This window comes from Lutra lutra, chromosome 2, assembly GCF_902655055.1.
Source record: "Lutra lutra chromosome 2, mLutLut1.2, whole genome shotgun sequence".
Lineage (NCBI taxonomy): Eukaryota > Metazoa > Chordata > Mammalia > Carnivora > Mustelidae > Lutra > Lutra lutra.
This window is the reverse complement of record NC_062279.1, coordinates 100,206,700-100,277,610: the sequence shown is the minus strand read 5'-3', so window position 1 is coordinate 100,277,610 and position 70,911 is coordinate 100,206,700. Positions and strand designations below refer to the sequence as shown.

The window sequence follows — 70,911 nt, the reverse complement described above, 5'->3', positions numbered from 1 at the left end:
TCTCAGGGTCCTGGGATCGAGCTTCTCATCGATGGGGCTCTCTGCTCAGCAGGGAGCCTGCTTCCCCCTCTCTCTCTGCCTGCCTCTCTGCCTACTTGTGAGTTCTCTCTTTCTCTGTCAAATAAATAAATAAAATCTTTAAAAAAAAAAAACTGGCTCAGGTCCAGGAATTGGGCAAAAGATTGTGTTGAGTACATTTATCTTGATGAGCACTGAGAAATGTATAGAATTATTGAATCATTGTATTGTATACCTGAAACTAATATAATACTGTACAATTTTAAAAATTGTGATTTTTATTGATATGACTGCCTGGCTTCTATCATCCATCATAATTTTTTTTTTAAAGATTTTATTTATTTATTTGAAACAGAGAGAGAGATCACAAGTATGCAGAGAGGCAGGCATAGAGAGAGAGAGGAGAAAGCAGGCTCCCCGCTGAGCAGAGAGCCCGATGCGGGCCTCGATCCCAGGACCCTGAGATCATGACCTGAGCCGAAGGCAGAGGCTTAACCCACTGAGCCACCCAGGCGCCCATAATTTTTTGATTGTACAAATCAAATAGTTTTCTTTTTGGCTGCCCATCTATTTTGCACCTACTGTCTTCATGTCCCATTAACTATTTCCATAATTCTGAGGGACAGGTCCCATTGGCTTCTAAACACTTTTTAATTACACAAGTATTCCTATCAATCCTTATTCATTCAAAGATTAACAACCAGAGAATCTAGATGAAGAATTTACAGGTGTTTATTATACTGTTTCAACATTTTGTAGATTTAAAATTTTCCAGAATAAAAAGGAAGAAAACAAAGGTAAAGCCTATGAATAAGTAAATACAAAAACTGGTGATAAAAATTATCAACAATATATTCTCTTCATTCTTTTTAACACCCAATACTTAAGAGTTTGTGTGACCTGTTATGTCAATATAACACTTTTAGAGAGCAGTGTGAATTCCAATAGGTATAAAGAGTGAACATTTTTTTTAAAGATTTTTTTATTTATTTGACAGACAGAGATCACAAGTAAGCAGAGAGGCAGGCAGAGAGAGAGGGGGAAACAGACTCCCTGCTGAGCAGAGAGCCCAATGTGGGGCTCTATCCCACGACCCTGAGATCATGACCTGAGCTGAAGGCAGAGGCTTTAACCCACTGAGCCACCCAGGTGCCCCAAGAGTGAACATTTTGTTTATACTTTATAAACTGTTTAATTCCCCTGCTGAAAATTCATCCTGAAGGAATCATCTAAAATATGAAAAAAATTTCTCATGGATGTATGTATTGGAGCATTATTCATAATAGGAGAAAGTGGAAATAGTCTGAGTATATAACTACAGGGAATTTGGTAAGAGAATTGTAATATACCTATTCAGTGGAATATTCTGAAGTTACTAATGTTACCAATGTTGTGATGCACTAGATGGGACACAATATTACTTATGTAGTATTTCTGCCAAAAATGTACAATCCAAAAATGTTGTATCAACATAATAAGATCACAATAATCCTACCAGCACTGAATGAGTGTCAAACTTCTGTAAGGAAACAATCAGATAAACAAAAGTAAGAGATAATCTTCAAAACAACTATTCTGTATTCCTCAGAGTGTCAATATCTCAAAAGACAAAGAAAAACTGAGAAATTGTTCCAATTTAAAGAAAACTAAAGGGACATGACAACTAATGCCATGCATGATCCTGGACTGGAAAAAAAATTTCTATGAAAATAATTATTGGAACAATTGACAAAATTCAAATGTTTATTATATATTTTTGATAAAAGTATTGAGTTAATACTACATTTCCTGATTTAATTAATTGTATGGCTCTATAAGTAGATGTCTTTATACTTAGGAATACACTGAACTATTTAGAGATTATGTCTGCAACATGGCAGACATAATCAGGTGGAGTGGAAGAAGGAGAGGGAAAGCTCTCAAATGACTTAGAAATAATTGAAGATTAAGAGACAAGGCAATGTTTTAATGATCAGTGAATTTAGAAGCATTTGTGGGAATTTACCATTAAGACAGTTCTGTAAGTTTGATAATTTTTCAATATAAAATGTTCAAAAATGTTATCCAGTCTGTAACCAATGCTCAATATGCAGTATTTTCAATAAAATATCATGTGAAAAAATACCAAGTTCAAAATTGCATGTGCCCTACAATTGTAAAAGCATAAAATGTTCACATGTTGGATATACTGGAGTAGAAGAGATTTTCCTTTAAAAACTTTTTTTCTTGGGGTGCCTGGGTGACTCAGTTGAGTCACTGTCCAGCTCTTGGTTTTGGCACAGGTTGTGATCTCAGGGCCGTGGTATACGGACCAAGCCCAGGGTTGAGCCCTGCCTTGGGCTCCTTGCTCAGCAAGGAGTCTGCTTGAGCTTTCCCTCTCCTTCTGCCACTCCCCCTGCTCTCTCTCTCTCTTTCTCTAATAAATAAAAACATCTGTAAAACATTTTTTCCTGGTGCCTGGGTGGCTCAGTTGGTTAAGCGTCTGCGTTCAGCTCAGATTGTGATCCCAGAGTCCTGGGATCCAGTCCCACATTGGGCTCCCCGCTCTGAAGGGAGCCTATTTCTCCTTTTCCCTCTGACTCTCTCTCTGTGTCTCTCATGAATGAATGAATAAAATCTTTAAAAAAATAATAAAAATTTTTTCTTTAATATTGTCTGTTATTTTGTATTTTAAATGAAACCACGACATGAGATTAAATGCATTTTAAAAATCACCAAGGGGAAGAACAATAAGAAATAAAAAGAAAAACAAAATAATTTTTTTAAAGATTTTTTATTATATTTATTTGAGAGAGAGACAGTGAGAGAGAGCATGAGCGAGGAGAAGGTCAGAGAGAGAAGCAGACTCCCCATGGAGCTGGGAGCCCGATGCGGGACTCGATCCTGGAACCCCGGGATCATGACCTGAGCCGAAGACAGTCGTCCAACCAACTGAGCCACCCAGGCGTCCCGAAAAACAAAATAATTTTTAAAGTTCCAGTTCTTCTCCAAGGTTCCTTAACCATCTTGAAAAACAAAAATTTGTAGATTCAAACTGATTTACGCTGTTGTTCCAACCCCAAAGTGGAGTCTCCTAAAGTCCAGCTCAAGGTTAAAAAGCAAACAAATTCACCTTTGGGTGTGGGTGCGATTTCTTTTTTTTAATGAACTAGAACCAAACTTTTAAGTAATGTTATCTTCTATCATATATCTGACTTAATTTCCCAAAACAGCAACATAATTCCAAGTTTATCAGTACTTTATTATTTTTTTAAGATTTTATTTATGTGTTTATTTGAGAGAGATTGAGAAACAAGGCGGGGAGCAGCAGAGAGAGACAAGCCAACTCCTCGCTGAGCACACAGACTATGGGGCTGGATCTCCCCACCCTGAGATCATGACCTGAGCCGAAACCAACTCACTGAGCTGAAATAGATGCTTAACCAACTGAGCCAGCCACCCAGGCACCTTTCTTTGTCAGTACTTTAAATACCTTTACCCTCTAGGCAGATTTAGAAAATAGCATGAATTTCCTATATTAAACATTCCCTTTTCAGCTTAAAAACAGTTTTATTGTGGTATAGTGTTACATAGACTGTAACAGTGCTTTTCAGGACAAATATAAACAGAAGTAATAAGCTAAAATATTTTAGTATATGTGCTGCTGAAGCGAGCACAGCTAAAATATTTTAAAAGGCTTTCACTCAAGGATTTTCAGTCAAGTAACATTGATTGCTCTGGCTTTCAAATACTACATTTAGCCAATTAACAAAACACAATATTTTCCCCTTGGCTTTTCAATTTTGACAATGGCTGCTGATATTTCCCTATATATTTCCAAAAATCCTTTCCAGAATGTAAAAATTAAGCTCTAATAAAATGATAAGGTTGCGTTCACTCACCTTGCCATCTTACTTTATTGTAAAATGAAATAGTTACCACATTTAACTTTCATCTGGATAAATTCTCTCAACTTAATAGGAGTGGCTGGGAAGAAGTATATAAGGATATAAGGAAGAACTTTTAAACAAGATGGGATTATGTTTTTTTTTTTTTAAAGATTTTATTTATTTATTTGACAGAGAGAAATCACAAGTAGGCAGAGAGGCAGGCAGAGAGAGAGGAGGAAGCAGGCTCCCCGCTGAGCAGAAAGCCCGATGTGGGGCTCGAACCCAGGACCTGGGATCATGACCTGAGCCGAAGGCATCGGCTTAACCCACTGAGCCACCCAGGCACCCCTGGGATTATGTTTTTTAAGGTGTCATTTCCATAAATTACCTGGCAATTAAACTAAAAGTTTCAGAAGTCTGCTGAAAATGGTATTTTGTCATTTCCCAGAAGTCAGTTTTCACAAACCAAATATATCCAGTCTGCTAATACTCATATCTGGATCTCCTTAAAACCTGATAACCTCAGGTACTGATATGATAAACTATAAACCCTTGTTTCTTGACTTTACATTTCAGAACTCTAATGCTGTTGGTTAATTTGTACTAAATGCATCTGTAGAGCTGGCAAAAGGTCTCCCCAGAGAGTGTGACTTAGTGATTTATTTTTTTCAAGATACAAATGGCTCTGAGTATTATAAACATTATTTTATAATTCATATTAATAAAACAATAGTCATGGTTTTCCACTAGATACTTGAAACACATAGGGTCATATCAGAATTTTTAGTACATCTCATGTTTTTAAGCAACTTCCTGAATGAGGTTTGTATTCTTAAGCTCTGAAATTAGAGTTTAGAGACAGATAAGAGACAGACAAAAATTCCTATTTCACAGGTCTCTAAAGATGCAGTTGGAATAGAAAGGCATGTGGCAAGTCTTAAAGAAGGCTGATTAGCCATCCGGACAATTCCTACAGATTGACATTTCGTCAGAGAATCGTTACAGTCTGAGGACACAGAGAAAATCCAGTCTGCAGGGGTAGCTGTTTTCCAAGCTCAGAGACTGTAATTATAAAAAACTAAAAAACTTGGTACTATTTAAAAAAAGAAGGGGGACTCTGGGGTGCCTGCCTGGCTCAGTAGGTAGAGTATGTGATTCTTGATCGGGTTCATGAGTTCAAGCCCCATGTTGCATATAGAGCTTAAAGAGCTTATGTAAAAAACAAACAAACAAACAAACAAAAACATGCTTTTTTTAAAAGGACTCTGAGCAATGAAACGATTATGGATCTGGATATTAGTGTTTCCATATCAGCCCCACATTTCTACAAATCAACATGGGAAGATATGTTTACCATATGATTATGAACCTGGAGTCAAAGCAAGGTGAATCCGTTGTATGATTGGTGTCCTCAAGAAATCATCTCTCTCATCATCTCATCAACCAAGCCTCAATGTTAATGTTAATTAGAGGTTGCTTTAGATTATATCTGAAGTTAATAGCAGATTGAGGAACAATCAACCAGAGATCCATATTTTAGCAACAGAGCACCTTGACTGCAGAAAAATACTAGAGACAGATCATCAAATATTGTTATTCTAGATTTCTCTTCTATAGATAGCAAGCGGACCATCTGCCACCCATTAATACATTTCTGTCTTTAGACAAATTCAATGCAGGCATTTACTCACATAGGTGGCAATGACAATTCAGTCATGTCTCCCTGGGAGTTCCACTTAAACCTCTGAATTTTGGGTGTTTACAATCTTGCAGGTTACTTCTAAATACTATAGATTCCTCTCATATGTTTACTATTTTCTTAATTTGTTTTAAAAGGCAAATTAAGGTAGATCATTTTGAGAGCTACCTTATTGTTGCCCAACATACTACTTATATGAATTTTTCACATACTCTTTGCATCTTATTTCTTTCTCATATTTCAGACAATGATTTCACTTACTAGGTGGTCCAGTCACAATCCAGTCAATATTATATAGTGTTAAGAGCCCCGAAAACCAAACTGTGTTTGTGGGGAAGTTATTTAACTGCAGTTTCCTTATCTATCTCAGAGTGTTGTTTTGAAGATAAAGTGAGGTTATTACTGTGGCAAGTAAACTGTGTAACATGGTGCTTGACATATAATAATTTTTCTATTACGTTATTTGTTTTGAGGCTAGAAATTTTACATAGTTTTACAAATTATGTTTGAATTTTCCCAAATATTTGTTAGCAATCTACCTACAAATCATCAAAAAGCTAATATTTTAATACTGGATACCACCTATAATTGGTTAAACAATGTTTTATATACTCTTGGGTGTTGAGCTGGGGTAATGAAGTAGTCTGAAGAAAAATAAAGCAAAGTAAGGAGATAAAAAGTAATGAGCATGCTAACTTAGGTAGGGTGATCAAGGAAGTCTTCCCTGAGGAGATGGCATCAGAACAGAGGCCTGAGTGAAACAAGGGAAGGAACTGTGACTGTCTCATTCATTAGATGAATTAGTGCTTGTTATGGTGTTTGTTAGCTGCATCCTTTTGGTTCTTAGTCACACTTCTTTATATGGGTACTGAACTATTTATATTTCTATGACTTAGGATGCCAAGCAGATTTTACAGTCCAGGAAGGAAGTGCCTGGGCTTTCCATGTGCTTTAAATATCTGCCAGTGATTACACATTTCCCATTACTGACTTAGTACTTCTTGAACGGTTTGTCAGTTCTGTAAATGAACTTAGTATTAGAAGTCCTTTGAAAAGGAACAGGCATTTGGAAGAACCTATCAGAGGAAAGCCGCTATGGTATGGAGGAAAGAATCTTGAATCAAGAGAATTGGGTTTGAATTCCAGCTCACCATTGGCTGTGTGGATTTGCATATGTCCCCTAACTTTAAGGCATTTGTTTTTTATCTATAAAATGGGGATGATAATGCTTAATTCACATAATTGTTGTAAAGGTCAAACAAAGTAATTGATATGAATAATACTTAGTATGTTATATGAAATCAATAAATGTTACTTGAATTTGAAAGCTTAGAGTATCCTTAAAGATAACGGTCTGGGATTGGTTCTCTGCATTCAAGAATTCTTAAGCATATTAGACTAAACTAAGAGGTAGTAATAAGAAACTTATGTTACTACAATATCCCAGTCATAACAATTATAGTTAACATTGAGTGCTCACTATGTTCTAAGAACTATCCTAAGAATGTTATATGGATTAAATCATTTATTTCTCACACTAACCATACAAGTACTATTATTCTGCCCCTTTAACTCGTGACAAAATTGAGGCTCAAAGGTGGGGCTCCTGGCTGGCTCAGTCAGAAGTGTATGTGACTCTTAATCTCATGGTCATGAGTTCAAGCCCCACGTGGTGTCTACTTAAAAAAATTTCTTTAAATGAGACAAAAAGAGATTAATCTGCATACGGTGATATAGTAAGTGGTAGGATTGGGGTTACGAATTAGATAAATTGACATCACAGCTCATTCTTAAATTTTATTAAACTATACAATTATAATTTAAAAGATTATTTTTCTTGTCTGAAGCCATCATCTCAGGCCTTTCTTTAAGGAACCTCACTGTAGAAAGTGACATAAAAAAAAGAGTTTAAGGTATGACCAAGTTTAAAAAGAGAGTGAATAAGGTTAAAAAAAAAAAAAGCAAAAAACCAAGCCTCAATGTTAATGTTAATTAGAGGTTGCTTTAGATTATATCTGAAGTTAATAGCCAACACTGTAATATTAAGGATCATTTACTTTATTATGCAATTTCATATCTTCTGTTTGAAGATCTACTCATTTTAAGGAAAAATGATTGCTCAATACTGACCAGAGACTAAGAAAGACATCTAAAAAGAACAGATTGTCTAAAATTCCAAGTCCTTAAAAAATAAAAAAAATCCCAGAGGGTGAAACAGTAACGTTTTTGAGGGATTGATTGTATCAGATGTGATCAGTTTGAACCACAGCTGAACAACGTCTAGTAAAACAATGATTCTGGCTATCTAGAAAACCTAAATAAAGTTCCAATGACAAAGAGGTAAATAAATGAAAAAAAAAACTGATGTATTCTATCAAATTATTTAAAATATTTTACCAGGAGTTAAATCTATAAAGGCTGGTAATATACCAGCTTGTGGAATATATTATGTAGGAAAAAGACCATGACTATTTATACATGCTAAATGATAACCAATCATCCCAGGTTTATAAGTAACAGTTACTATGATACAATGCTGGGTCATTAGTTATGTATTAGCTAATTTGATGAAGTAAAATAGTATTTCAATGCTATTCCATTTCATACATTTCTTTATTGCCCTTTCTTTTCCTTAAATATAAGCATAAATATGGTATTAAGGTAACAAATGTAATTTTTTATATATTAATAACTAAAGTATAACATTTCTAGTCTGCACAATTCAGACTGACAAAAACAATACAATCACATAAACAGATAAAAATCTAATCACCAAATCTTTGACATGGTAGAATCTAATGGTGATATTAGGCAAAGACGCACGAATGTGCCATAAACACATGCAACAAACTGTATACAAAATGGAGATAAGCTACAAAGAATAGGAGCATATATAAGTATTATAGAAGTACTGGGATGATTCACAAAAGTGGAGAGATTTTTAATTGAGAAAAGTTAATAAAATGGAAGCTATAATTAAAGTTTTAAGAATATCACTGGGTTTCAGTCTCATATGGGGACTGAAGTTCCCTTAATTTTTTGCTACTATCTAGTAGCACTATGAAAATACATCTATGCTATCCCCTCGAAGAAGGTAGCCAGATACTACAGAAGTTATCATTAAGATCAACTGTAATTACTTTGGGTAGTTTAAGTAACAGTAGATAGTTTCCATAAGTAGAAATTCATTTATTTATTTACTCAGAATTTCATATACTTTAAGCCTACTAGAGGTAAGCTGATTGGAAAAAAGCTTTCATTAATCACTTTTGACATCCAGGGAAACCAAAGCATATGAAAAGGCAATGGTTTTGTGTGTACAGCCTCAATTATGTGTTAGTCAACTCAAGCAACCATTATGTACTCAATAATAGGTATGACACAGCTCTGGACATCAGCAACACTAAAGCAGGCAGGCACAGGCAGCCTGCTTATACTGATGTTTCTAGTGTTGACATTCTTAAGAAGTATGGAAAATAATAATGATGTCTTCCTCATTTGAACTTTATAGCAGTGTTCTTTTAGATTTACCTCCATTTTTTATTAACAACCAGGCTGTGCAGAATAACACGGCCTTAAGAAATTACAGCAGAGTGTCTTAAAGGAAAAGGAAATGTACGATGCCGGTGATTTTTGCGAAAATAACGATATATTCCTGAACATAAAGCCTCTGTAGAAGGTAGCTACAGTAGTAACGAAAAAAGTCGTCTTGAAACTTTTTAAAATTTAAATTCCTTAGTGTACATGATAATGTAGCAAAGTAAACAGAAAAAAAAAATTAAAACATTAAGAAAACATTAGGGGAAGCAGCTTATCCTTAGGGAGGCATGAGGTTGCCTTATTATTAAGTAGTTAATAGAGTTCGATGCATTTTCAAAGCTGGTTACAATCATTACCACAGCACACCCTTGTGAGGTAAGTGTATTATCATCTGTGGTTCATAAATGACAAAGCAGAGGCACTGAATGATTAAGTCACTCGCCTAAGGAGAATGAGTCAACGTCAAGAGTCATAGTTGACCGACCTAACTTCTGACAATCAGTCCAGGGCTTAGTCAGCGGGGCGCAGAGTGGCTTCCCTGGCTGGCACCTGGACTTCGGCTATTTTCGTTCTCGTTAAGCAGAGTAGTGGAACCTAGAGGACAAAACTTTCAAATAATTTTTACTTCTACTCAAGATTTAGCCCTGAGGTCTTAATCTCAGAATTTGGGACAGGAAAAGCTGTCGGGTGCACTCCCCCTCCCCCAATCTGTGGCTAGTGGGTACTGCGGGCGGTTCCGCCACCCCCTTTCGCAGTGATGGCAATGAGTGACCACCCTCTTTAGCAGAACAGGGAGACGGGGGAAGGTCGGTTGCTTTAAACAACGACTCTCCATCGCCGCCTCTTTCTGAAAGCAAGAGAAAATGGTGGGAAGTCAAACAAAATTTAAATAAACAACTTGTCCTAGGACCCCAACTAAGCAAATGAAGCCTCATTGTGCGTGCTGAGCCTGCAGTTCCCAACTTTCCGGGGAAGATGGGCGGAAAGGGCAACAAAGGGCCCAGCAAGGATGCCGGGCAGTAAACGCGACAGCAGCTATCCAGGCGGAAGAGCACAGGACTGAAAACCACCCTCCGCCACGCTAGGGTCCGCCGCCGAGAACCGCGCACCCGACCCACCAACCACGTGACCAGTCCTTTTCTTTTTTTAATTTTTTTAAACTTCTTTGCCCTTAAAAAAGAGAGGGAGAGCGAGAGTGAGCGAGAAAGACTCCACTTCCCAGAAGCCTCTTGTTACCCACGCAGCCGCAGTCGTGCGCAGGCGCCGCCGGGCCAAACGGACACGTCCATCACGTGGACAGTAGCCGGCCAATCCGGTTTGAATCTCATTTTTTTCCTCTCACCCCCCCTTCAGGAGCGGTTGTGCGATCAGATCGATCTAAGATGGCGACTGTGGAACCGGTGAGTATTGCCTTTGCCCCCCCCCCAGCGGTCCCCGCGCTCCGTCTCCCTTCGGACTGGGGGACCCCGCGGGACGGCGTTCCCGGCGCGCACGCTACCCCTTGCTGCCCCCTCCCCCTCTTCTTGGGCCTGACCTCTCCGCGGGCAATTGGGGGCGCCCCGGAGGCTGGCCGAGGCGGCGTGTAGCGCACACGTTCTGGTGGGGGCCCGAGAGCAGGGGGAGAGGGGTGGGGGAGGGGCGGCACGGCGCCTCCTGCGGATCCGTGAGGTGGTCTGCTAGGGTGGAGAGTGATCGGGGTTCTGGGCTGGGTGTGTGGGATTTGTGTCTTCAGGATAGAAGGGCGCAGGACTGGCTCGAGCGGGTGCCCGGATCCGCAGGGAGGGTGGGTGGCGAGCCGGCCTGGAATGAGATGGAGGAGGGAGCCCCGGGGTAGCCTTTCCGTCCCTCTCTCCCTCCCGAGCTCCAGCCTGGGGGTTCGTGTGCGGGGCGCGCGCGGGTCTTTATACCGGTGGGCCAAGGGGCCGGTGGGCGCGCGTTGCGGGAGGGTGGGTTGGGCAGGAGTGGTTCCGCGGCACGCGCGGAGAAGCTTCGACCTCGCCGAGGGGAGCCGAGAGGGGCGAGCGCATGTTACTCCAGCGCGCCCGAGAGTTGCCGGGGTTGGCGGCAGGGGAGGCGAGAAAGGTTTGGGGCGGGGAGGAGAACCTCGTGTTGCGCGGTAGAGCTCTCAGAGTAGGTTGAAAGGTGATGGTGGTGAGAAAGGGGGATCACATTGTCCTCTCCCCTCCATGCTTGATACTGGGCTGTCATGGAGGAGGGAAGGGGGAGGAGCGAGGCCTACAGATCGCTGCTGCTGGTCTGGTTGCCGGCCGGACCTGCTGCATTTCACACGCGCCTGTCTTCCATTCATTCATCGTTTTCCGCGCAGTGCGCACGTCTCAAGAGAATGCGGATGGGTCTTGATCCATCTGTTCTTTCAAACCTTTATAGTCTGAAATATTTCTAAGACATAGTTTATTGGAAATAGGAACTTAACTTTTTAAAATCAGTTTTCTGTTTATTTTTCCTTTACCTATTCTGTCGCCTTCTTTTCAGTTTAGGCACCATCTTAAACTTAGTGAAGCAAGCCGATCCCAGAACAGTAATTTGGTAGTTAACCGCCCGAAGGAGAGGATATCTTGGTCACGTTTGGTTTTGCCGGCACTGGCTCACTGAAACTTACAGGCCTGTGTTGCAGTTTTAGGAATGTCACATCTAAGTGAAATTGTTTTAGAGGCATAATGGACTGTTTTAACAACCTAGAAGACCTTTGACACTCTGGAAGCAGTTCTAGATCTTGGTTGCTAGATATTTTTGTGTATCTTTAATGATAGTTTGTGATTTTGATAATGATTTAACCAGTTTGTTTTGACTTTTTAGAGACTTTTATAGCTAGATGAAAAATTAGTCATGGAAGGCTTGTGGAATACAAAAAGACTTATTTTTTCATTATGTTGGTGTGAACTATCCTTACCTTGTTGCCAGAGTTTACGGCAGTTCTTCTCTTTGGTTACTTGTTCTTCATTGGTGTGTGTTTTCATTTATGTTCTGCAGAACTGTCTCTTAACTTGCTGATACAGTTAACTGACTTTATAACATTAATGTTACATAAATAAAAAGGTAAAGGATGAAAATGAAAATACTCCCTTTTAACAGGTTCCCATGTCCACTTTTTACTGGATCTGCTCTCCTCCCTACTGTTGCCAATAACATTAAAAAGCATTACAGCGAGTAATAGGGGCAAGGCTAAAACCTCTAAGCTGTGAAATAATGATGTATCCTGTGAAGTTTAAGTAACATTTAGGCCCTTTGGATTTTGCAAAGCTATGCAGTTTTCTTTCAGTGGCGCAGAACAGGACTACAAAGTGTTGAAGGACTATTTTGAGTCAGTGAACATTTATAGTCTCTGTTATGTTTAGGAGGCTATACCAAATGTGTTTTAGGATACAGAGTTATACAAGATGTGATTCTATGCCTTGTTCAATTTAACTTTTAAGGAGCTTAATTTTCAGTGATGTGGTGGGTGATACAGTATAGTATTTGTTCTATTGCTGACAGAAGGAAACTTGGATACTGCATTTAAATTTAGGGAGTAGGGAACCTAAAAACCTAAAGTGTGTGAGAGTGGAAGGCCAGTGGTAGTATGAAGATGTATGTAAAATACATTGACATGTTTATTTTTAGAGAGAATGGCTTTTTTTTTTTTTTTTTGCACCTTTAATGCACCTTTTTCACAGGTTAGTCTTAGAATTCTTTGATGATTGTAAATACTGGGAGGTGGTTGTTTTTAAACCACAGCTGATTAGTATTGATTGTAGTTGAGGTGTTCCTGCTGAAGCCTACAGAAACCATATTTATATTTGTTCATTGCTATTTCATATAGCTTGTGAGTTCCCTTACTGCTTATTTTGTTGGGCATAATCAGTAAGCACTTAAGGAGTCATGGGCCTTTCCTGCTTGTCCCACCTTTTTAGATATTTGGGAGATTTTTAACGATGGAAATTACATAAAATATCAGTCATTTTCTGTTTGATATTATTTAATTTTTTTCAAATGTGTTTAAGAGATCAGTTACATTAAGATGTGGTTTACAGATATTAAAGTTATTGAGAAGCTTGATAGGGCAAAGTAAAGGAAGCATTTTACCTCTCTCTAGGTAATAATGGGAAAATTTTGAACATTGGGATAAACAGTGTTTTCCTGTTAGTCTCTTGGCATTTGAACTGTGGCTAGGTCAAAATTAGACTTTGTGGCTAGGTCAAAATTAGACTTTTTGGCTAGATCAAAATTAGACTTAATATTAGTAGTGAAGATGGCAAGGCAGTTTCCCCAGGCCATCTTGCTTCCAGTGGCAAAACGTTTCTTTGTAGCTATCTTCATTCTGCATTCTTCATTGTTGGGTGGGTTTTTGACTTGTAGTTCTTTTTAAAGTAAGAGGTTTTTGGGGTTTTGTTTGTTTGTTTAGTTAAACTGTAAGTATACAGTTACATTGTATCTCTTGGGTTTTTAAAACTACGTTAATTGCATAACTGGAATCAACTTGGACAATCGCCTGAACTAATGTTTCCATTTTTACCCTTTAGAAACATGTTTTGTACTACAAAGAGCTTATTAAAAGTAAATAAGGCTTGGGCCCCTGGGTGGCTCCGTGGGTTAAAGCCTCTGCCTTCCACTCAGGTCATGATCTCAGGGCCATGGGATCAAGCTCCACATCCGGCTCTCTGCTCAGCCAGGGAGCCTGCTCCCCCGCCCCCACCTGCCTTGCTGCCTACTTGTGATCTCTAGCAAATAAATAAATAAAAATATTTAAAAATTTTTTTTAAAAAGTAAATAAGGCTTACGTATATATTGACAAATCTGTTGTATATAATTCAGTGTTTTTGGTTAATCAAAGACTGTTGATTGACAGGCAGACCTTGCAAGTTAATACTATGTTTTCACCTTAATGAAAAAAACCAGTATATGTATCAAAGTTCATTCATAAACCAAATAAATTTGGTTCTGGTGTTTATATTTCAAATTTCACTTCATTTTATACTTTGAATTAATACTATGCATAATCATTTGACCTAGAGAAATCCAATTTAGAAAGCAGTCCTAATTTATACACTGAAGTTGCAGAGCATACAGTGTTAAATGAATTAGGTAAGCTTAATCCAATTTGGACAGCAAATTCTAGGCAATACTAAAATATGTTGTTTAATTTATATAAGGTTAAAAATGTAGTAGAGTACCTGGATATAACAAGGAGCTTGTGAAATGGTTACTCTGGCAAAGATAATTTCTACTTTTCCTTCTCTGCTAGTGCTGGAAATTTTCTTGCTCTTCTGGTACCTGTTAGTTTTTCCATCTTTGTTGTAGAGAATTTTTAGAGTAGTGAAAAGAGCAGGGGTTGTAGTCTAATTTTAATATGTTTGACCTTGACTGAAATTTCTAAGTTTAGCTGAGAAAATGGGAATAAGATATCTTACAGTGATTTTGATTTTCAAGTTCAGTATTCAGGGATGACAGTTTGTTAGTGATGAAGACCTAGGTATACCAAGTTAAGAGTCCATGAATGTGTTGCATGCAGGTGTATTCATGCATACGTATACTCACCTTTTCTTCTTTTTGCTCAGAAATTCATGTGGCTGCCTTTTGATGATCAGTCCTTAGTCATTGGCAAGAAATGCAAAGCTTATGCTGTACAATCCTGAGATACTCTTCCCACTCCTATCCCTATCATAAAAATCACTAGTGTTTGTTCGAAAGTTCCTGTTTATGTCTGGAGAAAAAAGAAAGGATCACTTTGACTTGCAGGTACCTAGAATGTGGTCAGAAAATAAGTTCTTTTTCCCCCCTAGTTGGAACTTTTGATACATTATTCCACAGAAACAATGGAAAGCTGTGATTTAGTCACATTGTTCAGTAAGTTTCTGTGGCATTAGGACAAATCTAACCAGCATTGAATTTCCAGGGAAATGGATATAGAGTTCTAAGCAATTGTCTTAAAAATGACTTTTAAGGGGTGCCTGGATGGCTTAGCCAGTTAAGCATCTGCCTTTGGCTCAGGTCATTGTCCCAGAGTCCTGGGATCCAGCCCCATGTGGGCCTCCCTGCCTGCTCCTCCTCTTCCTCCCTTTGCCATCCTTCCCTTCACCACCGCCTCCCCACTCCCCGCTCTGTCTCTCTGTCAGGTAAATAAAATCTTTGAAAAAAAAAAAAAGACCTTTAAGCAGAACCTATTTGTAACTGATTTTTAATGTAGGCAGATCTTTATTTCTTAATTAAAATGTAGCACTTATGTATGTCAGGCACCACATTACTTTACATATATTAATTCATTTAATCCTACAGAGCCCTGTGAGGGAGATATCATTATCCGTAATTCAGATGAGGAAACCAGGGCACAAAGCGATTAAGTTACTTTGTGTGACTAACTTGCTCAAGATCGCACAGCTAATAAATGGTGGGGTGGAGTTCAAACTAAAGCAGCAAATTCCAGCATATGTGTTCTTAACTGTGACACAGTCTTTCCAATGGCCCTGTAATGTGTTTTCCTTATGTGATTTGGAAAGATTAATTTGATTAACTAGGTATTTTGCTGCAGCTCTAAAAGAAAGTGTGTGGACATTTTAGGCTCTTTTGTACTACAGTGTTAGATAACTGATAACCGAAGTACAGTAAGGAAATAGCACTGTGGTGTCTAAATCCAAGGACTAAACAAGTTGTTACACCTAAGTTTATATTTTAGAACTGGTCCACAACATTTTGGATAGATTTCTGAAGAAAGCAAATGGTCACTTCCTTCCCCCCTTTCTCATTTGCTTTTGGACCTTGTCAAATCAAAATCAAATAATTTGCCAATTAAGATATTTCGCTAGTAAAGACACAGTAAGTTTTTAAGAATTTGTCATTATGGAATTTACTAATAACTACCTTTGTACTGTTAGTAATTTTGATGAAAGGACTAAGAGTTAAGTAGTTGTTTTGAAAATGTTTCAGTATAATAATTGCTAGCCTTTTTTTTTTTTTTTTTTTAACAGATTTATTGTTTAGAGAGCAAGTTAGAGAGAGAGAGAGTGCCTGCATTCAGGGGCATGACCGCCTGTTGGGGAGGTGTGGAGGGAGAGGGAGGGAGAATTTCAAGCAGACTCCCCACTGAGTGTGGATCCGCATGCTCAATCTCATGAGATCATGACCTGAGCCTAAGTCAGGAGTCAGTTGCTTAACCAGCTGAGGCACCCAAGCACCCCTGATGTTGCTAGTCTTAGAAGCTCAGGTGTTTGAGGAAGATAGTAGGAAGACCGTTTCTCTGAAATTCAAGGCTTTGCAGTAATTGTTAGAGCTAAAATGTATATTTGCATGTTTTTAGCTGTATGTATTAAACTTGTTACTATAAAATTGCTGAACAGAAATTAGTCTTTCAATGGTCTGCTTATTACAGTGACCATCAATAAGATTTTTATATTTATATGAACTAATGTCAGTGTTTTGTTTTTTTCTTAAACATTTTATTTATTTAGAGGGAAATAGCACCAGTGGGGGGGAAGGGCAGAGGGTGAGAGTAAGAGAATATCAAGTGGCTGTACTAAGCATGGGGCCTGATGCAGGGTTGATCCCAGGACCCTAAATTATGACCTGAGCTGCATTCAAGAGTCGGACACTTAAATGACTGAGCCACCCAGGCGTCCCGTGTTAGTGTTCTTATGAAGAATTTTTATGGGGTTTTACATAGTCATCTTAGGGCAACACCTTATGCATTCACAAAGTCTGATAACTTCCAAGTATTAACTAAGGAAAGAAAATTTAATATTTTAATGGAAAGATGAAACATCTTTTTCTTGTAGTTTTTCTCCCTAATTCTCTTACTATTTTGAGATAAATAATAGCTGGGAAATTCATATTTCAAGTAATTTTTTTCCCTGCCTAGCTTAGAACTCAAACTCAGGCCCTTGGGCCCAAGTTGTGTTACTATTCTATTCAAAGAAAAGAAACTGAAATTCAAGACTAAAAGTCTAAGTCCTTATTGTCAGTAAAACTCCTACCTTAAGCATAAATTGCTATATAGATCATTTTGCACAAGTAAATTAAATATAAAATTCTGTCTTTGAGGGGCGCCTGGGTGGCTCAGTTGTTTAAGCTGCAGACTCTTGATTTTGGCTTAGGTCATGATCTCTGGGTCCTAGGTTTGAGCCCTGGGTCAGGCTCCATGCCCAGTGGGAGGTCTGCTTCTCTCTCTCCCTCTGCCCCTTCCCCCACGCATGTGCATGCTCTCTCAAATAAATTTAAAAAAGAAAAACCCAAAAACCCATTGTTGAAAAGATATATCAAATGATTTATGGGCTGTGGTATGGAGCAATTCGGGTTTTTCTTTTCTTTTTTCTTGTCTCTTCTCTTCATTTGAAACTTGTACACTGTATTTTTTAATAATGTTCAGGATTGTAAAATCTCATTTGGATTTCAGTTTATAGGTAATTACATTTAGCTTTTTTTTTTTTTTTTTTTTTTTACTTTTTTCTTGAATTAGTAATACATGCTCATGGTCCAGAATTCAAATGGATCCCTTTAGCAGTGAGGTCTATGGCTCCATTGTCAGAATAATGTTTTTAAATGCATTGAGTAAAATACTTAGGATTACAAAAGAAACTGTATTTGAAGTACAGTAAGGATTAACTGAGTTAACATGCAGCATTAAGGATGCTGCCTAACCCAGGCTCAGTCCTGTCTACCCCCCCAACCCCCAAAGATTTTTTTTGTGGGGAGAGAGAGAGTGCGTGCTAGTGCGCACGAGTGGGTCGGTAAAGGGAGAGGGAGAGAGACTCTCAGGCAGACTCCCTGCTGAGTGCAGAGCCTGTATGGGCCATCGCATGATCATGAGATCACAACCTGAGCTGAAACCAAGAAATGAGGAGTTAAAAGCTTAACTAAACCACATGGGCACCCAGTCCTGTCTTTTTATGGTTTAAAACCTATTTCCTGTCTATCCAGCCATCTAGTTCCCTTCTCCAATGCATCCGCACTGTTAACCAGTTTTTTGAGGATTCTTTTAGATAAGGGCTGTCCAAGAGAACTTCTGTGATGGTAGAAATGTTCTATATTTGTGCTATTTGGTACAGTAGCTACTAGCCCTACGTGGCTTTTGAGCACTTGAATTGTGACTGATTCCACCAAAGAAGTGAATTTTAAACTTCATTTAACTTTAATTTAAATGTCATTTTAATTGAAATTTAATTTGATTTGTCATTAGTGGCTACCAGATTGGACAGTGTAGCTGTAGAATCTAGACCTATCTAGTATAAACATACGCATATTGTATCTGGCTTAACTTTGTAAGGTACAATCAACTATAACCAGTTTGGTTGGAGAAATTATCAAATTTTATCCTAGGGAAACTTCTGTCTGTATTTTAAACTTTCAAAGGCAATTATTTGTTCTTGTATGGATAATTAAAATTGTCCTGTAGCCTTTTTGTGCTGTTTAAAAAAACTTGTGAATAGGCAGTACTTTATGTTGTTTGAAATTCAGATTTTGTACAAAAGACTATATAGTGAAGTCTGTGTCTCAAGCTGATCACATTCAGGTAGATCACTTCTAGACACAGCCAGCATCATCACTTCTTTCCATGGAAATTTGTATATATATAAGCAAAAAGGGTATATATTCTTTAAAAAAAAATGGCCAACTGTATACACTAATCTGGCACATTATGTTTTTCACTTAATAATAGGTGTTTTAGAGCCTTGCATATCAGCCCATAAATCTTTTGCTTTTTTTTCTTTTTTTTCCTCCCTGATGGTATGTATTGCATGGTTTGGTCTTAAACATAGTTATTTCTGTATTGTATTTCTATACATTTGGGTTATTTCCAACTATTTGCTAATTCATTTTATAATAGCCTTCTACTAAGGTTCCATACATGAGGTAGTATAGCTGCAAGGTAAATGTTTTGGCAATAAATTGAAAATTAAAACTCTGCTGGTTAGATAAAATACTTTGTGATTATAGCTGGCTATCAGGCTATAATTTTTTTAGAACTACTCCTTTTTTTTAAGATTTTATTTATTTATTTGACAGATCACAAGTAGGCAGAGAGGCAGGCGGGGGGGGGGGGCAGCAGTCTCCCTGCTGAGCAGAGAACCCTATGTGGGGCTCCATCCCAGGACCCTGGGATCATGACCTGAGCTGAAGGCAGAGGCTTTAATACACCTCTTTTTCTAATTGTGATCGATTTATATGTAAAAAACATAGAAGATGCACATGTGCATACGTTTTAGAGTAATAAGTTGATGACCTGTGTATTCATCACCTAAGACATCATCATGTCTTTATGATGGCTTCAGCTTCCTCGAATCTCTACTAAGGCCCCACTTGGAGGAACCAGTGGGCAAGATCATGAACATATTCTGGGAAACATAGGACTCCACAGTTGTTACCTGGCAGGTTATGGTGTGAGCCAGGCAAAGAACCTTTAGTTAGGAGAGTGTTTTGTGCTAGTAAGATGCTTTTGTGTTGTTTTAAGTGCAAGTTCCTCAATGTGAAATTTGTAGCTGTTTCAGGGGAAAGGGCACAAAGGAGACAAAGGGAACTTTGTCAACACAGGTTAAGCTGAGTTAAGTACAGTTAAAAATCTGGGCTAGACTAACCATGGCAATCAGTGTTTTGTTTTAAGTGTAGAATAATAAGGATCTTGATCATTACAGCCATCAGATGAAGAATGTAGCCTGAATCACATTGCTCCAATCTGGACGTTGCTCTCTATACCTGGTGCACACCTGTCTTTGACTATGCCCGTGATTCCCTCATCGGACTTCCTTTGTGTCCCTTGTTGTCTTACTTGGTTTTCTGTTTCATTTCAGTAGGTCACATCTCAAGTAATTTTTTGAGAAAAGATACAAAATTTTTTGAGAAAAGATACAAAAGAGTTGAAAGAGCCAAAAGATTTGGCTCTTTTTGATACCTGGACTATTAAGCAATGTCCTGTAGTTTGGCTGGGTGTAAAATTCTTTTCTTCAGAATTTTAGTCGTTATTTCAGGTCATCTTCTTTTGGTAACTGTTTAAAGTCACATATTCTGATGGCTACTTCCTTTTCTCTTTCCTTTCCTTTCTTTTCCTCTTCTCTTTGTGTGACTAGTTCTCCTACTTCAACCCCCAAATTTTTTTGTCCCCATTTCACAGTGACATGCTCTACTGTGCTAGGTACTCATTGCACTTTTTTATCTGGTAACTCCTATTCATCACTTTAGATTTATTTGTGACTTTCATTTCTCTTTTCTTTCCTCTCTTTAAAACAGTTATTCAGATACTAGATCGCCTAGCGTGGTTCTCTGATTTTTTTTTCTTTTTTCTTTTTTTTTTTTTTTAAAGATTTTATTTATTTATTTGACAGACAGAGATCACAAGTAGGCAGAAGGCAGGCAGAGAGAGAGGAAGGGAAGTAGGCTCCTTGCTGAGCAGAGAGCCCAATGCGGGGCTCGATCCCAGGACCCCGGGATCACGACCTGAGCCGAAGGCAGAGGCTTTAACCCACTGAGCCACCCAGGTGCCCCCCCCCCTTTTTTTTTTTTTAAGTTTAAATCTTGCTTTCATTTTCTATCTTTTCTGGGAAATTTATTTTCCAATCTTTTCTGTCATAATTTTAATTTCCAGATGTCTTCTTTTTCTCTTCTCTTTTCAATGTTGACGTTATAGCTTCCTATAATTGTGATGCAACATTTTATCCTTTGGAGGATATATATAGGTACATATTTTTGAAGGCATTTTCTTTTCCCTGTCTCTCCCCTCCAAGTTGCTTATTTTCTTTTTTCTTTTTGAACTCATGGCAGCAATCCTGTGAAGGTGGAGGGAGGAAATTGAAGAATCTAGTTATTTTTTCAAATAGCTTTTGCCATATTCTCTTTATTTACCTCCTTTTTTATTTTTGAATCCATGGCAGCAATCCTGTGAATGTGGAGGGAGGAAATTGAAGAATCTAGTTATTTTTCAAATAGCTTTTGCCATATTCTCTTTATTTACCTCCCTCTTTCACTGTCAGTTCTAAAGGTGCTGCCAGCTTTTGAGACTTTTAGGATCTAGCTATATATATTGATTAGTGACCACTTGTCCATCCGTGTTCCAGCCCTTTTCCTTTTTTCCCCTGCTCTTTCCATAGTTGTGGGCTTAGAAAAAAAATCTGTTATAGTTTTAATGGGATTTTGAGAGGGAACAAAATTAAAATCATTTATTCAAACATTTGAGTACCTGTCATGTGCTAGATACTTCTGAGTGCTTAACTCAGCTCTCCTTTGAGCTTAAAGTTACTGAATTACTAAAGAGCAAAAAAGAAAGAAAGAGAAAGTAACACTTAGTATGACATTTAAAAAGTAACTTATTGTTGCATTCTGATAATAGAACACAGTATTACAGTTTTTCTCTAACTAGGCAGAAAGTGGCAGGAATAGTAAACCTAGCAAGTAATTGGCCACTTTCATGTACCCAGGAACCAGTGCCTTCAGGTGCCCAGAAATTATAAACCTAGTAAGTAATTTGCAGAATTCATAAATGAAAGCTATACAGTTCTACTGAGGAATACAGTGGAGGGCTTTAATAAACAAAGTCATAATTTGCTTTTGGGAATGATTCAGTATTGGGAAGATGTTAATTTTTCCTGAATTTAATGCTTAAATTCAGTATATACTGAATCAAAATGCCAAAATCATTGCAGGGGGATGGGGAACTATATGCTGAGGTCCACAAACTGGCCTTAGTGCTGTTCTTGTGTGGCCTGCTAGCTAAGAACATGTTTTATATTTCAGAGGGTTGTAAAACAAAACAGAATAAGTGATAGAAAGATCATCAGCATAAAATATTTACTCCTTGAGCCTTTATAGAAAAAGTTTGCAAACTCCTGCTTTATAAAATGATTATAAGGGTACCTGGGTGGCTCAGTTGGTTAAAGCCTCTGCCTTCAGCTCAGGTCATGATCCCAGGGTTCGGGGATCGAGCCCCGCATCGGGCTCTGCTCAGCAGGGAGTCTGCTTCTCCCTCTCTCTGCCTGCCTCTCTGCCTACTTGATCTCTATCAAATAAATAAATAAAATCTTTAAAAAGTAAAAAAAATAAATAAAATGATTATAAAGTTTATTTGAAAGGATAAATAAATGAGAATTGGCCGTACATTTTTAAAGAGAAAAGAGGAATGGAGAACTTGACTTACAATGAGAAAAAAATATTGAACAAAGTTAACTCTTAAAAATGTATTGGTGTAAATGGGACTGACAGTTCACTGGGACAGACTGAGCAGTCCAGAAGATTCAAATATATATTTGGTTTCAGTACAATTTTGTTCTAATAAATTTGGGACATTTAGATCTGTGTGAAGAAAATAAAAGTCTTTTGTAATCACAACTAGATTTTCTTTGGTAATATTTTGGTTTTTCTTGTTTGTGGGCTTTTTTTCTCCTTACCTCATCTTTTGTACCTCTTTTCCTTTATTTCTTTATTTATTTTTAAAGATTTATATATTTACTTGATAGAGACGGGCTTATGAACGGGAGGGGCAGAGGGAGAGAGAGAATCTCAAGCCGACTCCACAATGAGCCCGGAGCCTGATGTGGGGCTCCATATCTCAGGATCCTGAGATCCCGCCCTGAGCTAAAACCAAGAGTTGAAGGCTTAACAGACTGCGCCACCCAGGCGCCTCTTTTGCTTTTAAATAACAGTAATTTTTAAGAGCAATTTTTGGTTCATTATAACATTGAGAGGAAGGTAGAGAGGCTTCTGGTATACTTCTTTATGCACAGCCCTCCACCCCCCACATCCCATACCTGAGTGGAACATATGTTATACCAAATGAACCTATGTTGACACGTCATTGTCGTCTGAAGTCTCTAGTTTACATTAGGTTTCACTCTTGGTGTTGTAGTCTTTGGGTTTGGACAAATAGTGACATGTATTTACCATTGTATCATACAGAAGGAGTTTCACTGCCTAAAATCTTCTGTTTTCTGCTTATTCATCCCTCCCTTCTAACCCCCAGCAACCACTGATCTTTTTACTGCCTCTATAGTTTTGCCTTTTCCAGAATGTCATATAGTTGGAATCATTCAGCATGTAGTCTTTTCAGATTGACTTCTTTCACTTAGTGTCATACCTCCGTGTCTTTTCACAGTTGGATAGCTCATTTCTTTTTGCGCAGAACAATATGTTAACCATAGTTTATTTAGGACTTCTTAAAAAGTGCCTCCCCTCCACTGGAAAAGTGAAGTGATTCTTGTTTGTACAGTTCTGTAATCTACCTTTTCTCACATTTACATTAGCATTTTAAAATAATTTTCTAAGCATCACATTTAGTGCCTATATTGTGAACACCATAGTAGATCTTACTTTTTGGTCTACCTTTTGATATATGTTGACTGTACTTTTTATTTACTAACATAAAATACACAAAACTGTTAGTGTCCTGGTACTTTTTTTTGAAGAAATCTGAGAAGTATAATTACTGAGTTAAAGAGTAAAGCTCTTTTTATATTTGGAAGCTTGTAGTTCATTAACTTAAGCTCAGTAAGTGGAAGGGTATAACTTACTCTGTAAAGCTGGGGACATTTGAAACTGTGACTGTCTCTAGTTTTCTAATTTTTTAAAGAAAAATAGGTTGATTTCTTCTGGAAGATAATTTAAATATTTGAAACAAGAAAGGACAACTCTAATTTTCTTACTAAAATTATTGTTTTGGGGCCCTGGCTGGCTCATTTGGTAGAGCATGACTCTTGATCTCAGAGGCATGAGTTTGAGCCCCTCCCTGGGTGTAGAAATTATAAAAACAAAAACAAAAAAACCAAAACTAGTTTATATCACAATTTTAATCTTTAACTTTTAACATTATAGAACTTCTAAAAAATGTAGAATTTAGAAAATTCAGCTGTAAAAAAAGCAGCTGCTTACTTGTTTAACTGGGACTGTAAAGATTTCAATCAGTGTCATGAAATTTTAGTTACAATTTTAAAAGGTATAAACTTAAAAAGAATCAGTAGTTAAATTCTTTAAAATGTTTGCCTTACAAATTGTAATTATGAAGCTTTAAAGAATAATTGAAATAGAAATTGCCATGCTGCTGGAACCAGTGTAATTTTGTGCAGTGAAAATGCTTGTCCTTACATGATTTTAATGTTATTTGGAGCACTTTTTAATTTTGTATAATGTTTAACTCCTATAAATTTCCTTAGTTGTTATAATGTGAGTCTTTTTATATATGAGTCTTTTGGTAGTCTTTGGTTTAAGTAGCATTGACATTTAAATTTTATCATTAGCTTTATCATTCTATTGACACATGTTTATTTTTTATGTCTCTGTCATCACATTTTCCTTTCTGAATTTGGAATTTTCTCCTAAGCTACATAAGATGTGCAGTGTAATTTGGCTGACAGATTTCAAATGAAACAAGATGCCTCCAAGTCTTTCTAGTAAAGAGTTAAAGATACATGCATCCAAGTTTTAAAAATTGTATTCCATAAGGTCGGAAATTCAAGTGTGGCCTGTAGGGAATTTTTTTTTTAATATTAGTAAAATGTGGTTAAGTATATCTTGCTGTCTATCCAGAAATAACCATTTTTAGCTATAGAGCTGCAAAGTTAATCAACTCTGTTCACTGAAAAGTTTAGTGCTTGCTAGTCATTAATTTTAGTCAGGTAATTAGGTTATTGTTACTTAAATAGATTGAACAGCTATTAAATTTTGCAGTACTTATAGATATGACACAATTTGTACAAATCATCACAGTTCTTCCTTTCTATACCTCAGCTTCCAATATTTTTTGTTGTGTAGATGCCATTTTACATCAGTTGAAAAGAATGTTAAAAAGTACTGTCTTTTGAATCAGAATTGATAGTTAGGGTCTCATAGTCTTTTACATGGAAAAAAATTTCTCCATTTGAACAGTGCCTTTAAGCTTAAAAGGTTTGTATTTTGCTAAATCTGCTTATGTTGTTTTTCCACCTCCACGTTTTAGTTTAGAGCATGAAAGTCACTATTTTGATTCTTCATTACAGACAAGGAAGAATATCTGCAAAATCCACAGCCTCCACTTTTGTGAAGAGTGATGTCAATTAGCTGATATTACTATAACAACCAGAATAATTGATTTAATTATTTGTGGTTAATTTTCAGTGTTTACACCAATTTTTTTTTTATTCCTTACAAGGCAAGTGGTAAGACTACTTGTTCTCCTGTACTAGTTAATTAGTCATACTAATTTACATATGGAGAGTGCTGGGGGAAATGCCTTGTTTGCTAAAAAGGGACCTGGGAGCTGACTGGAGACTAAAGGGAAGAGTAATATATCTTGAGATCTGTTTACGTATCTTACTTACATGAAATGATTTTCTCCTTTCAGTTATTTGTAGCCATAAAGAGAGGATTTTATTTATACTTGACTGTATTTCTGAGGTATTTGACCATATAGGCATTTAGTATGCTATCTTACATAATACTACAAACTCACTATAATTGATCATTGGCATTTACAAGCTTTTTTTCCTGGTGGAATTTTGTGTTTGTGTTGGGAGTAAGGTATACCATTCATGCCTTTTTTCTAGTTTATTGACAGTGCCATGCATTTGCAGGATAGTGAAGGTATTGAGTCCGAGGCTGTGGCGCAAGGCATAGTACATACTGTAGTGTTGTGCAGCCTGGAAAGAGTACCTTGATAACCTTATATAATTTATTATCCAACTCTGGGCACTTTTGGGGCGTGAACGAAGATTCTGCTGACACACTGAAACAATAAACAGGTAAAAACCAGGACATATGGTATCCCTAGCTGTGAATCCTGATGGTCCTGGATTCAAATGTAGCATACAGCTAGGCCACATTAACTTCCAGCACTTAAATTTGAAGAGCAGAGAGCATTAGTAGTTTCACAGTATTGTGAAGATTGAATATATTGAGATTATGTAAATATTGAAATAATGTATGTAAAAATATGTAGCACATTATTTAATAGTAACTGCTTGGCAAATATTACTATCAAGTAAAAACTCATAGTTTGTATGAAGTGTGAGGGTGGGTGTTACCACTTTACAAGTCACAATGCACCATTCTTTTCCATTATTTCGCATCTTTTTTTTAAGATTTTATTTATTTGACAGAGAGAGAGAAATCACAAGTAGGCTGAGAGGCACAGAGAGAGAGGGGGAGGAAGCAGGCTCCCTGCGGGGCAGAGAGCCCAACTTGGGGCTCGATCCCAGGACCCTGCTGGGATCATGACCTGAGCCGAAGGCAGAGGCTTTAACCCACTGAGCCACCCAGGCGCCCCTATTTCGCATCTTTAATGTATGTAGTGCTTTCAGTTTACTGAAATGTTGGGTGAGTAACTTGTAGAGATAATTACAACTCTCTTTGCCAAAATAGCATTTACATTTCTCTTAAGGCCACAAATGATCTTTTCTAACTCAACTAAAGAACAGTGAAGCAAGGGGTATATATAAGGAAGTGCTACTGAAAATAGGATATTATTATCCATTATTCGGTGCTCTGTTGAACTTGCCTGAAATTACACAACTGTGAATGGCAGAGCTGGGATTCCAACCTGGATAGCCTAGCTACAGAGTATGTGATCTAAACCAGTGTCTCTCATACTCTGGTAGAAAGTGAGTTATTTATTTATTTATAAAGACTTTACTTTTTAAGTAATCTCTATACCCAATGTGAGACTCGAACTTACGGCCCCAAGATCAAGAGTCAAATGCTCTACAGACTAAACCATCCAGGCACCCCTTTTGTTTTTAAACAATTGTTCGTGTAATGTTTTTATAAATCCTAAAAGTAGGATAAAGAAAAATGAAAAAATGCAGAAATGTAAGCCCGAGTTTGCTGTTACTAGTTTTGACAGGTACAAAAATACTGTCAAATTGTTGTAAAGTTTTCTAAGTACTTACTTCCCATTTCTATACCTACCCTGGTTGTAGACTATAACCAGCAGAAATCTGTGGACTGCATTTTTGAGTTACTGCTTTAACTCTTTTTAGTGCCAAGGGAACTGTCTTAAAATTAATTTTTAGGTGATGTCCTAAAGCTGTGTGTGTGGAGGGGGGGATGGTGGAAGTTCTTAGTAATATTTGTTCAATGAAGTAATGGAAGACACTAATTGAGTCTTCTGAGGGGAAGGCTCATTGTTATTTCTAGAAAAGATAGTTTGTAAGTGTGTTTGAGTTGAGAGTTAATGAAAAATCGTGAGTGTTTACAACCATGGAAAAGCATACCGTGGTTTTGGAATTCAAGCTCTGTAGATTTGCACATGGCTAGAAGCAAGAATCTAAACTTCAGTCAGATTAGAGAAATGATATTATATCTGGAAAGTATTTAGCTTTTTTTTTTTAATTAAAGATTTATTTATTTATTTATTTATTTAACAGAGAGAGAGAGATTGAGAGAGAACTCGCGCATGCAAGAGAGGAACACAAGCAGGGGATTGTGGGAGAGGGAGAAGCAGGCTTCTGGCAGAGTATGGAGCCCAATGTGGGGCTTGATCCCAGGGTCCTGGGATCATGACCAGAACTGAAGGCAGATGCTTAAGGACTGAGCCACTATGTTAAGCCTTATTATATTAGGATTGTCCAACAAAGTTAATATTGTGTTTGATACATGTGCTAGTTTTCACAGAATGTTACTACATTCTGAGATGTAGCAACAATTAGAAGCTTCCTGAGATTCTTTGCAGCTGATTGTTAAACTTGCCTTACTCTTGCTCTACTTTTTTTCAACTTCTCTTGTTATGACAGTTACTGAACTCTGGGACCACTAAATTATAAGACTACATTTTTATTTGAATCTCATAAACTCAGCAAATCTAAAACCATGTTTAATATTTTGCACTTAAACTGGTTGTCTTTTCTATTCCCCTACTTGTCATCAGTATTTAATCACTTTGATCTGTCAGTGAATGGCTTCCATTGCTCACAAGATGAAAGGTTAGCTTGACTGTTGAGGCTTTTCATTCTCCCTTCAGCCCCACTGTTCTAGTCTGTCTTTGGTTTCATGAGCCCTCTATTTCGGTCTCATTGGTTCCTTACCATCTTCTAGTTAAACCCTGTACCATCTAATAGCTTTGTGCTCTCCATTCTACCCACCTGAAATAGGTTATACAAGAGTTTTTCAAGTATAGTTTGTCTTATTTAGGTTAAAAATGTATTTGGTAACTTAGACCAAAATTAACACAGGAAACAGCAGGTGTTGGTGAGGATGTGGAGAAAGGGGAACCTCTTGCACTGTTGGTGGGAATGCAAACTGGTGCAGCCACTCTGGAGAACAGTATGGAGGTTCCTCAGAAAGTTAAAAATAGAAATGCCCCATGATCCAGCAATTGCACTGCTAGGTATTTACCCAAAGAATACAAAAATACTGAGTCAAAGGGATACATGCACCGCAGTGTTTATAGCAGCATTATCAGCAATAGCGAAATTATGGAAAGAGCCCAAGTGTATGTCAATTGATAAATGGATAAAGAAGATGTGATTTCTGACTTTTATTAGATTAGATTTATTAGATTAGATTTTATTAGATTTATTAGATTTCTGACTTTTATTAGATTTGGTTTGTGCCATGTTAAAGAGTATTTTTATTCTATCTTGGAAATAATTGGCTATTAAAACCATTGTTGCTTTATTAAAAGAGTTTGAAAAATTCTTAAGTTAAAAATTTGAACATGAGGGGCGCCTGGGTGGCGCAGTCAGTTGAGCATCCAACTCTTGGTTTTTGCTCAGGTCATGATTTTAGGGTCATGAGATTAAGCCCTGCTTAAGACTCTCTCCCTTTGTCCCTCCCTTCCACTGTGCACGCTCTCTCTCTCAAATAAATAAAATCTTTAAAAAATAATTTGAACATGAAACTATTAAAACTGCAGATGGTAACTTAAAAGGCTAAATAAAAGAAACGTCAGTCCACTGTTTAAAATCTTTAAATAAAAGGGAGGTGGGTGCCCGAGTGCCTCAGTAGGTTAAGCATCTGCCCTGGGCTCAAGTTGACTGAGCCCCCCAGTCAGGCTCCTTGCTCAGCAGGGAGCCTCCTTCTCCCCCTCTGCTGTCTTCCATGCTTATGCTCTCTTGCTCTGTTTCCGTCAAATAAATAAAATCTTAAAAGTTTTAAATACTGAAAGATGATTGTGTTTAATATTTTTTGGGGGGTGTTTTAGATTATTTGTCTTAACATTTAGCATATTTGTGTAATATTAAAAGCGGAGGCTGAAAGGTTTTTACATTTTTATACAATCACACACATTTATTTAAAGTTGAGTACTTATTTTTAGTTATAAAATTCAAAATTATAGATTCTTAATGTAAAGACTGAAACATCAGTTAAGGTAGGACTTTTAATTCGAAAGAAACTTAAATTCTAGGAACTTAATATACTTTTTCCTGAGTTATTACCTGCTTTTAGTTCCTATATGTCCAGAAATTTTTAATACCATCTAAGTCTTTGATCATTCTCCTCATTGTGAAAAGATTCAAGTAACCAAAAAGGAAGGAAAATACTAAGTTTAGCAGGTGACATTTTGGATCTCATGAAACTTGTAATTATTCATACTGAAATTAATTCATTGTTTTTATGTGCTGCTGACATAAACTGTTTAAGTAAACATTGTGAAAGTATGGTTTGTATTGAGGATTTGGAACTTAGGAGTAAATTTTACTCGTCTCTTAATGTAGGTAAATAAGATCATTTATAGCACTTAACTTCTGAAGGAAGAATGTGCTGTACAGCCAACCTTACAAATTTATATATACCCAGTTCTTTGCTAGAACCATCATTACTATTTTAAACTCCATGAGACATCATTATTATTGTTCTTCTAAGCTGTTCATAGTCTTCCAGTGATTTTCATTCTTTTTTACATTTTCATGTTCCTACCTGGGCTCTCTAGCCTGAAGACTTTTCCTTTGGTGTTTGTTCCTCTTTATTTTGGATCTGTATGTATGTGTTGAGGAAGAGGGGGTTGTTTCTGTCTGTGTGCATCTGTGTATTTATCCAGTTCTGAAGGATGTTTTTCCTAGGCACTGAATTCTAGGTTAACAATTTTTCTTTCAGTGTAGAGATGTCATTCTGTTGTCTTGGTGGCTTCCATAGTTTCTTTGGGAAGTTAGCTGTTAATCTTATTATTCTTATGAAAGGGGTGTGTGTGTTTGTGTGTCTGTGTCCTCTTTCCTAATTACTTATAATGTGACTTTAAGTTTTCAATAGTTTGAATTTGATATGTCTAGGTATAATTTTGTGTGTATTTTACTGCTTGGAGTTCCTTGAGCTTTTTGAATCTGTGACTTGCGTTTCTGATGAGATTTGGTAAATTTTGGTCATTGTTTGTATATTGCTTCTTTCAATTCTCTCATCTTGTCCTTGAACTTTTTAACCATTTTCCACAGTGTTTACCATCTATTTTTCTCTCTGTATTTACTTGAGTATCTTCTGTTGACCTATGTTTGAGTTCATCAATCTCACATTCTGCAGAGTTGAACTTGTTGTTAATCATTCAGTGAACTCTTTAAGTTTTATTTATTTATTTATTTATTTGAGAGCTAGAGAGTTTGAGCAGGGGGAGAGCAGAGGGAGTGAGAATCTCAGGCAGATTCCTTGCTGAGTGTGGATCCCCATGTGGGGCTCACTTTCATGACCATGAGATTATGACCTGAGCTAAAACGAAGAGTCGGGTGCCTAACTGACTTTGCCACCCTGGTGTCCCCCATTCAGGGAAGTCTTAATTTCAGACATTGTACTTAGCAGTTCCATAATGTTTATTTGGTTCTCTTTAAAAATAGATTTTCATTATCTTTTCAAAAACTCCACTTTTTTTTTTCATCTTTTCCCCTATCTTTTCTCCTATTTTACTAGAGTAATCTTGGTTATTATGTCTTTGTTTGCTGTTTTCATGTCTCAATGTCTTTCTGTGGACAGGTTAATCTCTTGATCTTAGTGACTTTAAAAAAATTCTTTGCAGGGGCGTGTGGGTGGAACAGTCAGTTAAGCATCTGCCTTCATCTCAGATCACAGTCTCAGAGCCCTGAATTGAGTCCTTCATCTGGCTCCTTGCTTAGCAGGGAGCCTGCTTCTCCCTCTCCCTCTGCTGCTGCCACCTGCTTATACTCTCTCATTCTCGCTCTCTCTGAATATATAAGAATATATAACATATCTTAAGACTTATTTATTTATTTATTTGAAAGAAAGCAAAGAGTAAGATACAGCACAAATGGGGAGTGGCAGGCAGAGGGAGCAAGCAGAGGCAGCAGTCTCCCTGCTGAGCAAGGAACCCAATGCAGGGCTCAGTCCCAGGATCCTGGGATCGTGACCTGAGCTGAAGGCAGATATTTAACCGACTGAGCCACCCAGACGCCCCATAAATAAATAAAATCTTTAAAAAAAGAATTCTTTGCATGTCTAGTAATGTTTGATTGTTGGATAGGATATTGTAAATAGCATTCATAGAGACACAGAACTATGTTCTCTTCTGAAGAATGTAGAGCTTGGTTCTTGGAGGCACTTAATTTGTAGGTAGATTACCTTGATCCTGTCAAAGATTGGTTTTAGGATTTGTTAGACAGATGTATTTCACCTGATTTCCTTTCTAGGATTTCATCTGAAAGCTGAGGATTTTCACTCACCCACTCTGGTGTGAACCCAGTCTTGCTAATGGTATTCAGCCCCTGAAGTCTTGGCTGAGCTTTCTCTGCTAGACTACCCAGAGCTGTACTCTGAACATCACAGCTTAGGAACTAGCCAAGGATCTCTGAGGGACTTTTACATAGATTTTTGAGGCTTAACATCTCTGTAGCCCACTTTTCTCTACTACCCTACCTCTCTAAGCCCACTTAGTCTGTAACTGTTGCCTATTTCTTGATCCATTGAGACTGCCTTTCTCTGGAAATTATTAATTTTAAGCTGGTGGGTTAAGGAATGGCATTTTGTAATTATCTATATGCAGATGTAAATTGTGGTAGAAAAATCCTGGTAAAAAATGGTGATTTTAGGGCATTGACTGTATAAATTTTGGAGTCTTAATTGCTTTTAAACATTTACCTTTATTTTATTTCTTATGTAATCAAGCCAATAAGTTCCTGCTGTGCTCATTGGCATTACGGTTGTGAAAAAAATCAAGGCATAGCCTCTATTATAAGCGACTTCATAGGTTAGTAGAAATTAGCTCCTAGACATGTCATGTTATTAAGTAAAATGTATTTTGTAAAATGAATACTTAACACCTGTCTTAGAAATTAGCTCCTAGACATGTCATGTTATTAAGTAAAATGTATTTTGTAAAATGAATACTTAACACCTGTCTTAGAGATCCTCCATCCCTGATTTGCACAATCCTGTTAATGTGAACATACATCTCTGTTGTTTTGCTAGTTCAGTTGAAATATGATCCCTAGACTCTTTTTGTGGTGCACTTTTTGAAAAAAATCAGTCTTTGTTTTAGCTTCTGGTGCCTTTCCGTGGTATCCAGCTGTGTTGACAGTAGTTTATAATTTGGTGAAGAACTACATGGAGCAATGTGGAGAACGCAGATTATCCCCAAGCTCCTTTTTTTCCTGAGAGTTTTTAAGGATTTTTTTTTTTTTAAGAGTTTGGTTTTTTGAAAGAGAAAGGGCAAACAAGGGGACTGGCAGGCAGAGGGAGAAGCAGGGATCCATCCCAGAACCCTAGGATCATGACAAGAGCCAAAGGCAGAGGCTTAAGTGACTGAGCCACCCAGGCATCCCTTTTCCCGACATTTGTAGATGACAGTACTATGTCTAACCTAGAAGATGATTTAGGATCAAGCCAACATCAAGCTTTTTTGCCTGGGGCCTTTGAAAGTGATAGAAGTTGCTGAACTTTTACCATATAATAGTGTGACAAGAAGGAAGAGCCTGTGCAGTATTGGCTTCATCAGTTCATAACTTTTTTTGTCATATTACACTCTCCAAACTTTAGGCACACTTCCCCTACCCTCCAAACCCTACATAGTACTTTAGTGGTATGTTAGGAAAGACAGCTGATTCCTTAACTTTGTTGTATGGTGTCTAACAATCTTTCTGAAAACAAAATGTGTAAGTGACAGATAATTGTATATAGTATTGTTACTGTGTTTTTATTGAGAAGCCTTTTGCTCTTAGAGAAGAGATGCTAGAATGGAGAATCTGGTGGTTTTCTCAGCATTTGTTTGTGGCCTATTTTATGAAATGCTTTTAAAATTCTTAAAGAATATTGGCAGTATTTGATTTAGAGTATTGCTATCATAGTTATGTTAAGAAATTTAAAATAATATTTTATTATTTTCCATTAGGAAACCACCCCTACTCCTAATCCCCCGCCTACAGAAGAGGAGAAAACAGAATCTAATCAGGAGGTTGCTAACCCAGAACACTATATTAAACATCCTTTACAGAACAGGTAAGCCTTCTGACACATTATGTTCTTCTGACTGAGGCAATGAGGTGAATGAATGGTAAAATAGGACAGGTTTGGGGGGAACAATTAGGTGAGACTAGTTTTAGTTATATTAGGTTGACGATTCCATTTTCACTTGGATAACCTGTTTTTAGTAAGCCGTTTTATGTGCGAGTCTTGAGCGCAGAAAAGAGAACTGGTTGAGACATTGGGTTTAAAGTCTTATCAGTAATTGGTGGTAAGTGAAACTATATAGCAAATGAATTCTCTTTGAAGTGAACTTGACTCAAGACAGAGAGGTTCTGATACCAGCTTATAACGGATTTTTTGGAGGGATAATGCCTATGAAAGGTTTAGACATAAACTGTGTAAACTAGGACAGAGTGGCAGTCAGGGAAACAAAGAAAATGGTTTGTTTCAAGGATAGGTGGTCAACAGCATATGTTACACAAAAAGGTCAAATATCCATTGGATTAAACAATTTGAGAAAGGCTCAAAATGGCCATTGAATTGAATGATAAAGTCCTTGCTAATGTAGAAGAAAGTTTAGTAGAATGTAGATGATGGAAAAAGCTTGGAGTAGTTGGTATAGTGAATACAAATGTATTATAGAGCAAGAGTAAGCAACTTGAAGTCGGCCTGTGAAGGAGAAAAAGCTGGGGGATGTGGAGTCTGGAGGTTGGTTGGTTTCTTTTTAAGACAAGTTAGGAGAGGAAAAGAGAAGCGGTTAGGATGAATTAAGTTTCAGGACACCTAGCTGGCTCAGTTGGTAGAGCATGCAACTCTTGATCTCGGGTTGTGAGTTCAAGCTCCATGTTGAGTGTGGAGCCTACTTAAAAAAAAAGGATGAGTTAAGTTTCGTAGTCAAGTAGTAGCTCATTATATATTTTCCCAGTTCTACCCCACCCCTTCCCAGTATGTTTGTGTTCTTATGTTTTGTGTTTTTATGGGTTTTATGGTGATGAGAAGTAACATGAATGCTCTGAGAGCTGATGGTGGGAAGAAAAGGGCAAGGCAGAAATATTTTAAGAATTTGGAGGGAAGTAAATTAGAATTTATTTGAGGATATTTAAATATTTCAATTCCATTCATTCCCTTACCCCAAGACTTTTTAACCCTATCTACTTTAAAAATCCCATAAGCCTGTATATGTTTCACAGGCATCCCTTGTTTTATTGCATTTTGCAGAAACTTTTTTTTTTTTTTTTAAGATTTTATTTATTTATTTGACACAGAGAGAGAGATTACAAGTAGGCAAAGAGGCAGGCAGGGGCGGGGTGGGGGGGGGGGAATGCAGGCTCCCTGCTGAGCAGGGAGCCGGATGCAGGCCTTGATCCCAGGATCCTGAGATCATGACCTGAGCTGAAGGCAGAGGCTTAACCCACTGAGCCACCCAGGCACCTGAAACTTCATTTTTTTTTTTTTTTTTTTTTTTTTTTTTTTTTTTTTACAAATTGAAGTTTTGTGGTGACCCTGCTTTGAGCAAGTTGGTGCCATTTTTCCAGTAGCATTTGTTCATTTTGTGTCTCTCTGTCACATTTGGGCAAGTCTTAGAATCTATCTCAAACTTTTTCATCGTGTTTGTTATGGTGATCTGAAATCAGTGATCTTTGATGTAATTACTGTAATCATTTTGGGGCATCATGAACTGTGCCCATATGAGATGACATACTTAATAAATACTGTGTGTTCTAATTGCTTTACTCACTAGTTGTTCCCCATCTCTTTGCCTCTCCTTGGGTCTCCCTTTTCCCTGAGACAGAACAATATTGAAATTAGGCCAAGTAATAACCCTATAGTAGCCTGTAAATACTCAAGTGAAAGGAAGAGTCCTACACATCTCACTTTAAATCAAAAGCTAGAAATGATTAAGCTTAGCGAGGAAGGCGTGTTAAAAGCTGAGATGGGCCAAAAACTAAGTCTCTTGCACTAAACAGCCAACTTACGAATGCAAAGGAAAAGTTCTTGAAGGAAATTAAAAGTGCTACTCCAGTGAGCACATGGATAAGAAAATGAAACACCCCTAGTGCTGATAGGGAAAAAGTTTAAGTGGTCTGGATAGAAGATCAGACCATCCACAATATTCCCTTAAGCCAAAACCTAATCCAGAGCAAGGTCCTAATGCTCTTCAATTCTGTGAAGGCTGAGAGAGTGGAGGAAGCTGCAGAATAAAAGTTTAAAGCTAACACGGGTTTGGTTCCTGAGGCTTAAGAAAAGAAGCTGTCTCTCTAACATAAAAATGCAAGGGCTGATGTAGACGCTGCTCCAGGTTATCCAGAAGATCTAGCTAACTAGATCGTTATGAAGCTGGCTACACTGAATAACAGGTTTTCAGTGTAAATGGCAAAGCCTTCTGGTGGAAGATGTCATCTGGATGGACTTTCATAGCTAGAAAGGAGAAGTCAGTACCTAGCTTCCAAGGACAGGCTGACTCCTGTTAGGGTCTAATATAGCCAGTGACTTTAGGTTGAAGCCAGTGCTTATTTACCATCCTGTAAATCCCAGAGTCCTAAAGAATTATACAAAATCTACTCTTCAGTGCTTTGTAAATGAATCAGTAAAGTCTGAATGAGAGCACTTCTGTTTTACAAAGCAGTTTACTGAATATTTTAAGCCCACTGTTCAAACCTGCTCAGAGCAGAAAAATTCCTTTCAAAATACTAATGCTCCTAGAACAATGTACTTGGTCACCCAAGAGTTCTGATATACAAGATGCATGTTGTTTTCATGCCTGCTAATATATCTGTTTGGCAGTGTATACAACATCTGAACAAAGAAGTAATTTTGACTTTGAAGTCTTACTGTTTAAGAAATACATTTTGTAAAACTGTAGCTTCCATATAGATAGGGGTTCCTCTGATTGATCTGGATAAAGTACACTGAAAACCTTCTGGAAAGGATTCAACCGTTCTAAAATGCTGGTAAGAACATTCATGATTCCATATGTAGAGGTCAAAATATCAACATGAATGACCTTTGGAAGAAGTTGATTCCAGCCTTCTTGGTTGATTTTGAGGGCTTTAAGACTTTGGTGGAGGAAGTAACCACAGATCTAGTAAAGAAGTAGAATTAGAAGTGGAGCCTGAAGATTAGGATGAATTGCTGCAACTCATCATAAAACTTGAATAGATGAGGAGTTGCTTGTTAAGGATGAGCAAAGGTGTTTTCTTGAGATGGTGAAGAACCATCTCCTACTCCTGGTGAAGATGCTGTGAAGATTGTTGAAATAATAACAACAAAGGATTTATAATATTACATAAACTTAGTTGATAAAGCAGCAGCAGAGTTTAAGAGGACTGACTCCAATTCAAAAGAAGTTCTGCAGATAAAAGTATCCAAACAGCATTGCGTGTTACAGATAAATCGTTTGTGAAAGGAAGAGTCAATTAACGTGGGAGACTTCATTGTTTGTCTTACCACAGCTACCCCCATCCTTCAGTAACCACCCCCCTGATCAGTCAGCAGCCAGCATCACCAAAACAGGACCTTCCATTAGCAAAAGGATTTTGACTCACTAAAAGCTTGGATGATGGTTTTTAGCAATAAAGTATTTCTTTTAAGATTTTATTCATTTATTTGAGAGAGAGAGAGAGAAAGTATGAGAAGTGGAGGGTCAGAGGGAGAAGCAGATTCCCTGCTGAGTAGGGAGCCTGATGTGGGACTCCATCCCCCGACTCCAGGATCATGACGTGAGCCAAAGGCAGTTGTCTAACCAACTGAGCCATCCAGGCGCCTCTACAACAAAGTATTTTTAAATTAAGGTATATACATTAGGTTTTTTAGACAATGATATTGCACCCTTACTAGAATACGGTATAGTGTAAACATAACTTTTATGTGCCTCTGGAATCCAAAAAACTTCAGTAGTCTGACTTCCTTTATTCTAATACGTACTTTAGTGTGGTGGTTTAGAACCGCATCTGTAGTACCTCTGAGATACACCTATAGTTTCCCTTACCCAAACAATACATTTTCCCTTTATGGCCTGAATATTTTTTTCACCATTTCTTCATTATCATGGTAGACTTATTGAAATAAAGTCTAAGCATGTTTTAGGTAGTTTTTTTTATAAGATACCTGTTTCAGCATATCCTGTAGTGAGGAAGAAATTAATTGTTTATACAGTGGGGATTGTCAGCAAATGAGTGAGCCATCAAAGGTCAAATAGTCCATAAAGGGTAAAAATTCTTCCTCAGGGGAAAGCTTTGTACCAAAGTTGAACAATTGATTAGTGGCAATTTCATATAATTCAACATAAAATTTGTACCAAAACCCTTAAGGGAGGTATTTTTTAAAATTTTTTTAAAGATTTACTCATTTTAGAGAGAGAGGCAGATGGTGAATGCATGTACAAGCAGGGGAAGGGGCAGAGGGAGAGAATCTCAAGCAGACTCCCCACTAAAAGTTGGAAGCTCAATCGACTGAGCCACTGAGGCACCCCTGTTTTGTTTTTTGTGTGTGTGCTTTTTTTTTTTTTCATATTTTTAGTGTTGTCTTACGAAAAGCTAACTCTGTATGCCTTTTGTCTTTGAAGCTAGTTTTTGGTATTGCTATTGCTGGGAGAGGTAATCAAAGCATATATCCCTCACAGCTTGAATAAAATTCGAGAAGAGCCTGAAAAATGTCATTAGTAGATAAACTGATTAACCCTAGAATGAAGTCTGTGAGGATTTCAACTTTTCTATGAATTCTACTTCAGTAATAATATCATTGTGTAAAATATTATCATTTGGAAAAATATTCCGAGATGTTTTATGTTCAGATCTTGGTAGTTTCCTCATTATTTACTTTTTGTAAATATTGCATAATTATGCATTATTAAAATTATTATTTAATAATTAAATAATATTTAATTATTAAAATTAAAATAAAATTATAAGAGTAAATTATCAGGGTACAAGTATGTTAACTAAAAGTTCTCTGTTTTCCTTAGATACTTTCTTTTCCATTTTACTTTTCTTCACTCCTGGAGTAGTCCGTGTTAATTTTGGTTTGTAGTCTTCCAAAGCTTTTTAGTGTGCAGGTCTGTTTTTTTCTTTATACAGGTGACAATACTGTTAACATTTTTGTTTGTGCAGATTTTGCCCTGTTATTTTAAACTTGGTATTAAATGAATAGTCACGTATTTTATCAGGCTTATATTAATGGGTATTTAGACTTTTTTTGTTTCCTCTTTACACTGTTGTAGTATATGCATTCCTTTATGTTTTTTGTGTACTTGTAGGAATATATTTATTAGCTAAAATTTCAGATTTTTTAAAAAAGATTTATTTATTTGAGAGAGTGGTGGGGAAGAGCAGAGGGAGAGGGATAAGTAGGTTCCCAGCTGAGGAGGGAGCCGGATATGGGGCTTGATCTGAGGACCCTGAGATCAGGACCCAAGCCAAAGGCAGATGCTTAACTGACTGAGCCACCCAGGAGGCCCAAAATTTCAGATTTCTTAGGTGAAAGACTGTGCTTTAACAGCCTAAATAGATAATTGCCAAATTATCCTCCTTTATCAGCTTAGGCTCTTAGCAGTGTGAGTTCTTGGTTTCTACATCTTTGCAATTGGTTGGTCCTAGTCTGATTTATAAAAAGACAATGTCTTCTCATTTTAAATTTGCATTTAAAAAAAGATTTTATTTATTTCTTTGTCTGAGAGAGAGTACATAAGGAGCGGGGGAGAGAGAAGCAGGCTGGAGAGCTCAATACCAGGACTGGGATCATGACCTGAGCCAAAGGCAGATGGTTAACCAACCCAGCCAGCCAGGTGTCCCTAAATTTGCATTTCTTTTGACGTTGCACAGCTTTGTCATATATATGGAACATTTTTGTTTTTATCTGTGGACAGTCTGCTCAGTTCTTTTGTCTAGGTATGGGAAGCAGGTATTCTTTAAAGTTTTATTTCCAGGGTGCCTGGGTGGCTTGGTTAAGTGTCCCTCTCCTGAGTTTGACTCAGATCGTGATTTCAGGGTTTTGAGATCAAGCCCTGTATTGGGCTCTGCACTCAGTAGGGAGTTTGCTCGAGATCCCCCCTCCCCGCCCCTCTGGCAATCTTTCCAAAATAAATGAATCTTTAAAAAAAAAAGTTTCTTTCCAGGCATTGTAATTAGGGCTGCTAACTTACCCATGTAGGACATTAAGGTGAAAATGAATTATCCAAATAATGTGTCTTTTAACATTGTTTGTGGAACTACATTTTTTTAAAACAGGTTTTTTCTTTTCTTTTCTTTATTTTTAACAGGTTTTTGGTTTTTATGTAGTCCAGTAGCACCTTTCCTCCATGGCTTCTGGGTTTCATGTCCATCTTAGGAATAACTTTATCCACATAATTATTCTATTTAATAGCTGCATAGTTCTATTTTATTGGTGTATATTTTATTTAAGTCCGCAGTTCTTAAATTTTTGGTCTCAAGACCTTTTTATTGAGGACCCCACAGAGCTTTGGTTATGTAGATTTTTATCTATTTCCCTTTAGTATATTAGAAAATAATCCTGAGAAAATGTAAAATTATATATTCATTTAGAAAATCCATTGCATGTTAACAAATATTTTTTATGAAAAAATATTCAAAAATATAGTGGGAAGAATAGCATTTTTATAAATCTCTTTAAGTGCCTGACTTAACAGAAGTTAGTATAGCTGCATTCAGTCTGTGAAGAAGATAAGTTGTTTCATAGGAAGTATAAGAGTATATGTCCTCATACAAGTACATGGTTGGAAAAGGAGGATTTTTAATAGCCTTGTAAGTTAATTATAGATACTATCCTTTGATAATACGTTTTTTATAGGTCAGCTGCAATGTATAATCTGAAAATATATCCAAGAATCTTTCCTTCTTTGTTTCATTAATATCTATTGGCCTGTCTTGCATTTGGCATGGACCTTTTACCCATGCATTATTTTGAAACACCAGGGGTCCTTTGGAAAACATTGGTTCAGTGAGTTATGCAGATCTTCTAGATACTGATAGTTCTTATTATGCAGTATGAAAACAGTAATGTCCATTAATATCACTACTAAACTCATCAGAAATGTGTTTTAGTTGTAGTAAGTTTGTCACAGTAGCACATGCAGTCTTTCCAGACTTCTGATTTTCTCCTGGAAGCTCACTCTCTTCATTTTCAAGAAATAACTATGTTTATCTATCAGTCATGGTTAAAATGGAGTTCTATGAAAAAAGTGGCTAGTTTACAGTTCAGTTCCTTAAGCATTGATTGTACTTTGGTATATGGAAATGTTTTGTTGTTGATTTTGATTTTTTGCATAATATGAAAAAGATGTAGATAGATTAAAATTCAACGAAACCAATTACTATGTTTCATCAGTGGCATTCTTAACTGCAACTAACGTTTTTACCGTTGGAGGTGGTGAAGGTAAAGGGTGCAGTGACTGCTAGTACAATTTGATACCATTGTATGGAACTTGCTAAGATACCAGCAGATTTAGTCCACCATTGCTTTTGTACCATTAGTACAAATGTCAACACAGGGAAAAATAAAATAATGTCTTAGCATTATTATGAAAATAGTTCTTTCTTAATCAGAGTTCCTGAAAGGGTCCTGAAGTCCCCTAAGCATTTGCAAACCACATTTTGATAACTGGATTTAAATGATCCCTTGTTGAAAGTGCTTAAGATGTTTCCAAGTTTTCCAACATGAAGAACGTTCTTGTACAAACATTTTTACCTAATCATCTAATTATTTTGTTAGGATAAATTTTTATATGTCCAATCGCTGGATGCAGTTAAAAAAAAAAGGAAAAAGAATTTTATTAATCATTTTTAATTGAGGTATAATTCACATATAACATTAGTTTCAGGTGTAAAACATGACTCAGTATTTGTGTATTTTTTTTTTTGTATTAACATACAATGTATTATTTGCTTCAGGGGTACAGGTCTGTGAATCATCAGTCTTACACAATTCACAGCACTCACCATAGCACCTACCCTCCCCAATGTCCATAACTATATTGTGAAATGATCACTGTAGAAAGTTTACTTAATATCTGTCACCATACTTAAAAAAAGATTTTTTCCTTGTAATGAGAAGTTTTAAGATTTACTCTCTTAGCAACTTTTCATATACATAATACATTGTCATTAACCATAGTCTCCATGTTGTATATCATTAATGACTTACATATTTTATAACTGGAAGTTTGTACCTTTTGACCCTTTTCACTTCTTTTTACCCAACCCCTACCTCTGGCAGCCACCACTCTTTCTGTGTTTATGACCTTGGTTTTTTTAGTTTTTTTGTTTTAAGATTTCCCCATATAAATGAGAAACATAACAATATCTGTCTTTCTTTATCTGACTTACTTAACATGTGCCCTCCATGTTCATCCAATGTCTCAAATGACAGATTTCTTCCTCTTTTTTTGTGGGCAAATAATACTCTATTGTGTACATACAACATTTTCTTTATCCATTCATTTATTGATGGGTACTGAGGTGATTTCCACATGTAAATAATGCTGCATGAACATGAGGGTGGTGCATACATCTTTTTTAGTTAGTGTTTGCATTTTCTTCAGGTAAATACCTAGAAGTGGAATTGCTAGATGATATGGTCATTCTATTTTGAATTTTTTCAGGAAAGATTTAATTTTGGAAAACCGGAGTATACAGTACTTGACCTTATTACATGTGTCTTTAATAATTTCTGTGTCTTTGCTTTTTTTCTTTTTTGTCCTTAGCAGCTTGGCAAATTCACATTGTCAAATGGATGTTGAAATGCATCTCATTTTTATGTCAGATTATCTAAGTGTTAATTATGGAGTTGTGAAGTATATATAATGTATTGGAAACCTGTCTTCAGACAACCTTATTCTCAGTGAGAAAATGAAATTTCCCTCTTGAGTTACCTTTGGTATCGTAATTCAGATAATTGTACTAAAGATGTTATCTTGGGCTATTTAAGTGTAACTTTGATGTGACATGAGTTTGTATTCCAGGTATTAGAATAAAACTTTTTAACAGTTATATACAGATATGTAGAAACTAGTATACATTATTTCAGAGCATGTGACAGCATTACTCAGTGAATCCTTTTATTTTGTTATTTTCTCATTTGTGTGCTTGTATAAAGAGAAAATTGCATTTCCTAGTCCCCCCCCCCCCCTTTTAGGAGTCTCTTATTTTCCACTCTTGGCTAATACCTTTTCATTTCTCTGAAAATTCAGCTTTCTTGCTCCCTGCTTTCTTTTCTGGTTAAGTGCTTCTGCTGTTTTTCTTAAGTAACTGCTTCATTATCTCTGTCAGAGCAGTTGGCACTCTGTAATTGTCTATTAACATTTCTGTGAATTACTCTAACGGATGAACCCAATGGGTCTCTAAAGTATAGCAGAGAATCTGTTAGGAAGTAGGTACAAAATACATACTTATATTTTTTTCCTTTAAAGATCTTTTTTAGGGGCGCCTGGGTGGCTCTGTGGTTCCACATCTGCCTTCCACTCTGGTCATGGTCCCAGGGTCCTGGGATCGGGCCTGTATAGTGCTCCCTGCTCGGTGGGAGGCCTGCTTCTCCCTCAGCCTCTCCCTCTGCTTGTGTTCCCTCTCCCCTGTGTCTCTCTCTGAAATATACTCTCTGAAATAGACACACAGGGAGAGGGAACACAAGCAGGGGGAGAGAGTGAGGGAGGAGCAGACCTCCTGCCGAGCAGGGAGCCCCATGCAGGGCCTGATCCCAGGACCCTGGGACACGACCAGAGCCGAAGGCAGATGTGGAACAACTGAGCCACCCAGGCGCCCAAAATACATACTTTCTAAATGAAAGAGCGAAAACTACTCATTATTTGCTACTATAATATTATCTACCATTTAAAATTATTTTTAAATTAAAATAAATTTTTAATTGTGGTAAAATACACCATAACAAAATTTACCATCTTAGCCATTTTTTAAGTGTACGGTTCAGTAGTGTTGAGTACATCCATGCTGTTGTGCATCCAGTCTCCAGAACTCTTTTTCATCTTGGCAAAACTAAAACTCTGTACCCATTAAACAGTTGTCCATTCCCTTTCCTTCTAGCCCCTGCCATTTTACCTTCTATCTCTGAATTTGATTACTTTAAATACCTCATACAAGTAGATTCATACTGTTTGTCTTTCGTGATTGGCTTATTTCACTTAATGTAATGTCCTTAAGTTTCATCCTCAGACTTTGTTTTTAAGTCTGACACATATTCCGCTGTATATTTAAACCAGATTTTATTTATCTACTCATCTGTCAGTGGACACTTGGGCTGCTTCCTTCTTTTGGCTGTTGTGAAGAAAGAGGCTAGGAATGTGAATTTAAAAACTACCATGTTTGACGCTGACTTTTTACTTTTAGATGGGCACTCTGGTTTTTTAAAAATGATAAAAGCAAAACTTGGCAAGCAAACCTTCGGCTGATCTCTAAGTTTGATACTGTTGAAGACTTTTGGGCGTAAGTAACCATTTTAGGATGTTTGTTTTATTAAGTGTGTAATTTTTCATTTTAAGTCACATTCCCAAAACGGAGGATAAGGTAAACAATAGATGTTCATCTGTAGACCTACCTTTTTGTTTGTCCATCTCCTCAGAACTATTTGAATTGGAAAGCTTCAGTCTTGTCAGCCTTTAGCCCTGTGTATATTCTATATTCTTGTCCTAAGAGATCCTTCCCTTGAAAGTCCTTTGTTGCTTCTAGAACTTTTGACAATATGTTGGAACCTGTCCCCTTTCTTGGTTGCCTAGATACATTTGCCCCATACTCCAGAGCTTTGTTAGGTTCCCTTTTTGCAAATTTTTTTTGGTGTAACACCTAGGATTTCCTGTGATATGGATTCTGAGATTTTTCAAAGGCTGAAAGGTTTGTCCAAGTAAAATTTAGGTAAAGTAAAATTTAAAATTTGTAAAGTCTTTTCAAGTTTTGTAGTATTGATTCTCGAAAAACAAATTAATTTACTATGTAATTTATTTGAAAAATGATTTTCATTTTAAAGATAAAACTTGTTAAGACATTTTTAAGAGGTGTAAGCTTATCTAAAATTCTAATTTGTGCATCTAGTATTTTTTTGGATCCTATATATGTTGAATCAGTGATGTAACTCTTATGGATTAACATAACCCCCGAGTGTATTTTGCCCACAAAAAAGAACAGATTGTCAGAAGATTCATATATGTATACTTCTTCCAGGGCAGAAACAGTATTCTTCTGTATCTTTGCCGTGCTTTGCCCACAATAGGCATTAAATATGCATTTGAATCACTAGGGGGAAAAAAGCATAGAATAATTAGAGAAAACTCTTAAATTTTGAGCTGTGTACTTTGAGTGGTCACTTTATATTGAAATCATTATCTTTTTTTGAAGTAATGGAACTGTATTTAAATCCCCAGTAATTCATAGGTTTAGCTGTCTAATTAAACTAGGGTTACTGTGTTTTGCCCTTCATCAAAACATCAAGTGATTTTCTTCTTTGATTGTATTTATTTGAGTCCTCTAAAAAGTCTTTAGTCTCCTATGAAAGAGGAAGAACAAGAGTCTTGGGAACCATTTCCCCCTCTGAACCAGATCTGCATTTATCTGGTTTGTTAGGCTTTTCACCGGTTTACATAATTGGGTTTCTAAGTGAGCCTGTAATTACAGCATGGCCCCATACTTTAGTTATGTGTAAGCAATGTCATTGCATAGTAGACTTTCACACTTAGACATATGAAGGAATTCTTTAGCTTTCTGTAAATACCTAAGCACTTAATTTCTCACTTTTTTTCCTGGCAGATTTAGTGGTAAACAGCTGTTGAGCCTTTTGGGACTTATCCAGTCTCATCTGTAGTGCTCTGATTCTGTTTAAATGTGTCACTACAAGTACTCATTACTATAAATTTAATAGACTTTAGAGCACATTGAAGGAGAAAGGAGAAGGCATAAAGAAGCATTGGGCATTTCTACCTTGAGTGCCATTGAAGAAAGCATTTCCACCCTCTCCAATAATTTCATTAAGTGGTGGTGCTAATTCTATAGTTACTGTTACTATCCAGGCCTCTTCTCTTGCCTAGTGGAAGCTGCCAATGATAATGTAGTTTGGAAGAGTGACCGATGAGTAGTAACTCTGCAGATCTTATTCAGCCTTGGGCTACCTTCCCCCAAATTGGATTTGTATATAATCCTGTGGAATGTGATCCAAAGGATGCCAGAATCTTTCTTAAAATTCTGCTTGAAATATTTCTGGATTAAAATAGCATCAAGAGAATCTAAGGATAATAGCATTGTCCATGGTCTGCAGATGTAGCAAAGATCATGTTTCTGCATCTAATGTTGGAGACAGGCAAAGTATCCTTAAATCTGTTGCCAATTTTATTATAACATTGCAAGAAGAAACTTTAGGAGGTCAAATGATTTATCCTTCTACCTTCAGGCTAGTGAATATTTAAGTTATTTCAAGTGTTACTCTGTTACATTCATACTTGGGGAAAAGTTTAGAAATACAGATTCCAGGGTTCCACCCTATATATAAAGGGATTAAAATCACAGGAGTAGGGCCTGGTGGTTTTTGTTTGTTTGCTTGCTTGCTTGTTTTTTTCCAAAGCTTTCCAAATAATTGCTATGCTGTCTGACTAGTAATGACTGCAGTATTTGAGACCCATTGGTCTTTTCTAGGACACCTTCAAGGATAATAATGCTGTCTTCTTTCAGTCATGCAGTGCTGATAGTCAGGAAGTTTGTCTTGCTTTCCCTTGATTTGCTTTTTTGTGTGTTTAAAACTGCTCATTAGCATCATGAATACTTTCATGTACAGAAAGCAGCCTCATACCTCCTATTTTCAGTTTCTTATATATACATATGTATGCACTGAGTTAACTAATACATCAAAATATACTTTTGTCAGAATAAAATCATTAAAAGTATTTTCTTGAAAATGATCAAATGCTGAGTCTTGAACTGACCATTATTAAGATACCTTTTTGGTCCATTATGGATATTGACTCGGTAGAAAAACAAGCAAACAAACTTTCATCTTTTTATTTTATCATATTCTCTAAATGTATATGTAAGTACCTAAACTCTGCATTACATATTCTGTGTTTATAATTGTCCTTTTCTTTTACCTAGTCTGTACAACCACATCCAGTTGTCTAGTAATTTAATGCCTGGCTGTGACTACTCACTTTTTAAGGTATGTTTAACTGGTGATTTCATACATTCATTATAAGACTGGACCATTCAGTTACTCAGTAAGAAATCTTGTCAGAAACTTAGGAATAGTTAATGCTCTGAGTTTTGGAGAATAATTAATTTTACTAGGCTTTAGCCTAAACAAATTTTGCCTTACTGCTATAAATAATTGCAATTGAGAATCTTACTCTATGGGCACACACTGTGATTGATTTTTGACCATCCAGTCCAGTCTCTCTCTTACACATTTGAGTAGACTGAAGTGTAGAACTCTAGAGTTCATCAGGAATTCTTAACCTTGGATGCATTGGTCTTTGGGATATTCATATTTAAAAATGGGTTTTGTCAAGTGGTAGGGGGTGGGGCATTCATTAACTCTGAAATTGCATAATTTTGCATATATTTTCTATATATAGAAATGTATGTAGCTTCTCAAGGGTATCTGTTTCTAGGTGTTTAAGAACCTCAACTTAAAGGAACCCCAAGGTTTATAGCTAATAACTATGTCAGGACTCTAATTCTGCAGTCCCATAGCTTTAAATCCTGCCTTCTTTTTTCCCCATTACATCAATAACAGCTTTATGGAGAACAAAGTAAGAAGTTGACAGAGTTGTTGCTTCCTCTTTGTAGTGCTCTTCTCAATTAAAGTAACAATTTTGTCTAATATTGTTACCTACTAACCTTGTAGGATGGTATTGAGCCTATGTGGGAAGATGAGAAAAACAAACGAGGAGGACGATGGCTAATTACATTGAACAAGCAGCAGAGACGAAGTGACCTGGATCGCTTTTGGCTAGAGACAGTAAGGTTTTAAAATTATAAAGCAGTTTTAGAATATTAAAACTCAGTTTGGATTACATTTTACATTGGTTACTTAATTTAAGAGATAAGGATGCCCACCTATAAAATCTTAAGCCAGCAATTAATTTTGTACTATCAATGTATACTGTGTATTTTACATATGGTACCGTGAAACCTCATACCATATTACAAATCAGATATAAAGAGATCGGCAGTTTACTTTCACTTCCATAGTAAGCTCATCCTGGTCATTTCATTAGCCTCAAAATTCTAGAACCTTGCATTTTTGTAATACAAGTTTTACAGCCCTCTTAAGAGTATTACTTTGTATACTAAATTTTTTAGATCATTGAAGCAAACAATGAAATTGATCCTACATATTGTGCTATAACCTGGAACTTTTGGCTTTATAAGACATACATTAAATATGAGGTAATTGTCATTTTCTCTAGTGAGAAGTTCTAAACCCCAACCTATCAGACATAAGGATAATAATCTCTTTTGGATTCTTAGCACTTGTCATAGCGTTTCATTTATAGTTAGCACTTAGGAAGTTAAGCAATTCATCAGTATTTCAATAAATGGGTTTTTTATTTGTTTGTTTTTTTTTTTAAATGAAGAGATTAATTTTGTTTTGAGGGGAGATTATCAGTAAATCCATTTTAGAATTCCACTTTAAAGTCATTTCAGCTCTTTAAGATGACAGATGTTCTGGAGATGGATGGTTGTGATAGTTATACAATGTTGTCAATATACTTAATGCCACTGAACCATATCCTTAAAAATGGTTAAAAGTGATTTAATGTCATGTCGTCCATACTCAAATCAAAAAAAACCATTTTTTAAATGGTAAAAATGGGTAAATTTTATATTTGCCACAATAAAAAAAATTGTGTTCATGAAAAACAGTGAGAACAAGAGGCAGCATGAACAACTATTCAGTTATTCCATTAATATTTGTTTGCTGGCAAGTTGAAACAGCAGCAGAGCAAATGAATATTAAGATAATTTGCCTTTTACATTTGCCCTGACCTCAATTGCCCCACTTGCTTAAAAAGCTAAAACAACTGTTAATGATCTCGATATTAAACACACAAATGGGGGCGCCTGGGTGGCTCAGTGGGTTAAGCCGCTGCCTTCGGCTCAGGTCATGATCTCAGAGTCCTGGGATCGAGCCCCGCATCGGGCTCTCTGCTCAGCAGGGAGCCTGCTTCCTCCTCTCTCTGCCTGCTTGTAATCTCTCTGTCAAATAAATAAATAAAATCTTTTAAAAAAAATAAAAAAAAATAAACAAATGAATTTTTGAAAAGTCAGGACAAAGAACTATATACATAAATATAATTTAGATGTTCAAAAAGTTAACTTTTGATTTAAAAACTGTTTTGTAAAGAGACATTTGTAGTTCATTAAGCAATGTATAATTTATTTAATGTAATTTGGGATTGAATTTTTTTCTTTTTTAAAGCTGCTGTGCCTTATTGGAGAATCTTTTGATGACTACAGTGATGATGTATGTGGAGCTGTTGTTAATGTTAGAGCTAAAGGTGATAAGATAGCAATATGGACTACTGAATGTGAAAACAGAGAGGCTGTTACACATATAGGGTAAGTTTTGCTGTTTGTATACTTCCTTGAAAATATTAAGATAAAAATATATTAAGATAACTAAAAGCAGAAGTATGGTTATTTATAACTTAAAAAAATACTTGGATTTGTAATGATTATTTTCCTTATAATGTTTTCATGAAAAGTTATAATCTTAAACTGATGTGTTACCATTTTCTTGTTCTTTTTTTTTTTTTTTTAAAGTTTCTGTAAAACTTCTTTTTCCTCACAATGGGAGTATAGAATCAATCACCAGAGTGCACTATTTTGGCATGTAGACTTTTATTCATTTATCATATGACAGTATTGTCTTTTTTCTATTTTAAAATCATAACATTAATATTATAATACTCTTAGTAATTCAGTGAGTATTGGCAAATAATGTATGTGCATTCTGTGTACATATGTGTACACTGTACATAAACTTCCAGTCACATTTAAGTGATAGTATCTTAGTTCTGACCATATTTTTAAAACCCACGTGTGTTATGTTTTTAATTTTTTTGTTTGTGAATATTATTCCTTGTAAAAATTGCCTGTCACTTCCACCCCACCCCACCCCTATATATTGGTCATGTTAACTGGGATCTTCTTTTTATTACATTTAACTTAGTAAAATTTGATTTTAAATTTTGTTTTAAAATTAAGTATTGGTCATAGGTCACAAAATGTTTGGTTCGCCCTTTGTGATTTTTTTTTTTCCAAACATTATGAATTCTCCTATGAACATAATTTCTTTCTAGATTAAAAGGTATGGAGATCTACCAGTTTCCATTCCACAGAGGTTTTCTCTAAAGAGAAGTTGACTGTTGTTTGTGATCATATTCTCAATCTTCCTGTCAGCATCAAGTTATTATTTGTGGGATTTAATATTTTAAAACAGTTTAAAAATAAGTACAAATTTCTTTTCTTTGAAAATCTTGTATTTGTGTCAGTATTAAAAATTATTGAAATCTTTGTGAAATATTTGACTTAGTTTTTCAAGGGAGGATTTTTTTTTTTTTTTTTTTTTTTAAACCCTTCCAAGTTACATGGCTCAGTGCTCTGGCTTTCTGGCATTTTTAATGATTAAGTATAATGGAAGGGAATACACTGTATCATAACATAAATCTGATAATAGTTATAATTTTGGTTATCATAAAACTGTTTTTAGAAAGTTTATTTGAAGGAGGGTAGTAGAATCTTCTGGAAGGTGTATGGATAAAAACTATCCTAGTATCATATTGGAGAATTTAGCTCCAGTATGTATAAACGTATATTTTTATTTTGGTGTTTATTTTTGAAGTGTTGCTGTTTTTCTTAAGAATAGATGTCTGGATTCGTAACTTTTCCTGTGGTGCTCTCTGTGATCTGGCCTCAATTTTACATTGTCACTCTTTTTGCTATACTCTTTTTCTTTATGAGCTATAGCCACACAGCCTTATTTTGTTCCCCAGCCTTCATATGTGCTTCTTTCTCTCAGCATTTTACTTTTAACCTCATGACTTTTGAAGGGGAGATTTCTCTAATTTCACAGACAAGATTAGATCATCCTTGTTATACAATATCACAGCCCCTACACTTACCCATTTTGGCACTCATCATAGTTTGTTCTTAAAATAGAGTCACATGTTATTTGAAAATTAGGTTGCAGAGTTAGTATTTAAAGCAGAAATCATGTATGTTCTAAATTACCCTGAAAATACCATAAAGTAAGTGTGGTAAATGTAATTTGTAATAATATACAATATTTATTATGGTTTATATGTAAAATAAAATTGTAGCATTTTATATCAGCACATTAGACACATAGGCAATTTTGTATAAATGAGTTATGCATGTGATATAGCTCCACTGTATGTATTTGTGATTATTTGCAAATAATCAAATACTATGAACACCCTGGGACTGTCCATGCTTTACTTATTATTGATTTATTAGTAATTACACAGTACCTCATAACAGGTCTCAGATACTGGTTAAGTGATTAACTGAAATTGCTATAAAATGAAGGGTAAATTTTACTAAAAGGAAAAGGGTGTGCAGTTTCCTGTTTCATGCTCTGGACTTTTTTATGTAAAGAACAGTAATATCAAATTTAGTGTGTGTGAATGAAAATTAATGTCTACTATTTTTATTTTTCTTCTTCTAGGAGGGTATACAAGGAAAGGTTAGGACTTCCTCCAAAGATAGTGATTGGTTATCAGTCCCATGCAGACACAGCTACTAAGAGCGGCTCCACCACTAAAAATAGGTTTGTTGTTTAAGAAGACACCTTCTGAGTATTCTCATAGGAGACTGCGTCAAGCAATCGAGATTTGGGAGCTGAACCAAAGCCTCTTCAAAAGCAGAGTGGACTGCATTTAAATTTGATTTCCATCTAAATGTTGCTAAGATATAAGAGAAGTCTCATTCGCCTTTGTCTTGTACTTCTGTGTTCATATATATTTTTTTTAATTTTGGCTAGAGTGTCCACTATCCCAATCAAAGAATTACAGTACACATCATCCCCAGAATCCATAAGTGTGTTCCTGGCCCACTCTGTAATAGCTTAGTAGAATTACCATTACAAACACATTTTACCTATCCACAATATTCAAAAAAGAACTTGCATTTCTATACCTTACAGGAAAAAAATTTTGTTTATGTTCCATTGTATGCAGGAGCATATTTTGCTGGTTTGAAAGAGTATGATGCATACAGTTTTCTAGCAATTTTCTTTGTTTCTTTTTACAGCATTGTCTTTGCTGTACTCTTGCTGATGGCTGCTAGATTTTAATTTATTTGTTTCCCTACTTGATAACATTAGTGATTCTGATTTCAGTTTTTCATTTGTTTTGCTTTTGTTTTTTTCCTCATGTAACATTGGTGAAGGATCCAGGAATATGACACAAAGGTGGAATAAACATTAATTTTGTGCATTCTTTGGTAATTTTTTTGTTTTTTTGTAACTACAAAGCTTTGCTACAAATTTATGCATTTCATTCAAATCAGTGATCTATGTTTATGTGATTTCCTAAACATAATTGTGGATTATAAAAAATGTAACATCATAATTACATTCCTAATTAGAATTAGTATGTCTGTTTTTGTATCTTTATGCTGTATTTTAACACTTTGTATTACTTAGGTTATTTTGCTTTGGTTAAAAAATGGCTCAAGTAGAAAAGCGGTCCCATTCATATTAAGACAGTGTACAAAACTGTAAATAAAATGTGTACAGTGAATTGTCTTTTAGACAACTAGATTTGTCCTTTTATTTCTCCATCTCTATAGAAGGAATTTGTACCTCTTATTGCCAGGCAGTCTCTATTGTGTCTTCTTGTAGTGTCTTCCACGTGAACAGCATAAGTTTGGAGCACTAGTTTTGATTATTATGTTTATTAAAATTTTTAATAAATTGAATAGGTAGCACCATATGTATGGAATTAATTGATGTGGCTATCTTTGTTTTTTATGCAGGAAGGCATAGTCCTTCGGTCTTAGGTAAATAATGTACTCGTAACATGTTAAAACTCAAGAGAATTATTATCTTGGTGCATTACCATTTGATCCGAATGGTAGTTGTAAAACTTGGTTGCTGAATTGAGATGTTCTGTTGTGTCAATATGATAGCATAGGGAAAGAGTACAGATGGTGGGGATATATACATTAAGAATTTTGTTAGTGTTACTGTCTAAATAGAATGGAATAAATAGGTGTGAAGACTTATATTTATATTGGTAAATTGGTGTAGTGTGGTTTTATGTAAATTTGAAAACTTGATCTATTACTTTGTAGGCATTTGAAAGCACATGTGAAAAACTTTGTACATAATAACTGTATTTCTGATGAGATAAAATGAAATATGGCTGTTATAGACAAAAAGGTAAGCTGAACTTACAGATAGAATGAAAATCATTAGATAAGAGGAAAATTTGTCTTTAAATGGTGATTATGAATTAATTTAAAAACTAATAAGTTTGACAAAAATCCTATGTATAGTAAACATGAAATTAATAGTATTGATTTCATTGAATAATTTAAAAACAGCTTAAAGGGTACCACAGGCTACTATCTGAGTACTCTCAATACCACAAACTTAGTATTCTTACTTATTATTCTAGAAATACGGAATCTTTTGTGTTTATAATCTCTATAGACTGTACCTGATATCTGCTGCTTAAGGTGATTGGTTAAGGTGATTTATTGTCTGTGTTGATATGTAGTTGTGAGCACTACAAGAGCTTATATATACATGATGGTGGTGGTGATGTGTTGACAGTGGGTGCGATTGGAGTAATATATTAGAAATCAGTGCTCTGTTTCCTTAATTCTAAAGTGTAGTCCATTTTAAGAAGCATCAGCTTTCAGGAGTGGAGGAGGAATAATGAATTAAATGTATACATTTCTAAATTTGTTTTTAAAACCTGATTTATAATACTTATTTGATTATCCTTATTCTCACCATTTTAGAATCATAATCAGTTTTATTTTAAGTCTTCTCCCAGTGGGTGGGGAGGATGATGAATTACTGAGTCACTTTTGGCAGATGCCACATAAGTATTACAGTGACTTGCAACTTTTCATAACTTCATTAGCATCTTTTCTAAATATAAGATTAGACTGTACATGATTTTCTATCTTTTTTCTCCCTGTCCCAACAGATTATAAATAAATATATTTTCATAATAGAGAATTAAAATCTTTTAACAAAAGAATTGTAATTAATTGTAGGGATGTGACATTATTTAACCAATTTACTTGTTTATTCAGTTCAAGAGAAGGCTTTGAGACATACTGTGTAAGAATTAAATAATTACAATACTTATATAGTACTTAATATGTGCCAGGCAGTGTTCTAAGCACTTTACATGCACTTTAACCTGCACAGTTATCCTTTGATGTAGGTGCTGTTGTCCCCATTTTATAGATGAAACAGAAGCAGGGATGATGTAAGTCACTTTATAGCTTTTAAGTTGCAAAATGGATTATGTTACAGAGACCCTATAAATCACATTATACTCTCTCAATAGTGTAGAGCCTATCTTATAGGCTATAATAAATCACATCAGATTGTAGTCGTGTTATAGGCCAGGCATTTTTCTTTCATTTTACTTCCTTTGGTAATGGAACTTAAAATAGGCCTCCTAGGCTCACCCTATTAGCAAGCAACTAAATCATTTGGGGGAGTTTGGAGAACATGGAGACAAAGATAACAGGAGTTTACAGATACATGAGTTATATAGTTATATAAGTTAAGTGAATATTTTCATATACTTTAAGTGTCTATATCCTGTTATCTTCTAAAATAAATGGTAAAACAAAGCAAAATTTTCAAGTTGATAGGAGTGAACATTCTTAAGAGCTATAGCTTGCATTTAAAAGGATATTAATTTTCTGAGGTAGTATGATAATGCAATGTTTTAAATTTTAAAATTAAAACAAGTTAATGACCAGTCTCTGTTCTACTTTTTATCTCTAATTGTTACGGAGTCTCTTCATTATTTAGTGGGGGGAGAGCTGAATTTTCTCACTCAAAGTCAGACTCTAGACTAACACAAGCTTTTAGTCAGATTGACATTAGAGAACAAAATGGTAGGTCATTGTTATCCAGTGTCTCTGTGGACCAGTGTAGAAATTGAGAATGTCTACATTCTATAGCAGTTTGATAGTACTGTCACATTAAAGTATGTGATCAGTAATCTAGTAATTTTTGAAAATACATTTTACAAAAATATGTTTTTGGCAGAGTGCAATTTAAGGGTTAAAACTGGTCCTTCACATACAATTTGAGAAACATTACTCTTAGGTGGTTTTCCTTAGGCGCCAAGGCCAGCTCATTTGCCCATCCTTCCCTGAAACAGCTAGGTTTGTTACTTCTCTACACCTCATCTCCTCACAACTATTGGACTTGGTGTCAAAATTTCAGTCCTAAACTGTAACATCTTTAAATAATGCTGTGGTATTAAATAAACAGCATTAAATAATGCTGTGGTATCCTGCTTATTATGAATTCCAAAGTAGACATCAGGCAACCTTCCTCGTACTTTGAGTAGTTTAGACTTTAATGTTGCTGTCACTTTTCCATTGTTAGAAGCCAGAAATGAAATTGCAGGCACATGATCACATGTGGTACTATGGTTTGCTATTTTTTTAATTGAGAGGAACCAATTTCACATTTTAATCTTGTCCTGTTTTCTTCTAATTCAGAACTTGTCATTTTTGCCTTTATATTCGTCAGTGTAAATTGTAGTCTTACCTTTGTATACTTGAGTTTTTGTGTTTGTGTAAAGGAAATAGTATTGTGTTCTCTAGCAGGGGCACATATTCTCTACCCCTTCCCCATCTAGACTGTTCTAATCCACATACATGAATCATCACCAGTTCTGTAACTGTGTCCTATAGTGCTTCTTTGCAAGTTTTGCAGTTTTGGGCCTTGTGATTTTTTTTTATTGGTTTTTAATTGCTTTACTTTCTTCTAATGAGCCAATATTTATGACTTGTTTTAAATACAGTGGTTTCTTTGCTAGATTGTACTTCTTCCCAAAGACAAACAGTAAGACCTGTTGTATTTTAGGCCTGTAAACGTTGAAAAAGCTTGAATCGAATACATTGATACTGGACCCTGTTTTATTTTTAAGCAGTGTAATAAACTTAACTTCATAATTTTTGAAATGAGAGTATTTCCCAAACACATCTGTGTATTGTCAAAACCATTTCCCTTGGCATTCGGTTTTGTTTTTAAGGGTATTTTTGTGCTTTATTTTTGTTTTCAACCTTTGACTCAATTTTGAGTAAATAGTTTCTGTGAAATGCTGTGGATTTTGTTTTTGTATAGGAGACTATAAAATATGTGAGGTACAAGATTTTGTTGCAACCTGACTCTGCTTTGGGTTGTCTCATGTCAAGGCCTTAAGTGTATTACATACACATTTGGGACCTTCTCTGTGTTCTGGCTTTGCCTTCCAGATAATGACTATGGTTAAATGTTGCAGTGTCCTGCACTTGCTCAAGCATAAAGGATTTGTAATTGAGCCAGAATGACATTTAAGGGAATCACGAGTTTTCATTTCACATGTTTTTTTCTATTTTCAGGAAACCGCTAATTATTTACCTCCTCATGCTTTTTATGAAGTGCTGTTCCTCATAAAGTGTCTTTAAGTATTCAAATTTTGCATTTCTGCTAATCTTAAGTTATCCCTTCTGTCACTTTATTTGTGACAGTGACTTCCAACTGTTTGTTCTTATTCATGACCTTTCTCTTGTGCTTCAGATTTGTTTATCCCTCACTATTAGGTATCTTATGTCAGAGGTTAGCAAACTGCCAACTCATAGGCTACATTTGGTCTGCATTCTGTTTTATAAGTAAAATTTTATTAAAACAGCCTCATCTGTTTGTTTATATATGTCTGTGGCTGTTCTGTGCTACAGTGGCAGAGTTGACTAGTTGTGATGTAGCTAGCAAAGCCAAGATGCTTACTATCCGACCCTTACCCTTTTTTCTTTTTTTAACGTCTGATCCTTACTGTAAATGGTAGCAATGGTATTACTGGCAAAAGCCAAATATCTTCTCTTCCCATTTCCTTGTCACTTCTAGTAGACCCCTAACCCCATTTCCTCCTGATGGCTTTATTATCAATACAATTAAGTATGTGCATTGTTAATTATTTCCTTTCACCTTCCACGTATATATGGTAGCTCTGAGTCCACTGCAGTTTCTCCTAATTGTTCCTTTTAGTTTCTGGATTTTTATGTTATAAGACCTCCCCAGCTGAACTCCCTCCTTTTTGCCCATGTCATCAAATGCTTATTTTATCTGCATGTTAAGACTTACTGCTATTGTGAAAGCAGAGTAACCAGGATTTTCACAAACTGGAAAGTACTGGAGCTTATGTACTTGTTATTGAATTGATAGTTGGTGTTTTTAATTATAAAAATGATTGCAGAGTGGTTTTTGAGTTACCCAAGAAAGCTTGTACTCACTCTGTAGGACTCTTACTAATATATTTACTGTATTATCTAAAGCAGCATGTGGTATGCATTTATTTGTTCCTTGTTTTATTACAGGGAGTAGAATAATGAAGAAAGTGGGGAAATGTGAGAAAAGATTAAGCGAGAGTAAGGTTAGCATGAAAAATGCATTCATTGCATGAAATCACTCTAATAACCAAATAAAAGGGAGAAGCAAGTAATTCATTGATACTAATATCATGCTTGGGCAGCTGCCATTTGTGGCCACAATTTTTTCTGTAAGTACTTTAACAGGCTATACCAAAAGAAGACAGGATCCAGTCACTATTCCATAGAGAGATCAAAGGAAAATACAGCTGCCTGCTCCAGTAAAGTACACACACACACACATATGGTCTGGAGTCTGACAGCCTGAGTTCAGATTCTAGTTCTGCTCTCTTAGGTACATAAACTTAGTCAAATTCGTTGAACTATCTAAGTCAACTTCCTCATCTGTGAAACAAGTGGTACTTGAGAGGGCAGTTGGGAGGCAACTGAGGTTGTGTGTACAGAGTATAGTGCAGTGTCTGGTGCATTGTGAATGTGTAATAACTACTAGTCATCTCCATGGGTCTTCAAAAAAAACCTGCCATGTGCTAGAACACCTGTAGTGTATATAATACAGTGACTGACATTTTTTTTATCTTTATTTTTTAATTTTTAATTTTTTTATAAACATATATTTTTATCCCCAGGGGTACAGGTCTGTGAATTGCCAGGTGTACACACTTCACAGCACTCACCATAGCACATACCCTCCCCAATGTCCATACCCCCTCCGACCCCTCTCCCCCCAGCAACCCTCAGTTTGTTTTGTGAGATTAAGAGTCACTTATGGTTTGTCTCCCTCCCGATCCCATCTTGTTTCATTTATTCTCCTACCCCCTTAACCCCCCATGTTGCATCTCCACTTCCTCATATCAGGGAGGATAGTTGTCTTTCTCCGATTGACTTATTTCGCTAAGCATGAGATACCCTCTAGTTCCATCCACATCGTCGCAAATGGCAAGATTTCTTTTGATGGCTGCATAGTATTCCATTGTATATATATACCACATCTTTATCCATTCATCTGTTGATGGACATCTAGGTTCTTTCCATACTTTGGTTATTGTAGACATTGCTGCTATAAACATTCGGGTGCACGTGCCCTTTCGGATCACTATGTTTGTATCTTTAGGGTAAATACCCGGTAGTGCAATTGCTGGGTCATAGGGTAGTTCCACTTTCAACTTTTTGAGGAAGCTCCATCCTGTTTTCCAGAGTGGTTGCACCAGCTTGCATTCCCACCAACAGTGTAGGAGGGTTCCCCTTTTTCCACATCCTCGCCAGCATCTGTCATTTCCTTACTTGATTCTGACTGGTATGAGGTGATACCTCATTGTGGTTTTGATTTGTATTTCCCTGATGCCGAGTGATGTGGAGCACTTTTTCATGTGTCTGTTGGCCATCTGGATGTCTTCTTTGCAGAAATGTCTGTTCATGTCTTCTGCCCATTTCTTGATTGGATTATTTGTTCTTTGGGTGTTGAGTTTGCTAAGTTCTTTATAGATTTTGGACACTAGCCCTTTATCTGATATGTCGTTTGCAAATATCTTCTCCCATTCTGTCAGTTGTCTTTTGGTTTTGTTAACTGTTTCCTTTGCTGTGCAAAACTTTTGATCTTGATGAAATCCCAGTAGTTCTATTTTGCCCTTGCTTCCCTTGCCTTTGGTGATGTTCCTAGGAAGACATTGCTGTGGCTGAGGTCGAAGAGGTTGCTGCCTGTGTCCTCCTCAAGGATTTTGATGGATTCCTTTCTCACATTGAGGTCCTTCATCCATTTCGAGTCTATTTTCGTGTGTGGTGTAAGGAAATGGTCCAGTTTCATTTTTCTGCATGTGGCCTGTACAATTTTCTCAACACCATTTATTGAAGAGGCTGTCTTTTTTCCATTGGACATTCTTTTCCTGCTTTGTCAAAGGTTAGTTGACCATAGAGTTGAGGGTCTATTTCTGGGCTCTCTATTCTGTTCCATTGATGTATCTATGTGTCTGTTTTTGTGCCAGTACCATGCTGTCTTGATAGTGACTGACATTCTGTAGTAATTCATTCATGGGGTTTTAAAAAAAATGTTTGTCAGTGTAAGCTGATGAAGTGATGCAGACTGGTTCGTAAATGTTACTGGTTAGGGGGCTCAACTACCTTTGGAGATTGAAGTGTATAATCTAGTGCAGTACATAGAGTCTCAGGGTATATAGTTTTTGATGAAACAAAGTTATATGTTATCCCCTCCAGGGTGTCTATGCATATATAGAAAATTATATATAGTATTTGTGAGCTTTGTTGACTTCCTGAAGCCACTCCATGGATTAATTAGCATGAACGTCCTTGTATTAAGGCTCCTGACCTAGGGGGATGGTCATGTGCATAAATCTTTAAATCAGGGGTTCTTAAATCTGTCAGATACAGCACCCCATATATAAAAGGGAATGTATCATTGCACATTCTTAACCTGAAGTGTGAAATTCATGGATGATACAGCTTGCTTATCCACATTTTATTTTATTTTTTGTAAAGATTTTATTTGACAGAGTTCACAAGTAGGCAGAGAGGCAGGCAGAGAGAGAGAGAGGGAAGCAGGCTCCCTGCTGAGCAGAGAGCCCGATGCGGGACTCGATCCCAGGAACCTGAGATCATGACCTGAGCCGAAGGCAGCGGCTTAACCCACTGAGCCACCCAGGCACCCGCTTATCCACATTTTAAAGAAAAATTAACAAATACCCTAACTAGAGAATAATATATATTTTTAAAGATTTTATTTATTTATTTGACAGTTCACAAGTAGGCAGAGAGGCAGGAAGAGAGAGAGGGAAGCAGGCTCCCCGCTGAGCAAAGAGCCTGATGCAAGGCTCGATCCAAGGATCCTGAGATCAGGACCTGAGCCGAAGACAGAGGCTTAACCCACTGAGCCACCCAGGTGCCCCGAGAATAATAGAGATATTAATAGAATAACAAGGGAAATTAGAGGGAAGTAGTTTTTAGTAAAATTATTATAGTTCAAGTATAACTACATAATGATGTCTGATAATTGACCTACCTACTATCAGTAGGAATATGACAGCCCTAAATGTAAGCTATTATGTTACTCTGAAATGGTGAATAATACTCAGTAAAGTTCTGGACTAAAAGTATCTTTTCAATTTACATTCAGTATTTCTAGAAAATTCAAGAGTATGGTAAGATTGTGCAAAAATTGGTTAGATGACATTATTACTATAGTTAAATTCAAAATTTCAATTCAAAATCTGTTACAAATAGATTTTTTTAAAAGGGTTATGTGAATGTCTGGCAGGATGTTTGAATGTTGTTCGAGATAATAGTCCTTAGATGTGTATATCTGTTCTGTGTATTGTTTTACCGGTACTGCCAGCATTACTCCACTTGTAATTGCTACAACCAAAGTAGCCCATAAATTTCCATAGTATGGTAGTGCTCAATGGTACTGTGCCCATTGATAACCAGTCTTTAAGATTGTTCTCATTTTGCCCATGAATCATTCTGCTCATTACCCCTGGAATCAAACCTATAATTCTGCATTTCTAAGAAGTTTCCAAATGATTCAAGTGATTATTGTGATCCATGGACCATACCTTAAGGCATAATGCTCTATATCTTCACTGTCCAAAAGGGAAATTTTTCTTTCATTGCAAGAAGTTCTGTTAGGGAGCTGTGGCAAATACTGTTTCTCAAGTGATCTTTTAATTGGTTTCAAATACCAGTGAGTTTTACTTCTGGACATTTATCTGAAGAACTGTTTATATTTGTGATCATATGCTTTAGGAGCAGTGTTTGGAATAAGATTGCTCATTCTTTTTGTGAAAGTTGAACTTGATAAAGATGTGTACCTGAATGGGACGTCACCACATCTTCAGAGATGGATCTAGATTGTACTGAAGGAGTCCTGAATCATAAAACAGCATTTTTCAAAATCTTTCTTACCACAACCTACAATAAGAAATACATTTTATATTGTGGCTCAGTTTATATGTGTATATATATCCCAAAACAAGTTTTACCAAGCTGTACTCAACTTTACTGTGAGGGACCCATTCTGAGATTTTTCTGTGCTAATCTGTTCGTTTCTCTTCCCTTGTCTGTTTGTTTCTTTCTTTCTTTTTCGTTTCTCTTCCCTTGTGTCTGTCTCTCTCTTTATTTCCTTCTTTCATTCGTTCATTTCTTATGCTGGTCTTTATCTTCATCTAATTAGTCACAATCTGCAGTTTGAAAAAATACCATAGGAAATATCCCTGGTAATGTGAACCTATTAAAATTATAAAGCAGGTTTGTTTTGTTTGGTTTTAGGATTTATTTATCTGAGAGAGGTAGAGTCCCAAGCAGACTTTGTGCTGAGCACAGAGCCCTACCCAGGGCTCAATCTCATGGCCCTGAGATGACAGTCTGAGCTGAAATCAAGAGTCCAGTGCTTAACTAACTGCACCACCCTAAAATTATAAAGCAGTTCATACCATCTGGGCATATCAGCCATGGAAAAGTATAAAGCCTTCATTGTTTGTTTATACTTGATTAGGTTAACTTTTTTTTTCTTTTTTAGTTTTATTTAAGTAATCTCTACACCCAGCATGGAGCTGGAACTTAAAACGCTGAGATCAAGAGTTGCATGTTCTTCAGACTGAGCCAGCCAGGTGCCCCTAGTTTAACTTCTTTAAAATTAAAGTAAAATTAGTATATAATACTAGTTTGAAGTATATGACATAATTCAATATTTGTTGATATAATTCAATGAGTCTAGTTACCATCCCTCACCATACATTTGACTTCCTTCACGCACTTCATTCACCACCCAATCCTCATCCCCTCTGATAGCGATCAGTCTGTTCTCTGTATCTGAGTTTTGTTTGTAAGTTTGTCTTTTAGGTTTCACTTGTAGGTGAAATTGTGTTATTTGTCATCTCTGGATTATTTCACTGAACATAACTTTTTTTTTTTTTTTAAGATTTCATTTATTTATTTGACAGAGATCACAGGCAGAGAGGCAGGCAGAGAGGAGGAAGCAGGCTCCCACTGAGCAGAAAGCTTGATGCAGGGCTCCATCCCAGGACCCTGACATCATGACCTGAGCCAAAGGCAGATGCTTAACCCACTGAGCCACCCAGGCGTCCCAGTAATGTTGGTTTTAGATACATACTCTGGAATGCTTTTGCGGGGGTGGGGGGGGGGTTGGAAGCAATAATTACATTGCAAGCTACTTGCCCGCTTAAGGTCACAGTTCATGACAGTAAACCTGGATCATCTGCAATAACCTGAATACTTAACTTTCTATAACAAAAGAGCCTACATTCATCATCCCAAGTGTGGTATCAACTTACTAATTTAAACATTAAAAAGAAGGTGCAGGGAATATGCTCATTAACTTTATCCAGCTGGAATTCTGATCTATTTAAAGGTATTTCTTAGTACTCAGTCTCCCACAAGTATTAATGAGCAGGCTCAGTATTAAGCCATTCAACAAATATTGAGGACCTATTATATGCTAGGCACTGCTAAGTCTTGAATAGACAATGAACAAAAGAGGGCGTGGTCCCCCCCATGATGATGATAATCTGTAAATTTATATAATGTAAATGATAATAGGTTTTTTAAATGGTTACTGTATGCTAGGGTAGTTTATACTAACAAAGCAGAACAAAAATCTCTAACCTAATAATAAATCTTCTAATAGATCTGTAGATATGTTCATTTTCCCTTTGTATTTGTGGAAGTTTTTGCCTTATCAGTTCAGTGCAAAGTTATTTGAGGCTAACAGATAACAGATAACATTGCAGTAGATAACCAGGGACATTACTTACCCTGAACCTCTCTCCTCTACTCCCTACTTCCTAAAGTCTCTACAGCTTTAGTGTAGCTTAGGATTTTAAATAGGTAGTTTATTTCCAGAGCAATAATTAGTTATCTATATGTGAATTCCAGAAAATATTTTGACATAATTTCAAAGTTACAGAAAAACTAATATAAAAAATTTCTACATACTTTCACCCAGATTCATCAGTGTTAACATTTTACCACATTTACTTTATTCTAATACTTCTTTTGTGAATGTCTTGAGAATAGCTAATGTCCTCCTTTGCCCTAAATACTTCAGTGTGTTTCTTAAAATATTTACTGCATGTTTCCTAAAAGCCAGGACATTTTCTTACCTAAGCATATTAAAATGATCAAAATCAGGAATTTAGCATTGATACAGGGTATAATCCATAGATCTTACTCAGATATTCTCATCTATCCCAATAATTTCCTTGATAGCAACTGAAAACCAGTTTATATGTCATATCCCTTTAGTTTCCTTTAATCTGGAATTAAATTTGATCAGCCCTCCTTTTGGCTTAATGACAGTAACAATTTTGAAGGGAGCATGCCAGCTATTTTGTAGTATATTTCTCAGTTTGGGTTTGAATGTTTCCTCATGGTTAGAATGAACTTTTGGCAAGTATACAACCGAAGTTAGGTGTTTTTCTCAGGGCATCCTACCAGGGACACATGATGCCAATTTGTTCCGTTACTGGTGATGTCAATTTTGATCACTTGGGTAAGAATTTCTGTGGGTTTCTCCATTGTAAACTTAATAATTTTCACTTTGTAGTTAGTAAGTATCTTGTTGTGGAACTTCCTGTTTCTTCACAAATTTTACCCACAAGGTTTTACTACTCAATGATGGTATTATCTTCATTTATGATGATTGACTAATGGTGATTTTTCTACTTCATTATCCTTCTGTATTAGCTGGTTTCCTATTGTTAGAGCTTTGTCTTATTTAAGTGCAGACTCATGCTTTCTATTTGATTTTGATGTTCATACTGTCCCAGATTTGACCAGTGGGAGCTCCTTCAACCTGGCTCCTTGTCCTTTTGGCATGTTCATATCATTCTTTTGAGTGGGATTTACTTTTGGATACAAACAAATGTTCCAGACTTTTCTTGACCCATGTACTTTATCTCCTTCAGCTCTGATATTGGTGATTTCACCATGGAGCCCTGATTCTTTTAGTGAAGAATGGAATTTATAACCGAGATCTGGACAGTTGTTACACTTATTGCTACCATGTTGTTGTTCCTTAAAAGTTCTCACAGTAGAACTAGGAAATAGAAGTATGTATGTACTTACATACATGTTTTTCTATAATCCTTTATATATAATTATATATATATATATATATGTGTATATACACACACACACACACATATATATAAACTGTGTGTGTGTGTATGTATATTAATATATATCCATGAGTTTACACTGGTATCTCTAATTCCAACTCAGTATCACACAGGGGTCTTTGTATTCTCTCTTTGTATTCTCTCTTTTCATATGTATAATTCTCTTCTGTGTGCAGTGAGAAAACAGGACATCATCCCCAATGTATTTTTTGTCCTGTCCTGGAATAGAAAATAGTTTCATAATTGCTACCCTTTGTCTTTACAAAAAAAATCTAAGAATTCAAGATACGTTCAGAGTTCATTTGATCTTTTGATGTAGGGCTTTTAGTTCAAATACTGTGTTCAGAACTTCAGTTCTTCGCTCCTACCCATCCCTTCCTTCAGTGTGGCAATGTTATCATTTGAAATGCCCTTTTGTTCATTGGTTTCTGTTTGTATTCTATTTTAGGTTCCCTTGCCCTATCACTTCTTATTTCTCTCTTGTCCTTGTCCTTTCCCTTTCTTTTTCCTTTCCCTCCTTTTTTTTTCTTCCTCCCTTCTCCCCTTTCCCTTCTTTACTTTCATCTTCTTGAATGTGTAAAACGTTAACATGATTCCAAAAGGCAGAACTGCTTATGAAGCTATACTCAGAAAAATAATATCCTCGTCTTCCCCCTCATTCCTTGTGTCCTCCCTACTCCATTTCAACCCACCTCCCATGGGTAACTCAGTTCGTGGGTCCCTGCATTGTCTTTCCTGTATTATTTTCGCACAAAGGAGTAGATTCATATATATTTTCCTTCCTCTTATTTCTTACACAAAGGGTGTATACTACAGATACTCTTGTGTTTGCTTATTTTGCCTGACAGTGTGTCCTGGAGATTGTTTCACATCAATTCATAGAGATCTTATTCTTATTTTTAGCTACAGAGTACTCTATTGTCTGTCCCATAGTTATTCAACCACTCTCCTATGTATGACTGTATGTGTTCCAATATATACAATTACAAACAATGCTGCAGTGAATATTCTTTTGCAGTTAAATTTTCTTGCATCTTCAGGTTAAACTCCTAGAAACAGAATTGTTTGATTAAAAGATAAGTGATGTAGTTTTTGTTGGTCCCTTAAAGTTTGCATCAATGTACGTTGCCACCTGCAGTAAATGAGAGTGCCTGTTTTTCCATGACTTCACCAACTGAACATGTTGTTAATATTTGAATATTTGCCAGTGGAAAGTGGAGAAGTGATATTTTGATATAGTTTTAATGTTCTCTTACTTTGAGTGATGTTGAATATACTTTCAGGGCTGAGTTTGTGTGTTTTCAAAATTTGTTCTTGTCTCTTATTTATAATTTTTCTGGTATATTTAACAGCCCCTCAAGCAGTTACCAGGTTATCAACTGTGCAACCACGACTGAAAATTCCCACTCTGTTCTTATAATACTTTTCCACTTTGGCCACATTTATACTCCTTTCCCAAAATATGTGTGCGTGTGTGTGCACACAAGCATGCATGCCCTAGAATCATTAAGGATAATGTGAGAACTGGTGGTTTCGGTTCCTGGTTCCAGTTGTTCCTAAAGCCCATATATTTCCCTGCTCTTTCTGTTTTTTGTTCAACAATTTCTGCATTGGTGCAAATAAATCCGCTTGCCTTTCACTTAAGTTCATTGGATTTCGTTGCTACCAGAATAGCCTAGAAAACCATTTGGTTCTTTTTTACCACAATTTTTCATATTCTCTGGAGGAGTCTTCATCTATTGATCAGTTTTGTTGTTTTTTTCTTTTTCTATTTTTTAAGATTTTTATTATTAGAGAGCATAATGAGGGGCTGAGAGGGAGGGAGAAGTAGATTCCCTACTGAGTGGGGTACCCGATGTGGAGCTTGACGAGGCTCAGTTCCAGGACCCTGGGATCATGACCTGAGATAAAGGCAGACCCTTAAGTGCCTAAGCCACCCAGGCACCGCTATTTCATTTCTGGTAGTATCTTTGTGTCCATTTAAAAATGTTATTTGCAAAATGTAACTGTACTTTACTGGTTATTTCTCACATTTTCTTTGGCTGGGCCTTTTTGATACTGTCTAAGCTTTCCATTCCCCTTTGTCTGCAACTGTCCTCACTTTAGCTCTTGTGCTGGTTGTTGTAAAGAAAGCCATGCATTTTAGGGTACAAGTGTATTTTTTTCTGGTGCTCTCAGATCTGCCACTACTGGGCTGTCTCTTCACTTCTGTGTAGGCTCAGGCGCTTTTGGCAGTACTTATCTATGTTTTGGTGTCTGCAGATTATACTTTTCCTATGTTTCATTGGGAGAGGCCACAAGGTTTCCTTTCTCCCTGTATTCCTGTTTTTGTACAATTTCCAAGAAGAGAAAGGGAAAGATGCCGGGTTTTAGCTATTTCTAGGTAAATTTATCCTGTCTGTTATTTTCAACTGGAAACCAGATTTTGGTCATTTTAACCCTTTCCGAGATACCCATCTTTTTCATTTTTACTTTTTTTAAAGTAATCTCTACACACAACTTGGGGCTTGAACTGCAGCCCCAAGATAAAGAGTTGCATGCTTTTGCAGCCAGACACTCCTCATCTGCCTTTAATACAGATTAATGTATTCATATAACTAATGTGTTTGATGACAGTCATCTTTTTAGTTTTTCTTAAATGCTTGATTGCTGCTTTTTTCAGTGTCTTGGTGTAAACTATTTGCTTTGATTTTGTCTTCCTAAGATGTATTTTGTTTTTGATTCTTGTAGTGGATATTTTAAGTTTTCAAAGCATTCTTTAATTTGTGTTCTTTGTTAGTATTAACCATTCTGAGATTTAACATTTTTAGCTCCTTTTGTTTAAGAAAATACTCCAATTCTTAGAATTCTCGGGGGTTTTTGTACTGTTTTATGAACACATCCGCAGCATTAAAAGTTATCTCGAATTTTTATTTACTACCTGACCCTGAAGGACATTTTTTTTTAAATAATGAAATCAGCTTTATTATTTTGGTCTGACTATATAAATGCTATTTGCTCATCAAAAATTCAAACAATTTATAAAAGTATGAGGACTACTGTTAATATTTTGGTGGTCAAATTATCATGCAGATAAACCCAGGGCTAGTTTAGATGTTAAGCTATAATTGACCCAAATATTTGACGAAAAGCAGTATCAACAATAGAGGTTTATGAATTAAATACCTAACATATAATAAGACTGCCAGTTGACAGTTACAGGGTTTATAGCAACTTAGCAAAGTTAGGGCTTTGGATTGGCTTCTCTTGATTTTCTTGGCTTTCCTCTCTTAGTCACAAGATGGCTCTCACAGTTCCAGCCATGGCTTACTCAGATAACTGTGTTCAAAAGCAGGAAGCAAGGGGCGCCTGGGTGGCTCAGTGGGTTAAGCCGCTGCCTTCGGCTTAGGTCATGATCCCAGAGTCCTGGGATCGAGTCCCGCATCGGCCTTGCTGCTCAGGAGGAAGCCTGCTTCCCTTCCTCTCTCTCTGCCTGCCTCTCTGCCTACTTGTGATCTCTCTCTGTCAAATAAATAAATAAAATCTTAAAAAAAAAAAAAAGCAGGAAGCAAGGAAATAAGCTACTTTTCCTTGTGTCTCTCTTTTTAAGGAAAAATGAAATATTTCCTAGGAAACCCTAGCATATGCTTACTTTCCATTGGTCAGGTTCCGTGGTTATGCCTCAGCTGCAAGTGAGATTGGGAAAGAGTGCTTCCGGCATGTTCTGCTTCCATATTAACAAGTAGACTTTGATAGCAAGAAAAAATGGTAAGGAATGAGTGTTAGACAATCTACAGTGTTTGTCGCATAGTATATGTGCACTAGTATACAATGGTGCCTAAAATTATGTTTATTTTGGTGTAGGCATTTTTCAAAAGTGAATTCTTTTTTTTCTTACCATATCCAAATCCCGTATATGCATTATTACAAATCTGTTAGCTCACATTTCACTGTGTTTATAAATCTGCCCAGGTAAGGAGTGGAGGTTCAGTCATTGTTTTATAAAATGGGCTCATGTTCTATACATTAATCTGAATCTTCCTTTTCTTGCTTACTATGTAGTACAAATCCTCTAAAGTTGATGGACATAGGTCTAATTTTAGTCAATCTTTTTTTTTTTTTTTTTTCTGAGAGAGAGAGAATGTGCTGAGGAGGGGCAGGGGGAGAGAGAGAGAATCCTAAACAGGCTCCACACCCCATTGCAGAGCCCCATGTGATCTCATGACCTGAAATCATGACCTGAGCCAAGGCACTAGAGCCAGGCACTAGAGTGAAAAAGTTCTGCCCACATGGAGTTGACAGTCTGTTGAGGAAGACGGGCAATAAACAAGTAATGAATGCAATCTAATAAATATTGTACACATACAATGAAACAGTTATGAAAGATGACTGCTAAGTGCTATAGAGGGAAATAAAGTAGGATAAGCAGGCAGAGCATTATGGCAAGGGGGTTCTCTCTTTAGGGAAATGAGGACAAATTTCTGAGCAATTGGTTTTTGGGTAAAGACATGACTTAAGTGAAGGACAAACCATGGTAGTACCTAAGGAGGGACTATTCCAGGCAGACAAGACTGTTTTTATTAGAAGATTACTAGCTGGAACATGTAGCTGGGGTGGAGTGATAGGGGGAGAAAAGAAAATGATGGCAGAAGGGGTGGTCTAGGGCTAGATTACAAAAAGCCTTGTCAGCCATAGTAAGAAATTTGGTAAGGTGCTGAAGCTTTTAATTCTTGATCATCTGATGACTATAGAATCTTAATGTCATTGGTACTTCATTTTTCTCTGTATAGTAATGTTTTAAAAATATTTTCCTATGTGTATTTGGATTTACTCTCCTGTCTCTTGCTTTTTACTCTTCTGCATGTTTATATCCTGAGTCCATGTTTCTGTCAAGTTGTTCTTTACTATTATTTTCTAAGAGTTATTTGTTTCACATTATAAATACGTATACAAGTATATCACTTAATGGCCTGAGTTTTTTCTTATTCACAAATTAAATTTTCTTAAAGTCAAACCTATCTACGTATGCTGTTAGTGCTTATAGATTTATGACCATTTTATTCCGCACGAATTGCTACTGTCTATATAATACCTCTTTATTCTGCTATGGCTTTAATATTATATTGCACACTGGCTGATATTAGCAGAAAGAAAGGTTTTGCCACTTATCAGCTTGTGGCTTTGGGCAAATTTTTCAATCTCTCTGTACTTCTATTCCTCATCTGTAAACTAGGGATTATAATAGCATCTAACTCATGGAGTTATGAGAATTAAAGGAGTCAATACTTCTAATGTGCTTAGAACAGTGCCTGGCACCTAGGTATTATGTAAGTCTCTGTTACCTAGTCATGATATCCTTTACTTGCTGAGTGAAGACAATATTCCCAGATAGGGAAATATTCAGAGACTATACCAGCCACCTACACCATCTTAGCAAAATACTCAAGAAAGTTCTCAAACTCGATTTAGAAAGAAGCCAAACTGATTTTACCTTGTACTGTTAGAGATGAAAAGAAAAAATTCATTACTGATGTTTTTAGGGGGAGTGAGCAGGGAAGAAGGGAAATGATTCTTTTTCTCTTTTTTCTTTCAGTCTAGAAGGCTGTATGATTTTATCTTTGAAATAGAGAGGTTTTTTTTTTTTTAAGATTTTATTTATTTATTTGTCAGAGAGAGAGAGGGAGAGAGAGCAAGCACAGGCAGACAGAATGGCAGGCAGAGGTAGAGGGAGAAGCAGGCTCCCCGATGAGCAAGGAGCCCGATGTGGGACTCGATCCCAGGACGCTGGGATCATGACCTGAGCCGAAGGCAGCTGCTTAACCAACTGAGCCATCCAGGCGTCCCGAAATAGAGAGTTTTATAAAGCTAATCAAGTATGTCTGTTTTCTCAAACAATCCCAAATGGGATTCTAACCTCTTCAGTCTGTAGACTTATATTTTCTTTTGTTACTTTGTTTCATTATTACCTTTCCTCCATCTGTATTTTGTGAACTTCTGCTGGCGCCTCTGTGATTTTTTTTTAATTTATTTATTTGATAGAGAGAGATCACAAGTAGGCGAAGAGGCAGGGAGAGAGAGTGAGAGGGAAGCAGGCTCCCTGCTGAGCAGAGAGCCCGATGCGGGGCTCGATCTCAGGACCCTGGGATCATGACCCGAGCCAAAGGCAGCAGCTTAACCCACTGAGCCACCCAGGCACCCTGCCTCTGTGATTTTTTTATGAGAGCTGCCTTTGGATCTGTCCCGGTCAGCTGTCATCTTTTCTCTCAAGTCACATTCTTTTGCATGCCTGCTGACTGTTTTGAGATAGGCCTCCTTACTTGACCTTTAACTAACTAAAGATCTGAGTAGTTCACTTCCTGTGTTGATATATCTACTGAATTTAAAATTTTTAATCCATGGTTTGTGATTTGTGATAAAATTTCCTTAAACACATTGACTTTGTACATTTAAGGTGACTTTGCCCTTCAGGAGATAATCTCAGTTCCAGGTGTTTTGCATGCTCCTTCTCACCTGGCTGCTAGGTTAGGGGCTCTGCTGTTTGCCTTTGCCTCCGCTGAGCTCTGCCCTGCTCAGGGCCCAAGTCCTGCTACTGGTGTACCTCCCATGGAACAACTTGAGTTCTGAGAGGCACTGGCATTTTCCATCTTGCAACCTGCTTGTACGCCAGCCCGTACTCTAGTCGGTACTCCCTCCAGAAGGTTGTTTATCCCCTACTGAGAATGGTCTGCTTCCCTGGCTGGGCAGATTAAGAGGCAGGAAGGATTCAGCCAGTTTATCAGTTC

At 36.5% G+C, this 70,911-nt stretch overlaps 1 protein-coding gene across 2 annotated transcripts; it reads left to right on the top strand.

The window, feature by feature from the left end:
* Positions 1–10,330: 10,330 nt before the first annotated feature.
* EIF4E (eukaryotic translation initiation factor 4E) lies at positions 10,331–52,181 on the top strand. 2 transcript variants are annotated; one of them, XM_047718040.1, is made up of 7 exons: positions 10,331–10,526; positions 33,329–33,435; positions 43,755–43,850; positions 46,497–46,560; positions 47,248–47,361; positions 48,826–48,965; positions 51,097–52,181. In XM_047718040.1, exons 1-7 carry the CDS (start codon positions 10,509–10,511, stop codon positions 51,209–51,211), a joined length of 654 nt encoding a protein of 217 aa, XP_047573996.1. In that variant the 5' UTR covers positions 10,331–10,508; the 3' UTR covers positions 51,212–52,181. The 2 variants fall into 2 exon arrangements, with proteins under 2 accessions (XP_047573996.1, XP_047573995.1); XM_047718039.1 differs by lacking the exon at positions 10,331–10,526 and adding an exon at positions 11,137–11,208.
* The last annotated feature ends 18,730 nt before the right edge of the window (positions 52,182–70,911 follow it).

Bases quoted from the DNA above. Each gene is read 5' to 3' on its own strand.
- EIF4E (XM_047718039.1), top strand. From the start codon at position 11,152: ATGTTACTCCAGCGCGCCCGAGAGTTGCCGGGGTTGGCGGCAGGGGAG. The intron at 11,209-33,328 runs GTTTGGGGCGGG...ATTTTCCATTAG, and splicing joins CGGCAGGGGAGGCGAGAAAG to GAAACCACCCCTACTCCTAA. The intron at 43,851-46,496 runs GTAAGTAACCAT...TCTTTTACCTAG, and splicing joins ACTGTTGAAGACTTTTGGGC to TCTGTACAACCACATCCAGT.